The 70,185-nt window shown below is 40.2% G+C and overlaps 5 protein-coding genes and 1 pseudogene across 7 annotated transcripts; 4 read left to right on the top strand and 2 right to left on the bottom strand.

Moving 5' to 3' along the window:
• Positions 1–2,340: 2,340 nt before the first annotated feature.
• Positions 2,341–4,217, bottom strand: LOC146609340 (G2/M phase-specific E3 ubiquitin-protein ligase-like; annotated as a pseudogene). Its single transcript, XR_014905089.1, has 5 exons — positions 4,208–4,217; positions 3,916–4,097; positions 3,535–3,702; positions 3,045–3,259; positions 2,341–2,928 (listed from the first exon to the last, which is right to left on the bottom strand). The product of XR_014905089.1 is annotated as a G2/M phase-specific E3 ubiquitin-protein ligase-like (transcript).
• A 14,881-nt stretch (positions 4,218–19,098) lies between these two features.
• On the top strand, positions 19,099–22,636 carry LOC146609339 (elongation factor 1-alpha). The gene is made up of 8 exons (XM_085346813.1): positions 19,099–19,160; positions 19,998–20,152; positions 20,651–20,830; positions 20,927–21,223; positions 21,308–21,458; positions 21,542–21,798; positions 21,880–22,114; positions 22,202–22,636. The coding sequence occupies exons 2-8, from the start codon at positions 20,009–20,011 to the stop codon at positions 22,324–22,326; spliced, it is 1,389 nt and encodes a 462-aa protein (XP_085202939.1). The 5' UTR covers positions 19,099–19,160; positions 19,998–20,008; the 3' UTR covers positions 22,327–22,636.
• Positions 22,637–22,868: 232 nt separating this feature from the next.
• On the top strand, positions 22,869–33,959 carry LOC146609338 (elongation factor 1-alpha). The gene is made up of 8 exons (XM_085346814.1): positions 22,869–22,943; positions 23,967–24,119; positions 25,649–25,828; positions 25,925–26,221; positions 26,304–26,454; positions 27,976–28,232; positions 30,613–30,847; positions 33,593–33,959. The coding sequence occupies exons 2-8, from the start codon at positions 23,976–23,978 to the stop codon at positions 33,715–33,717; spliced, it is 1,389 nt and encodes a 462-aa protein (XP_085202940.1). The 5' UTR covers positions 22,869–22,943; positions 23,967–23,975; the 3' UTR covers positions 33,718–33,959.
• A 4,558-nt stretch (positions 33,960–38,517) lies between these two features.
• LOC146609337 (cyclic GMP-AMP synthase) lies at positions 38,518–45,159 on the top strand. Its single transcript, XM_085346698.1, has 8 exons — positions 38,518–38,623; positions 38,717–38,934; positions 39,260–39,488; positions 40,483–40,613; positions 41,576–41,720; positions 43,057–43,156; positions 43,566–43,688; positions 44,766–45,159. Exons 1-8 carry the CDS (start codon positions 38,518–38,520, stop codon positions 45,157–45,159), a joined length of 1,446 nt encoding a protein of 481 aa, XP_085202824.1.
• Positions 45,160–46,880: 1,721 nt separating this feature from the next.
• Positions 46,881–51,291, top strand: rpl11 (ribosomal protein L11). Its single transcript, XM_085345850.1, has 6 exons — positions 46,881–46,920; positions 47,538–47,688; positions 48,577–48,683; positions 48,982–49,113; positions 50,424–50,534; positions 51,220–51,291. Exons 1-6 carry the CDS (start codon positions 46,915–46,917, stop codon positions 51,247–51,249), a joined length of 537 nt encoding a protein of 178 aa, XP_085201976.1. The 5' UTR covers positions 46,881–46,914; the 3' UTR covers positions 51,250–51,291.
• A 1,534-nt stretch (positions 51,292–52,825) lies between these two features.
• On the bottom strand, positions 52,826–69,088 carry klhl43 (kelch-like family member 43). Of its 2 annotated transcripts, XM_085345987.1 has the most exons (8): positions 68,901–69,088; positions 60,075–60,206; positions 59,667–59,987; positions 59,139–59,287; positions 57,313–57,659; positions 56,264–56,563; positions 55,889–56,064; positions 52,826–55,573 (listed from the first exon to the last, which is right to left on the bottom strand). In XM_085345987.1, the coding sequence occupies exons 3-8, from the start codon at positions 59,978–59,980 to the stop codon at positions 54,778–54,780; spliced, it is 2,082 nt and encodes a 693-aa protein (XP_085202113.1). In that variant the 5' UTR covers positions 59,981–59,987; positions 60,075–60,206; positions 68,901–69,088; the 3' UTR covers positions 52,826–54,777. The 2 variants fall into 2 exon arrangements, with proteins under 2 accessions (XP_085202113.1, XP_085202112.1); XM_085345986.1 differs by having other exon boundaries at positions 59,667–60,206.
• Between the last annotated feature and the right edge of the window lie 1,097 nt (positions 69,089–70,185).

Below are 70,185 nucleotides of genomic sequence, written 5' to 3'. Positions count from 1 at the left end.
AAAATTGAATGGTTCTGAAGGTGTTTCGTGGTCAGCGATATACTTTTTTTTTTGTGGGTGGGGCTTTATACTCAAATATTAAATTACAGTCACAAACAAACAAAGAAAAACATAGTCACCTACACATTTTTCTCATGTGATGCACAACTGCTTCAAAAAATATAATAAATGGTTTGGTATACCAGTGACATTTGTTTGTATTAAAACAACACACTCAAAAGGAAAATCCTACTCAGACATTCCACAAAGTCCTAAAAAGGAACTATAAAAAACAACAAACAAACTGACATTCAACATTTTAATAAATTTTTATAAATCCTAGAGGCAATGGCATCAGTAAAGATTGATGTATTTAAAATTGAGTAAAATTTATTCAAATTTGTGTGCCTACGTAGTACCAAACTAACATCTAGATCAAATAGTTTACCTGTAGGGAGTCATATAAATAAAAGAACAAGGGATTCTTCAAATTTGAGAACTGTAATATGAGTAATATAAGAACATTGATCCAACATGACAGAAATTTGTTAGAGGAGGTCATTCGTTTCAGACATTTCTTCGACTTTGTGTGCCAAAAAAAAAATACTGATGTTTTCACTAGTTTTTGGATTTCTGTGTGGTATCTAACAAGTGATAACAGCTTCAGTGTTCATGTAGAAACAAAATAGTACATTTATATGGACAGATCTGTATATTACAACTTTTCTTAAGTTCAACCGCCAAATGTAGGAATAACAGAAGGATTAATCATTTTGTTAAATTTTGTTATTTGTGTGAAGTTGCTTTTGTTTTCCTGCAGTGCATTGATGAAACACTTCAAAACATGAATAAGCTTTTCTTTGAACGAAATTGCGCACATTTCAATATTCTTAAGATTACGACTTTTTTTTAAAGAGGACAATTACATTGAATCACTTGTGTTATTAAATTTTATATGCCTTGTCATTCCACCATTAGAACTCAGTTCTGGATTGAACTCTTCAGTGACCTGAGGGAGAGGCATCTTTTCAACGGCAGTCATGAACATAAATGCCTTCTACGATATGTCTTCCTCAATGTCTTGCAAAAAGAGCTTGACGAGTACAGAGATCTCTGGAACACTCACACCATCCGACCTGTGCGCCAATCTTGTTGTCCATCTGGTAAACCAGAAGCCATGTATCACCTGCCTCATAGGTATGTATTTAGTCCATGGATTTTATTTCATAGTTTTACTAAAAATTTTCTTCCTCAGTATAGTGTATTGTATGTGCAGGATACCTGTCCAGCTTGCTGTTATTAAACCTTTTGTTCATTTATAAAATGGTTTAGGAACAGTCCATCCCTTATGTGCACTCTTTTCTTTCTTGACCCAACCACTTGAGTTAAGTAAGCAGTATGTCATTTAGGTTTAACAATTTGCCCTAACTGTTACTCACAGCAGGTATTACACACACTTTAGCAATTGAATAGTGTGTTTTGTTTTTTTCACCTTTTTGCTGAATAGAAATTAAAGCTGCCACTTGTGTTTTGCCATTAGTTCTGTTCTCTGACTTCATGCACTTACGTTTTATTTTTATATTTTTTTCCAAAAAAAAAATGTTAGACAATCATATTTTAACTTTGGATCACATCTTGGCTAAAAATGACAAATGTAGATATATGCATAATTAAGATTCTTTAAAATCACAATTTCCAGAACTGACTTTTAATTATAAGATTGACTTTGCGCTTTTGCTGTAACCTTGAAAGATAGTACCTGGAGAAGTGACTGAATTTGTTCATTTTTCTGACTGACCTAAGGTATGGTGGAAGAGAGTGTGGATTCCAAGTGCCTCAAGAAATCCTGCACCAGTTTGATGACATTCTACCTGCTCAGTACAGTCTATGTGGGGACGACAATCTCCAGGTTCATTTCACAAACTTGGAAAGACAGAGTGAGCTCCCTCGACCAGTCAACTGGACTACTGCAGTTGAAAATTATATAACACTCAAAAATATGACTGGACTTTAGAAGTCAATGTAAAATCATCTGCTAGATGTGAGTACAATTACCACTGACACTAATTCTCACAAACCAACTTTAATGAGTATTGAAAAAAATAGTACCATAGTTTTTATATAAATAGTTTCACTACCGTCAACTTTTCAGTGTGTACGCTTTCTACCTGAAGAAATCAAAAGACCATACTGTACAAAATAACTTGTTCCTTTTAATTAGGTGTTGTAACAAACACATTGATTAATTTGGAGATCTGTTTTACAAACAAAGGTTTACAAAAGCATTCAGCGAGACCTGTATTTATGTGGGTTTTTCTTTTTTTAACTCCAAGAACAACTTGCATATCTTACAAAAAAATGTAATCAAACACAGAAGTGTTTGATTAAATAAAGCCTTTTAACTGAATTTATCAGATTTTTTTCCCTGTGTTATTATACTAGCGTGTCTCAGTACATTAGAATACTTCAGAAATGTTTTATTTTGTTACATTGGCAATTTCTTAACACAGTGAAATATGTCTAACTTGTTCAATTGCCCCACTATGATACTATGCTTTTGAAATTCCAAAACCTGATTGAACTTTCTGCGATGCATTAAACTTTATGTGATTTACAGAAATTATTAGAAACAAAATTTTCAGATTTTAAAATCACAAACTTCAAATGTTTGCTAAAACCATAAATGTGGCTTAAAAGCAAAAGGACTTGGACCTTAGGGAAGCCCAAACCCAGGAGAGTTCTGGATGCCATAATCCATGGCTTCTTGGAAGTCCTCATAACTGTGTAACACTGGGATTTTGATAGTATTTGCACAGACATCTGCTACAGGGAAGCGTGAAGTGGTCTGGAAAAGAAGTTGTGGCTTTGGCTGAATTGCTGCAGGAGGAATTTCTCTCAGTCCAGTTGCAAACATAAGGATGTCTTCAAGAGACAGACTTCCATTTCTCTCTGAAAATGTAAAGAGAATAAAAGTTATTTCTAATGATAATAAACAGGAAAAAGGGGCCATTACACTTTGCTGACATAAATGTACTCATTTCAACATTTTCAACCAAATTTAATACCTTCTACAGAAAGCAGATAGTCTTGCCAGTAGCTTAGTACTCTTGTCTCCTCTTGACGCCTAGAGCTGCCAGGTGGACCAAATTGCACATGGAAGATGTTCTCAAGAAGATCAGCTGTCAGCCTGGTCTCAGTGTAGCACATGAATGAGAAGAAGAGTGAAGGATGCTGTTCCAGGGCGTTTAGAAAATCCAGTGTTGCTAGACCCTTTCTGAAACTAGAAAACAGTCTAATTTTTAATAAAATGTTTAATGTTATTTGTGCAAGAAAGCAAAACTTCACATCGGAAACTACTGTGTTAAGAAAGTAACCAACATTCTTATCTAGCTAAGACACTCATCCTGCTACAAAAAAAAAGTCCTCCTGAAAAAGGTCTTGCATTTAGAATATGTTTTTTCCATCCTTTAAATTTCACAGGAATAAAAAAAAGTAACAATTTATTCTTCTGAAAAGATTTCGTTAAATGGGCACATAATAGTCTGAATTCTATACCTTTGGATGGAAAGATGGTTTCGGTAGATGAAGTACCACTGAATGTAATCCGCTACTACCTTCTTCTTATCCTCCAGTGTCCTCATGAATCGACAGCATGAATCGGAGCATGCTTGAGTGTTTTTCTGAGATTACTCGGAGCTCACTTAGAGATGTTGCATTCTTTATCTAAAGAGAAAAATATATATTACACACACATACACATGCACAAGTGACATCCTTCGCATGCTGTCTATTAATGTGCGATGTAACAGTCTTGGATTACACAATCCGTAATCATTTCAGGCATCAGTTAGTTACCAAGATTATGTTAAGTGGATAACTAAAACTAAAAATTTGAATTTATTGGTGTTTGTCATAATCATAACATCATAAATTTACCTCTAGTAGAGCCTTCTTGATTTCTTCATCTGGTATATCATCAATTGGTGCCTCGAATGTCTTGTCTTTTCCAACAAGGTACATAAAGAAGTTTGGAGATAAACAACATGGCCCTGGACCACCATGAACAATGGAAACTGCAATCATTCTTCCAACGTAGAAATATTCATTTTCATCTGCAGCTAAAGATAAAGACGATTCATTATAATAAAGTAATTTTGACCATGGAAAAAAATGTGAAAAAAATAGATACAGGCACTGTTTTTGCTGCAGTGGTTATTATTATATTTACATGCTTCCATCTCCCTTTTCTGCTAGGTGAGAACTCATACTTTTCCACTTTCCTTTTCCTCACTCCCTGGCTCACAGAAACTTCACGTGTATGGCAGTCCATTCTCCCTGCAGCACGGACTACATGAGGGCACATCCTTTATCGCTATGCCTGTAATACTCTGCCTATTGCCTTCATATTAAATAATTTTTTGAACAATAATTATTGAAAATATTTTGAAAACATTATACTGCCGCAAGTAGAGGTGGCATGGGGTGCGAAACTGAGACACAGGCATTAGAGCCTTTTAATGCTTGTTTTGTTTGGGTTTCCACCAGAGTGGAATTAACAAAAAATAGAGAGGGCATAGCCTAACATACGAAATAGGAAAATAATGATGTGTAATCTATTTATTTCAACAAAAAAACTGTATTCTGAATACCACCTATTTATCTGTAGTATTATTAGAATCATGAGATTACAACACATTTACCTCTCCTCCACTTCTTTGAAGTGTATCCCAGTCCGAGCGCACTGGTTAGCATGTTTTGGTTCGTGCAACTGGTCCGTCGGGTTATTGTCTCCCCAGGAACATTTCCGTTATCTTTTTTCCTATTTCCGTTGTGCTTTTGCAGCGCTTTTCTTTTTGCAGCGTTTTTCTTTTTGCAGTGCAGCGTTTTTCTTGAAGTTGCAGTGCAGCGTCTTTCTTTTTGCAGCGTTTTCCTTTTTGCAGCATTTTTCTTTTTGCATGTGTTTTCTGAAGTTGCAGTCCGTTTGGCCTCTCAGGGCCACCGTACCAATAAGGAATATATGATATCATTTCATTCTTTTCAAAGGTTTATTTGCATGACGCACAAACAGACACAATTGAAAGGTACAAATGTGTTGTGCATGAAACGAATTCAGACGTGCTACAGATGTTTGTCACAGGTTGATCTGGCTGTAGGCTGTGGCACTTGGCCAGAGGTGGCGCTGGTTGACTCGAGTCCATGTTAGTGCACAAAGTAAACTGCTCGCTGTACTTGTGGAGCAAAAACGCTGAAACCGGAGAAATAAAACGTGCGAGGGGAACGATAACGACGACAAGAGTCTCCCGATCGTTTACTCTTGCTGTCCCGTGAACAACATCGGCGTGGTGTTAATTGTTTGCTGTTTTCGCGATCGCGTCGCGCGTGAGGATATCACGCAGGTAAACTCGCCACATTTTTAAACATTTTGTTGTTCAACAGCATCAAGACTGACGGAGTGTGTTTGAGATAACCTCACAAGTGTCACAGATGACACATTTGGCTTTTTTTTGCTGGTTTGTCGGTAGCAGCTCCTGAAACGCAAGACTGCCACACATCTGTTCGACCAACGCCAGTTGATCTAAACGCCAGTAGATCTGGAACACCGGCGGCAGCAGCAACGCTAGGCTAACACTAACTAGCTAGCAAGACTATAAACCTGGTGCTAAACTAAGAGAAGCCACAAAATCAGTTTGAATAAGAGTAAACATTTACTCACCAAGTCAGTGTATCACGTAAAGATCCACAGCAATGACAACAATAATATCTTGAGCTGACGCTTCTCCAGGTTTGCTAAACATATTCCATAACAAATGCTGGCACCATGAACATGTGGACTGATCCGCGAGGGAGGAGGACGGTAGTGACGTGGCATTTTCAAAACACATCTTTCATCCTTCCGCACTAAGAAGCAAAACTTCCAGCTTACTTAGTTTTTCTATGTTAAGACAACTCAAATAAATTGAGTTTATCAGCGTTTTTGCATAAAAAGTACTGGTAACTTATTTAAATCGAGTTCTAATAACAATTTGATAAAAATTGAGTTCAGCCTATTTAATATTTTTAATTAAGCACAATATTTAAAAGTAGAATGAGAAGCAGAACCGCTTTTAGGCCCCTCTTCAGTGGAACCAGCTTCCACTTTGGATTCAGGAGACAGACACCATCTCTACTTTTAAGATTAGGCTTAAAACTTTCCTTTTTGCTGAAGCATATAGTTAGGGCTGGACCAGGTGACCCTGAATCCTCCCTTAGTTATGTTGCAATAGGTGTAGGGTTTTAGTCTAAAGTACCACTCAGTAGTGAGCAGCATAACCTCTGAGGAATTTAAACCGGCAATTCAAAGTTTTATTTATATTGTACCAAGTTACAACAACAGTTGCTCATATTGCTTTATAATGTAAGGTAAAGACTCTACATAATATAGAGAAAACCCCAACAACATATCTGATATAAAGATATTATTTTTTAATGGTTTTAAGTTACAATATGACAGAGGCTATATGACAAAGAAACTTAAAGTAAAGAAAAAATCTTTTTTAAATTAAAAAATAAAAACTATTTAAAAATTAAAATCAGTAATAACTGTTTCTAAAGCTACATCTACAGGCGTTATTATGTAAACATATGTTTTCAGTGAGATCTGAATCTCTTTTTTGAAAGAGACCTGTGTACAAATCCCCAAACAAAATAGATTACAGTCACTTTTTTCTTTTGTTTTTTTATATAAGGAGACATTTATATATTCACATGATTTTACAGTAAGCAGTAAATGCCCTCTGCACAGTCAGCTTTGCTGCACACAGTTCGTCTCTACACCCACTAGATGGCACAAGAAAATACATTTAACGTTTGTGTCAGTTTTTTCCTTTTTGCTTTCGCTCTCTATATATTTACATAACAAAATATATTTTGTTGGGTTGATATATCACAGCCTTGCATGTTATGCAGTAAGTTGCGTTTTGGTGTTAGCATTTATCAGAAAAGAAAAGAAACAAGTTAAGAAGTCTTTTCTTAACTAAAATAAACCAATTAAAACCAATTTTGAAAAAAAAAACTTTTAGTTGACTGAAATAAATGTTAAAACTAACAACACTGGAAATGTGCTTGGTTTTGTAATTTTTGCGAATTTGGTTTAAACTACACAACCTAAGAAGGCTTTGACGTATTTTATTACTGAGACATTTTATTGATACTGAGATAGGGTTTTCTACATTACTGGTTCATCAGTAATAAAACACTTTTTTATGCTATCTCTGTATCCTCGGGCTGCTGTTGGAGCTCCGTGTGTGTGTGTGTTTTAGAGGGTGTGCTGCTGGTTTCAGCGCTCCGTTGGAACTTGCATCAGACAGACCGGGAATGACCCGGATGTTAATGGTGGAGTCGGTGGAGAAGGGAGTCGGTGTGTCGTTGGTGTAACGGGAGTCATACTCGTGTACACACGTCCTCTTGCCGTCCTTTGATATTTAACTGTTATTGATTCTAGAAAAACGTTTCTCTTTCTCGGTATTTAATACAGGATGGTTACTGCTTTTTACGTGTAATCGTGTTTGTTGTACTGACCTTGATTTACGAACAAAAGAATATCTGGCGCTAGCTTGCAAGCTAACACAATTTTTAGTAAAAGGTCGTCTGTCTGGGCTTACACTGGCTCATTAAAACGTTTTATTTTGTGTATGTGTCGGTATTCACCTTACGCTCTTTCACAACTATCGAACAAATCAATCCACCTGCATGTACAGGGAGTGCAGAATTATTAGGCAACGTCCTTTCCTTTGGCAAAATGGGTCAAAAGAAGGACTTGACAGGCTCAGAAAAGTCAAAAATAGTGAGATATCTTGCAGAGGGATGCAGCAGTCTCAAAATTGCAAAGCTTCTGAAGCGTGATCATCGAACAATCAAGCGTTTCATTCAAAATAGTCAACAGAGTCGCAAGAAGCGTGTGGAAAAACCAAGGCGCAAAATAACTGCCCATGAACTGAGAAAAGTCAAGCGTGCAGCTGCCAAGATGCCACTTGCCACCAGTTTGGCCATATTTCAGAGCTGCAACATCACTGGAGTGCCCAAAAGCACAAGGTGTGCAATACTCAGAGACGTGGCCAAGGTATGAAAGGCTGAAAGACGACCACCACTGAGCAAGACACACAAGCTGAAACGTCAAGACTGGGCCAAGAAATATCTCAAGACTGATTTTTCTAAGGTTTTATGGACTGATGAAATGAGAGTGAGTCTTGATGGGCCAGATGGATGGGCCCGTGGCTGGATTGGTAAAGGGCAGAGAGCTCCAGTCCGACTCAGACGCCAGCAAGGTGGAGGTGGAGTACTGGTTTGGGCTGGTATCATCAAAGATGAGCTTGTGGGGCCTTTTCGGGTTGAGGGTGGAGTCAAGCTCAACTCCCAGTCCTACTGCCAGTTTCTGGAAGACACCTTCTTCAAGCAGTGGTACGGGAAGAAGTCTGCATCCTTCAAGAAAAACATGATTTTCATGCAGGACAATGCTCCATCACACGCGTCCAAGTACTCCACAGCGTGGCTGGCAAGAAAGGGTATAAAAGAAGAAAAACTAATGACATGGCCTCCTTGTTCACCTGATCTGAACCCCATTGAGAACCTGTGGTCCATCATCAAATGTGAGATTTACAAGGAGGGAAAACAGTACACCTCTCTGAACAGTGTCTGGGAGGCTGTGGTTGCTGCTGCACGCAATGTTGATGGTGCACAGATCAAAACACTGACAGAATCATGGATGGCAGGCTTTTGAGTGTCCTTGCAAAGAAAGGTGGCTATATTGGTCGCTGATTTGTTTTTGAATGTCAGAAATGTATATTTGTGAATGTGGAGATGTTATATTGGTTTCACTGGTAAAAATAAATAATAAATAGCAGTTAGCATTTTGCAGCTAATGTGACCTAATTGATATTTTTGGGTATAATGTAGTTAGCAGGTATTCACCCCTTTGGTGTAGATTAATAAAGCACAAAGACACGCCTGCGGGAGATGACATCTATCCTGTTCATATATAATCAGTCTGTATTTTTGTGTTAACTATTCCTTCTTTTAAAATCCAGATTCACATTAAACATTTCAGTTTGCTCACTCACACAGCCCTGAAGTCAGAAATGCATATAGATGTGACGCATTGCTGCAACTAACTGACTGAAATTGTTTCATGCTGATTATTTGGGAAACACTGGTTATATTTAATGATTTCGGGAATCATTTCACCTTTATACCTGAACCTAAATGAAGATGAACTAATGAGATCATACTAATATTAATTGATAAAAATCACACATTTTATTAGTGTTGAATGCTTTATTGAACATATTCAAAATACTACATTTGCAATCAGGAAAACACATTTTATTAGTGAGAGAAATAATGTTTATTTGTATTTTCTAATACAATATTTTAACTGGGTTACAAATCAAAGAGTGGCATATGGGTCAGGAGATATCAAAGAGGCATTTCAATAAGATGAATTGAGGCTGCAATGAAACAAAGTAGCAAAGGCCAGACGTTATTTTACCCTGCAGACTGTTAAATGCATGCAGTCTTCTTCTTAACACTTGGAGTGTGAAAGAAATGCAGATGAGAGCCAGGAAACCTAAAGGGAATACTCTGAAAGTGTGAACATGAGTGTGTGGAGGGTAGCAGCCAAAAGCAAATGTGGGCCCAGCAATGTGTTGCAAATGTGCTTTATTTGCATTAACTGTCCCCATTCCTGCAGCTCATTCAGGGTGTATTTGCATACACTGTCTGTGCTGACATTGCAGTTCAGATTGAGTTACCTTAAACTCTGCCTGTATGCACATGAATGCCAATGACGTGGGATTTTCTGAATGTTAGCAGTGATTTTTTTTTTTTACCCTGCACCCACTCAGACACACCAGTTATGTTTCTTAAAAACTGGCTCACAAAGAAAACTCTGATGTACCAGGACTGAGTGGATGCTGCTGCCGCCCACTTTTAAATCAGCATCAGCATCTTTTCTGTGTGAGATCTTTGCTACACTCTATACCCAAGAGTATGTGGGCATGTTTGTTCTGGAGGCTACAACGCACAGTACGACATTAGATTAATACAAGGGTGCCAATTGTGTTGAAATGATATTTTTTCAATTCAATTTCATTCATTGCTCTTCCTGGTGGGGTGATGCTCGATCTATGTAAGGTTTTTTAAGGTTTCATCCACTTTTTTCTTAAGATCTATTTTGCAAATAGTTGGTTTTTGAATACTGACACCATGCCAGATGTGTTTCTTTCTTATAATAAATGCATAAGTCAGCAAATATAATCTAAATACTGAATTACTGCCCAAAGATACTCCTGAAACTACCACCATAAGACTATTAATACACCACAAAGCTTAAACATGTAGCTGCCATCTTGCTGAACAAACATATACAGCCATCTCTCTTCTCTCATATCGTGACGCCCCAGATGAACAGAGACAGACTGTGAGCGATACCAGAAACTGACTTCACCGTGAAACTCTTGTTAGTGAGAATAGTTATTTTCACAATTCAGTTCAAGTATATTTATTTATGTATCCAGCATCTTCTACAACAATCCAGAGGAAAAAAATTAACTCTATAAAGCTTTGGCTAATGGTGACATATTAAAAAAAAATGTTATATGTCATATTATGACATTTAACATCAGCTATAACACATTTATGAAGTAGAATCTGTATAAAATACATAAAGGAAAAACAAAAAATAAAGGAGAACAGTAAAATTGAGTTCAGAAAACAAACGTCAAAGTAAAATACAATATACTACTATAAAATAAAAATATATAACACTCTGACTCTACTATAAAGTGGCTCCGAGAAGTAGAATAGGTCAGCAAAATTATAGACATTTATTTTAAACTATTACAATTAACTATTTTAGTCAAATGTTTAATGGTCTAACCTGCATAAATGCAAAGTTTAGATTTTTTTTATTGTGAAGTGTCATTTACTCACCATATACAAGCTACTGGTTTAAGAAAACAATCAGTCTAATTGGACCTAAGCATGTAGATAAGAAGAACAGAGGCTACTTTCAGTTTTAATACTTTATTTAAAATACTAGCGACCATTTACAAAACCTTCATTTAAAAAAACAGATAATGTGCTGACAAAATGACCTTTTTATTTATTTATTTTTACAATAATGTTACCCAAGTCTGCACTCATAAAATTGTCATTCATTTCTCTCCAAATAAATAAAGCTGATCCCATATTGTTATTTTTCTAAACCCAGACTGGACTTTACCAGATATGTTAATGCCTTTAACTGCTTTTTAATACGTTTTTAGTGTTTTGAAAGGGTCCATCTTTGATGAAAAGCAGCCATAAATCCGGTAAATCTAAAAATTCCATAGTTACTTTTAGTTCAATATGGGAGCCAGTCTCATGGTGATCCTTTTGTCCACCACAACTTTACCATAAGTGGCCTTTGTCTCTTCTTTGACTGCAACTAAAACATCCCAATAATGGTAAACACTTACACCAGATACACAAGCGCTTTGAAACTGAATACTTCCTTTGTAAATATTACCAGTTATTGGAGGGTAAATGTGAAATAAACAAACATAATTCACATTAAAATGAATTTTTAAAATGTGATTTCAAGTAAGATAAGAACAGGATGTTTTTCAAATGACATTGTGTTTACTGTGGGAGGTAAAATTATTCAAATAAAAATGCGTTTTATAAAACATTGATTGAGATGTATCCTAATATTAAATCAAACTGATTTCTTTGAATAATTAAAAAAAATCCTAGTGTCATATCAGCAGTTAAATGTCCGAAGTTATGAAAATCAATCTGTGTAGATGTAATATTTGAGTGTCCAAATAATTTTGGAACACCAGAGCCTTTTCAAACCTATGTTGAGGATTTTGTTACTTGAGGCATTTGAATTTGGATATAACACAAGAGAAGGAGAGAAAAGCATGCATATCTAATTGCAGTCAGGGTTTTTCCACTCAAATTCAGACGTTTGGGGGTGGTGACTACAGACGTCAGCACAATTGGCCACACATTTAGTTAAGTCACTGAGTCTGTGATAACAAAAGCAGCTGAGCATATATCTGTCAATTCTGGCTCTTTAACCCTCAGATGACTGCCTAAAGTCATAGACGGCCCCAGCTGTAAATCTATTAGTGCCGTTTATTTGTAAAAATATTTAACATCACATTTGTTGACCTACTTCTTCTACTTTTTTTGAAATGAGACACTAATACTGTAGGTTGTATGGCGTAACATTATCAGGTTTTATTTTATTGTAACATCCCACTTCTAATCAATTTGTGATGTTTTGCAGTGACCTGTGGCTAACAGGTGTTGAGTAGATACTTGAGGTTTGTATTTAATGCTTGAGGTGACAATGAAAACACAGATACTTTGGATTAAAAATTACTGAAACTTATAATTAATCAGAACTTTTTATATTATCTCTTATAAATAAAAATAGTATTGATATGATGTACACAAGCAGAGCCATTTCCTGTGTAAAATATTATAGCTAGGTAGTCTTAAATAACCCACTTGGTCATATTGGGAGCTTAATCAATAGAGGGTTTATAAATAAAATGTATTATAGTTTAGAATAGCCATTTATTGTCATTGTACATGTACAATGGCACTATGGAAAATTATATTTGAAATTAAATGCTTGACTACATGGTTATAAGTAGTTAAAATGTATATTTATTGCAATTCTGATATGTGTCTATCTATCCTCCTCACTAACAAACATGTTTTCCCACGTCAGTAGTGAAATGTTCAGATCTGCCGTTGTCATGACCACCGCTCATACCTGATGAGTCATCACTGACGTGCTGCCAGGGACTGACTGCCGGTCGGTCGGCCTGTTGAATCACATTCTCCTTTTCACTCACACAAACACACACACAGAAAGAGTCATACTTCTTCCTCTCTGCCGCCCTGTTCTAGCTGGTCCCTGAAATAAGAGCACAGCCGTTGTACTTCACTCTCTTCACTCGTCCTATCATTAACAGACTAAATCTTTATGAGCTGGAAGAAGAGCACCCACGCACTGCTAGTAAGTTGGACTTCTAATTAATGTGGCACAAATATCCATGGTACCCAGAAAATGAGTCCAGTGAGACAGCTGATCCCCTCACTTTTGATTTAGTGCCACAGTGAAGCTAAAATTTATGGTTTTGAGTATATACTGTTTGACTTGGTTGCAAAACTGTAACTACTGCGAGTTTAATCTCACTTGGTAGCAAGTGTTAGGAACTTAGATTTGGACACTATAAGCATCAGATGGGCTCATCAGTTACCATTACTCACACCATATATGTGCTCCTAAGGCTACGTCCACACTAATACGTTTTCATTTGAAAACACATCGTTTTCTCTACGCTTTGGCCTCCCATCCACACTGAGACGGCGCTTTTGCTGAAGGAAAACGAAGCGTTTTGAAAACGCTCTCAAAAATATTTGAAAACGGTGCTTTCGCGTCGCGTTGTGGACAGCGAAAACGGAGACTTTCTAAAACGATGACGCATTTTAGTCATGTGATGCAGTCAAGTGACCAATTAAACTAAGATAGCGGAGGGCAATAAACAGCAGTTGTTTTGTTTGCTCTCAATTTTGACAGCCCTATTAAAGATTAATATCAGTTTGTACATGCTCCAGTTAGATTTTCTTCAAATTCTTTAATTCTCACTCGCTTTTCCAACTTTGTACTTTTGTGTTACTCGCAACAACAACTGCACCTCATTGTTAGTCTATTTAAAAAACTCGGTGCAAAGAGCTGGAAAGTAAATAAACTGCAGACAGAAATGAGGCAGACCGAATCGTCTTGCGTTTCACGCATGCCCAGTACTGGAACGTAAGCGTTTTCGTCCGTTTCAATGTGGATGCACAACTCTGTGGAAATGACTGAAAACGATAGTGTGGACGCGGAGCGTTTTCAGACGAAAACGTATTTTCAAATGTATCCAGTCTAGTGTGGACATAGCCTAACAGAATAAAATGTGGCACATTTCAACAGAGCCCACTCTCATCCCTGGGGCGTCAATGCTAAAGTATAGTTGTGGTCAAGTTCCCTGTGTGATGTCATGCACACACTGCTTGAGAGCTGCTAGCATATTTGGATGATGTGAACACCAGTACATAACCCAATACTAGTAACCGACTGGTTGCTAGCACCAAAAACCTCCATGTGATTGCTTTGGTCACAAGCAAATTGCAGTAGTTGCTTGTTTGTCTGTAGGATGCTGACTTGGGCCTCAGCGCTGCAACCAACACAAAAGGTGAACTTTTTACCTTGAAGATGAGCAATCTCTGTTTTCGGTTTGTGTTTCACGGTTTCACTGTCACTCAGAGATTAGCTAGCAAGTGTTTACAGACGAGATGGTACTTTCCGTAGAAACTACAGCTGACTACGACAATCTGTTAGTGCCAATCACTGCAATCACAAGGAGGTTTTTGGCAACTGGTCAGGGAATACATGTTTTTCCTGGTGACCAGAGGGTCTCTGACTCCCTCTATGCCTGTGTGACTAGGGCTTTAGTAATCAATTTCCCTGCAACTGCCAGCAACCTTCAGCAATCACTCACATGGTGAGTGATTACATGACTGCAAAACCTCAATATTGCCCAAAGCTAACCAAGTTGTTGTTAGTGCCTTGTAAAAATGAAACTGCTATCTGTAACTGGCTGACACAGCCTCGAGCCCTAATGCTAAAGGATAACGATATGTAACAGGGGCAAACAGGAAGCATACATTGCATTGTGATGAGAACAGGTTGATTCATGTTATCCCAAAAATAGATCCCGCTGATATTGGTGATCCCAGTTTTTCCCTTTAGCACCACAGTGAGACTAAAATTTCTGCTTTGGAAGGAACAAATAAATGAATGAATGAAATGAATGAATGAATTGGTTCAATAAATAATTTGGATCATTTACTAATGCCCTAACTAGGATGCTTTGAGAATTAGTTTTCATGCTCAGTACTTTATGGCTGTATAGCTGCAAAACTGTAAACACTTTGTGTTTACTACAACATTTATGTTGAATATAGTGAATATCAAACCTATTAATCAAGTGCCGCTGCTCTCAAATCTCTCTAACTAATAAGCAAATAAAAGAACAAGAATGCTGAATGTCTTTTTAATGTGCATCAAATAACTGAGCACTGCTTGAAACTAGTGTAATTTGTTTAAACAGTTTTGCTGGTATTCACGATCTCTACAGTTTTTTTTAAATGTCTGGTCATTTTATAAAATAACTACTGAAAAGCCAAAAAGTGAAATGAGGACCGAGGTGGGACTTGCTTTCAGAAGGACTTTGCTCAGCTTTATGTTTACAACTGAGGTCATTATTGGAGGAAATATAGAGTGATATAATATGATGCAGATGATCAGAAGCCCAGTGGATTTTTCAAATGAGCGCAGTATTACCACAGAAAGATCTGTTATCTAAAATATGGGTGCAAAGGTCGTGAGATCTTGATGTGCCAAGTGGTGACCGGCGACCATGAAAGTGAATGCAGCTGGGTGGTGTGTTTGCCTGCCAAAGACGCAGCTAAAGCCACTTTCCTGGGAGAACAGGTCAGGTGCCTACGTGTCTAAATCACCTTGAATGCTGAATTCACCCCTGGATCTCTGCCATGTTTCTTCACTCCACCTTTCAAAGACTGGAAAACTGACTTTCTAAATTTCAGGTCCTTCCTGACTCCTTATTGACTCATCAGTGACAACCTCATAAATTAGGGAGAAAGATTAAATAGTCCCTATTTTATCACACTTATCCTTTTTCTACGAAGACATTTTTACAGCTGTCAATCAGGCTCCAGGTCAGAGGCAACACCTCAACGGTACAAACTAACTGCCTGGCAGAAGACGCCTGTCCACATTTTTGTGCGCTCACAAGTCAAAACCAGTCACCTCGTTTGAAGACCGCAGACAAATTGTAATTAATAGGTACAGTTATGGATTTGGGTCCTGTGTTTGGAAAATCATTGTTTTATCTTGTGATGGAAACTAAATATCCAAATAAGCTGTGTGTTACTATATGTGTCATATTTTAATATACTTCTCTTTTTTTTAAGTATATTTCCCCAAAATATAAACCAGTCCTAGAGATCAAGCAATTGATCATTTATCATCAAAGTCAAGAAAAACTGCATCATTTCTGGTTCACAATGGCTGATTGTCAGGAGGTATGGTTTTATCCTCAAGCTGGGTCTCTGAGGTGCGACTATGCACATAACCACCACTAGTCCCCATGAAAGAATCTGTATTAACTTACTTCCCTGAAGTCAAAGCATATTCCTGTTATTTTTGGCCATTTAAATCAATGAACATGCATAAATTGCAAACGAAGCTGACAAGAAGTCGCTGTTGTCATACTTTTGAAGGAGTAAATTTAAAAATTAGCAGACATGTGGATGTCCTCACAGGTCCTGGAGATCCCATTTGATTATAACATTTATATGAAATTTATGAGAGCGGATCCTTGGATGCTCGCAGATGGGGAAATGATAACATAACAGTAGCATTTACCTTCTTTAGACATAAATAATGATGATCTATGTTAGTTTGGACCTCAAGTGATTTTACTTTCTCAAAGTTTAAAAGAAAGATTTTAAAAGAAACCTATACTCTATTTAAGGAAACAGGTTGAAACCTTGAGCACCTTTGTGGCTTTGTTTGGTAGAAGGGCTGCACATAGTAGTTTTGTACTCTCAAAGAAAAACTGCAAGTGTGTATAATCTGAACTTGTTCATTTGTATTTTATTGCAATGCAAAAAAGTTTATGAGTGTATCTACACAGAGGCACATTTTTTCTGTTAATACTGCTAGTGCAACCTTTCGGCGCTAGAGCATTTATTTATTTTTGATTCATTTATGGTTGACTGAAAGTTCATTGTTTATTTTTCCAGGTACACTGCCACCTACTGTGACAGCACAAAAGAGAAGTGCAGCCTGACTAATTCACAGAAACAATGTGAAAAACTCCGTAATGATGGTGAGATAGTCCAAATTTGATGAATTCACAGGGTGTTTCCTGGCTATAGTTAAGGCAATGACCCTGTGTTACCTTACTTAACTGAAATTCTTGGCCATTTAATAAACAAAAATGTATTTCATGCTCATGTAGCCCCTTTTATGTGCAGGGAAAACACAGATTTATGATGAAAGGGGTTCACAGAATCACATCCACAGGTGGTGTGTTTGGTTACCAGTTACCTGCAAGCTTGTTGAGGCTCACATTTTTACACCCTTCCTGGAGAATGGCAGTTATCCACCCTGTGAATACATTTAAATCTCTCATTGTGTTATTGGCGTGGCTCCTCATCTGTAGCTCATCTGACGGGTTATATTTAAAGATGTAAAACACAGCAGAACTGGTTTATAGTCAAACATTAAGAGCAATTCACATGCATGCATAAGCAGTGCATTTACTGGTGTTTTGCGTATAAAAAGACCTACACTTTAAAAGGTGTCTGCCAAGATGAGCTCTTTAACAACTGTAAATGTCCTGCTGCTCCACACCACGCTCTTTCTGCTCTTATCTCCTCCGTGCTCTCTTCTTATCTCCCTACCCACCTCTCAGGCTTTTCACTCTGTCCCCCACCCCCCTCGCCATCGCTGTGCTTGGTGCTGAGTGAAGGCAGCAGCTGCCAAGTCGAAGTGCCTGCTACCTGAACTGCAAAGAGAAAGCCGAGCCAGTATTTAGTGTGTATGTATGTGAGAGAGTACCAGGGGAAGCCAGCTGCCTCTGTGCTGGGCAACATGCCAGAGTGACGAGGAAGAGGCAGAATCTGACCTCCTGACCTCCAAGCAGCATCCTCTGACCGAGTTCTCAGCCTTATTCCACCTTTATTTTATTTGTTTTAATTATTCACAATGTACAGATTTACCAGGGAGGTGCACAGAGAAAATGTGGCCACATCCCACCATGCTTTGGTTTGCAGTTGTAAACAAGCCCCCACTTTTAATTCAATCAAACATGTTCACACCCAGCTGCCAGGAATGTAGATGTGTGGCTGATAGGGTGTCTTGAAAACAGTGGGGTTTCATCTTTCCCCCCACCCTGGGTGCTCTTTGAATCTCATTGGATTTAAATAATCTTATCAGACTGATGAGACGACCCAGTGTTAACAGTAGTTGGAAGTGGGGAGTGTCCTCAGGGACTTTGGATTGAGGTTTGAAACTTCTAAAACATAAATTGTGATTAAAATAATCAAAATTCTGTTACCTGTGTGTGACGTTTCTGCTCGGATGTCCCTGAAAAACATAAAATCAGTGAATTATCATGAATATTTAAAACATTTTTTAAAAATAAAGCACAGATGCAATCCCCTTTTCCCATTATTTTCTGAAGGGTTTGACTGCAGTGCTAATTATAAGCCTGAATTATTATAAATAAGAATCAGGGTTTTTCCTGGCATAAAGAGACCTTTTGGGAGACTGGAAGCTTGACTGTTATGGACACGAGTCTTTTTTCCCTTAACAGAGGTTTATGCATCTTCCAGTCATTTCTTGGCCACCTAATATATAAACGTGTATACGTAGCTTTAGTAAAGTACATTCTACTAGTTAATTTTTTCCTTGACTTGAGTGCTGCTAATGTTTTCTTTCTAAAAGCTCTATGGGTGCTGCCAAATTACATCATTTATACCTAAGAAAAAAACCCTAAAATATAATAAAAGTACTCTTTAATGTACAACAATACTACACATATTTCACTTAAATAGCATTAAAGTAGATTATTATTATTTTCCCTCAGCATCCTAGCATTTTGTGTTCTGATGTCTGGAAAATGTAAAAGTGTGCACCTTTTCATAATAAAAGTGGAGGAATTTGTGTGAAATCTAACTTTAAAGATGTGTTTTTCTGTATCTTTTAAGTCACCCTCGTTTCTCCCCTGGAGATTTTTTTTTATTTTATTAATTAATTATTATTATTATGTTTTTTGATTTTATTCATATCACTGATGAGACATGATGCATGTTGCAGGGCTTCATTCGGCGGCGTGCTGACGTTTTTTGCAGGAATGTGTGTGATTTGCGGGGTTTTGCGCCGGGGAGCGTGACGGGAAATGAGGCCGCCTCCCATTGAGTATAAAACCTCCCAGTCCGGCCCCACTCTTCCTCTTTCTGTTACCTGGCTTAGGGGCAGCAGCTTTGGCCGTGAAAACCCAGAAACACCGGTGAGTTTAGCTCCCATTCTTCACATAGAGAGGGACCCGGCCTCGGGCCTTTAACGGTTGTAGTTAAACGTGATTTGTTTAGGCGTTAGCATCTTCTTTGTGCTTCTTTCGTTTAATCCCAAACTTTGCTTTTTCGGTTACGTAACTTGACACTAACCTGTGGATTTAATTTTCGAGGGAATTAATCCTAAAAAATGGTAAAGGTCGTTCTCGCCTGATTGTATTTAACATGATAGTTTTTTGTGAGGTTTGTGCGTTAGTGGGTTTACTGGATGCTGTTTTTAAACTTTTGACGAAAGATTTTTTACGAGGGAGGCGAAAATGTAGAGTGGGCAACGGGAACAAAGGAGGGCTGCAAGACCGGAGATCCGAAGATGCTTGAATGGCATTTCTTCTCTCTCCTCACTGAAACAACTGCCCGTATTTATCCGGCAACAGGTGCTTGAAGTCCGGACGAGAGAGCTTCTGAATATTTGGCGATCTTTGTAACTTTATCCGACGTGGCCCAGTGGAGTAACACGTGTCTCGGCTGGCTTGTGGCCGAGTGAGGCCTAGCAGTAGCAGCCGCCTGCTAGCGGCTAAAGCCTAGCGCCCGAGTAGCCATGGAGTTGAATTTCAGTTTTTAACTCCGTATAAATTAAAAAGACAATACGTTTCAGTAGGCTTTGTTTTTTTTCACCGCCTTTCATTATGCCTACATGCCGGGATGGTTTCCTAATGTAGCCGGGCTCAAGATGCGATAGCTTAGTTGTACATGCATGTCTGTTAACGAAGCCTAACGGGTACTTAATAGTAAGCCTAACGCAATTTTTTATTTTTATTTAATCTTGCCCACAGAAACTAAAACAATGGGAAAGGAAAAGACCCACATTAACATCGTGGTCATTGGCCATGTCGACTCCGGCAAGTCCACCTCCACCGGTCACTTGATCTACAAGTGCGGAGGAATCGACAAGAGAACCATCGAGAAGTTTGAGAAGGAAGCCGCTGAGGTAAGAGCTTGTGTATTTAGTTACATTTTATCCATTTTGTCTTGAAAACAGTTTCTGTTAAAAAGTCCAAGATGGCGGCGTCGGCATGCCTTCCTCTGAGCTCAACTGCCCGGCATGAGGGTGTAACAGCCGTGTGCGCGCATGCGGGGTGGGGCTTATCGCGCGCAGAGCACTGGTGGTGAATGTGCACTTTGTCTGACAGTCTGAGGCCTCCAGTGAAAAGAAATCCTTAAAATTTATACACAAAACAAAGTACAACCTGTTTGAATATGACTTGCATACACTAAGATTTAGAAATACTTTTAATGCTTTTGGAAAATTGTGGGTTTTATGTTTGTACCTATCATAGGTGATTTAATGTCCCTTTTTGAGGAGGGGGGCTCCTGGTAATTTGAATACTGAATGCACTTAAAATTTATATCTTAGGATCCACATTGAAATTTTCCATGTAGATATTTGGATTGTGACCTTAAATTTCATTAATTTCTTCCCGTTCAGATGGGAAAGGGCTCTTTCAAGTACGCCTGGGTGCTGGACAAACTGAAGGCCGAGCGTGAGCGTGGTATCACCATCGATATCGCTCTGTGGAAGTTCGAGACCAGCAAGTACTACGTGACCATCATTGATGCCCCTGGACACAGAGACTTCATCAAGAACATGATCACTGGTACCTCCCAGGTAAAAACAATAAGCTCCAACATGAGGATTTGACTCCTGCAAACTTCGCCTTGCAGCAGACTTGGATCTAATCTGCATCCTGGTGTTCATTTTCAGGCTGACTGCGCTGTGCTGATCGTTGCTGCTGGTGTTGGTGAGTTCGAGGCTGGTATCTCCAAGAACGGCCAGACCCGTGAGCACGCCCTGCTGGCCTTCACCCTGGGTGTAAAGCAGCTCATCGTTGGAGTCAACAAGATGGACTCCACCGAGCCCCCCTACAGCCAGGCTCGTTTTGAGGAAATCACCAAGGAAGTGAGCGCCTACATCAAGAAGATCGGCTACAACCCCGCCGCCGTTGCCTTCGTCCCCATCTCTGGATGGCACGGAGACAACATGCTGGAGACCAGTGACAAGGTGAGGACTGCTAGCCATTCCACACATCTCAATTTGCTAATCTGACTGAACATGGACTAAACAATCAATGACTTTTGTCTGTAGATGAGCTGGTTCAAGGGATGGAAGATCGAGCGCAAGGACGGCAATGCCTCTGGAACCACCCTGCTGGAGGCTCTGGATGCCATCCTGCCACCTTCCCGCCCCACTGACAAGCCCCTCCGTCTGCCCCTGCAGGACGTCTACAAGATTGGCGGTGAGAACTGTCATAGTACTACAAGGCTAGTATTGCACTACACCCATGTTTTTCTGTGCTTTAACAATGTTTTAATTTCTCAGGTATTGGAACTGTACCCGTCGGCCGTGTTGAAACTGGTATCATCAAGCCCGGCACCGTCGTCACCTTCGCCCCTGTCAACCTGACCACTGAGGTGAAGTCCGTGGAGATGCACCACGAGTCTCTGCCCGAGGCTGTGCCCGGTGACAACGTTGGCTTCAACGTCAAGAACGTCTCCGTCAAGGAAATCCGTCGTGGATACGTTGCTGGCGACAGCAAGAACGACCCACCCAAGGGTGCTGAGAGCTTCAACGCTCAGGTTGGTGTGGCGACAATGGTGCTGGGAGTCTTCAGGGTTGGGTTGTATTATGGAATTTGCTAACTTTTAGCGTGTCCACAGGTCATCATCCTGAACCACCCCGGTCAGATCGCTGCAGGCTATGCCCCTGTGCTGGATTGCCACACTGCCCACATTGCTTGCAAGTTCAGCGAGCTGGTTGAGAAGATCGACCGTCGTTCTGGCAAGAAGCTTGAGGACAGCCCCAAGTTCGTCAAGTCCGGAGATGCCGCCATTGTCAAACTGATCCCACAGAAGCCCATGGTTGTGGAGTCCTTCTCCAACTACCCTCCCCTCGGTAAGTTTGCTTCCCAGAAGCCCTACTTGATTTGACTAGGCATAATGTACAGCAGCTAACCCCACCTTTCCCCTGCTCCTATTTCAGGTCGTTTCGCCGTGCGTGACATGAGGCAGACAGTGGCTGTCGGTGTCATCAAGTCTGTTATCCCCAAGGAAGTGTCCGGAAAGACAACCAAGGCTGCAGAGAAGGCTCAGAAGGGCAAGAAATGAATGGCCGTTCAGGGAATCCATCAACAAGACGTGTGCTGGCAGCAGCTTACATCTTCCTCCCACCCTGGATCATCCTCGCTGAGGCACAGCTCTATACTCAAGGACTGGCTTATGCTGATTAAAACCCATCGCAAGAGTTTTCGCAGGAAAAAGAACTCTATGGCATTGTCACTTACCTGAATCACATGACAGTGCCTCTTCTCAGTTGAGTTTAAGTTGGAAATGGTTTAGAACTGTATCTCAATGTTAAAATGCCACATTTGATTGGAAAGAAGCTGCTGGTAACTAATAAAATATTGTCTCCGAAAAAATTGAAATTGGCTTGTCTGTATCCTTCACAGTTGCAGTTGGTATGACAGGCGAGCCTCTGTCATGTGCTGCAGCTGTTTTTTATCCATGCTATTTGTATCCAGTGATGCACTTGTCATCCAATCGCCTCCATAGGAGATATGCCACCCCAGCCAATAGCACCCCTTATTTTAGTCTGACACACAGCAAGAGCAATGCACATCCCTCCCTCTCCTCTAGTTCGGTATATAAACACCGGAGAGATCACGCTCTGTCCTTTTTTGCCTCTGCTCGAAATCTCTGGACGTCTTGGTAGTTGCTGGACACAGGTTGGTGAATTTAATTTAAAATGCAGCTGTTGGAGCTAAATTTTTTTAGCATTGATGCATTTCCACAAAAGCTGGGGTAGTACAGGGCTTAAATCCTTTAAATCAACTGATGGCTAGAGCCAGAAACCTTAGTAATCCATTCAGTGAAACGTAGCATTAAGAATTCTCATTGAAAGGTTTAAAACGTGCCAGCTCACCTTATTTGCTTCTCCTGGCTCGTTTTAGCCTGTCTGGCTCACTTGTAAGGGTCCACATCAGGATTTTTAGGCAGGCGCTAGGGACAGATGTCAAAAACGAGTTGCCAGGTTGTTTCTGCCAGTCATGGTAGCCCTGTTCTTTCCACCTGCGTGAACGCGCGCATTGACTCTCAATGCTGTATGTTCGGGTGCGCGCTTGCATCAGTTGACAACATGGCGGCTCCGCGCTCCCGACGGGTGCAACATGGAGGAGAGGAGCCGGTTTTCATCCAGCACGCACATGGCGTGTGACTCATCAGCGTCCCACCTCGGTGTCCTTAATGTTTATAGATGGTGTCCTTTATTTCAAAAGGAAAAAAAAGCACCCCCTCCCCAATAGTCTCTTATGTTCAAAACGTATATTAGCATACTGCAGCCATTTACAATTCATACGACTTTGCGTATTTTTTGTTGCGCAAGGACCGCCTAGCTAACAGTACTTAACCTCTAATGCCGCAGTTACAGCAAAGTGGAAAGAAACAGTTTATTACTACATTTTGACAAGTTAATTTTCAATTTAATTGGCTTCATAAAACTCCTGGGGAATGACCAAGAACAAGGCCTGTGAGATAAATTGGAGCCTGAATTATTTCATTTTATTAAACACGAATCCCCCATTAATTTAATAACTCTGCAGAAAAACAGGGATCCTTAACGTTCGGTGAAGGCAATGAGCCACAATGGCGTTCACTGGGCTCACACCATTTTGGGGACAACTGCTATTATATATGGCACATTATGTATTTGAAAAGTGGAAATGACTGCTCCTCATGTTGTTTAAAAACAGTAAATCGAAATGGGAAAGGAAAAGACCCACATTAACATCGTGGTCATCGGACATGTCGACTCCGGCAAGTCCACCACCACCGGTCACCTGATCTACAAGTGCGGAGGAATCGACAAGAGAACCATCGAGAAGTTTGAGAAGGAAGCCGCTGAGGTGGGTGACTGCGGCCTAATCTTAGGCTTTTTACCGCATAAACACTGTATGGGATATAACAGTGAGACTCTGAGGTAAAATGCCGTAACAGTAGACGGTGGGGTGTGGTGGAATAACTGTTCAATGATATTATTTGGGTAAAACCGCCATCTACTGTTAAAAAATACACACTGCCCTCAAGCGCAAAATACGCATAAAGATTTAAATGTTAGGTTAATTTATGTCGTGCAAAATAAGAGTTAAAATCTTGCTTGTATATAATTATATATTTAAGATTACGCAACATTTTAGGGGAAACTGAATTAATTAAACATTGAAAGTGAAATTTATTAAACATTCAATTCATTTTTTGATATAGCGACAAATCACTGCTTTCCCCTTAAGGTGGTTTATAATCTAATGTAAAGACCATACAATATAATATAATCATTATACATGATATATATCATGAAAATTATATGTTATAATTTTTTACTTGTATATTATAACATGAAATGTTCCAATAACCAATGTTTTTGGATACATTCTGTATTCTACGATAGGACTAGGATGAATACAGGATATTAGCACTGAAACCTAGGGCTCAGTAAGGCACAGACATTGAAGGATGCCAAAGAATGCTTAGCAGACCTTGAACACAAGAATTTAACAAAGACAAACACAAGGCAGAAAAATGCAGCATTTTCATAAGAAAACCTGTTTTAATCAATTCACAAAACATACAAAAACATACAGAAACTATTCTGGTTGACTGTATAAGGTACAAAAAAATGTTGTTTTACATAATTTTTCTCACCTAGCCTGTAAATTTTTTGGTGCTATTAGGCTGAACAGAGGTTCATTTTTTAAAAGTATGCTCTCCTGAATGTAAGCTGAAGAAAAACAGCTTTAGGTCTAGAAAAAAATTATTTAAAAATAAGACTTATTTATGAGGTACTGAATTAACCAAACCGAGTTTTCCCTGCTCATTAAAGTTTTTGTTGCGCGGCAAAACATGTTTTGGCCTTACATCACAAAAGATTTTAACCATTTTTTAGTAGGGTTTACTTTACTTAAGAATAAGTTAATTATATATTTTTTGTTTGCTTATGAAATGGGTAAAAAAACAGTAAAATGCATATACCTCTGAAAACGCTGCAACCAGATTAACAGAATCAACCTTTCAGAATGTACCTCTGTTAAACAAGCTAACTCAGATTGTCTGCCTAGCATAGTTGCATAATCACCCCTTAAAAAGCTCATTATGAGCCAGTTAAAAGGTGATTTTACCTTTTCAGATTAAGGGATTAACTGGAGTTTAGTATTTGTATTTTGTCAAAGGTTCAAGGTCATGAACACTGGTGAAGGATGCTTGTATTTCTATAAGATTAACAATAAATTAAAATAGTAAAGTAAAATTCTCTAAATTCAGTTCTGATAAGGCTGGACTTCAGTTTTCTCAGATCTATGAATAAAACCGATTAAATAAAATCTCTTCTGTTAAACCTTTCTGACTGATTCTTCCCTCTACTTTGCTTTTTGTGGTTCAGATGGGAAAGGGCTCCTTCAAGTACGCCTGGGTGCTGGACAAACTGAAGGCCGAGCGTGAGCGTGGTATCACCATCGATATCGCTCTGTGGAAGTTCGAGACCAGCAAGTACTACGTGACCATTATTGATGCCCCTGGACACAGAGACTTCATCAAGAACATGATCACTGGTACCTCCCAGGTAAAAACAATAAGCTCCAACATGAGGATTTGACTCCTGCAAACTTCGCCTTGCAGCAGACTTGGATCTAATCTGCATCCTGGTGTTCATTTTCAGGCTGACTGCGCTGTGCTGATCGTTGCTGCTGGTGTTGGTGAGTTCGAGGCTGGTATCTCCAAGAACGGCCAGACCCGTGAGCACGCCCTGCTGGCCTACACCCTGGGTGTAAAGCAGCTCATCGTTGGAGTCAACAAGATGGACTCCACCGAGCCCCCCTACAGCCAGAAGCGTTTTGAGGAAATCACCAAGGAAGTGAGCGCCTACATCAAAAAGATCGGCTACAACCCCGCCACGGTTGCCTTCGTCCCCATCTCTGGATGGCACGGAGACAACATGCTGGAGCCCAGTGACAAGGTGAGGGATTCAAACACACCCCAGTGTAGACGTCTGCTCGAAGAGTCTTTCTCTTCACTTCCTCTCATTTTCTACACTTTAGATGGCCTGGTTCAAGGGCTGGAAGATCGAGCGCAAGGAAGGCGGAGCCACAGGCACCACCCTGCTGGAGGCTCTGGACTCCATCATGCCACCTTCCCGCCCCACCGACAAACCTCTGCGTCTGCCCCTGCAGGACGTCTACAAGATTGGCGGTAAGTAAAGCCACACAGCACCCTGTAAAACCAGTAAGTCATCACGCATCTCAAGGAAAAAGTAAAACCTGTGTCTCTTCCCACTCGTGGCTGGCTCCAAAAGCGAGTCAGTGCCCACAAACTCCCATTTTTAAATGCCTACAGTAAAAAACTACCTCTAAACTACCTCTAAAGGTAGTTTTTAAAAAGTAATTTATTTGGATTTGGTTAAGGTTTAAAGTTAAGAGGTGTGATTGCTGAGATTGACACAGATTTATTGTTGACTTCCTGACCTCACTTCCACTAATCGGTGTCTGGACTGGACCTTCAGACCCTGTTTGTGCTTTTTGTGCCTTCTGGAACATTTTTAATGCAATAATTTGAATAATGATACGACTTGCTGTGTGGTAAAAACCATCCAAGTTTATGCTTTTAATTAGTTTATTATTCTTTTATTATATACAGATTTGCATCTGTGCAGTGCACCTGCAGAGTTTATGGATAACTTTTAGTGGTTTTTGGACCCTCAAAACTAATATAGCTGCAAACAAAACACAAATAGTCTGACTCCGACAACCGCTGTGTTCCTCTACTCTGAAATCACCAGCAACAAGCTTATTAATTTCCCTCATTGCCGTTTCAGAGCTGTAGCATCAGCATCGTTCTCCTCAGTAGTATCTGAGCACCAGCAGGAAATAATGAAAATACTTAAACAATCTAAAGGTCGACCTTGCTGTCATTACGTTTGCTGACCCCAGCTGCAGGATTGCGTGAGTGTAATGTAGAGCTGAATGTTATGAGAGTCAAAGATGGACAGAAGCAGTACAAATATTTCAGGGGTTTTCTATTTTATGTTTTTTGTTTTGTCACAACAGAAATAACAAAGAAATACCTTATAACAGGATCTGATTGCTGATTTGATGATTGTAAAAGTAACTAAATCACTGGCAAATCACTCGTTGTGTTCATTTTTACGACAAAAAAAGTAATCTAAATACTTTGCAGTGTTGCTTTGTATTGTGTTACATCCAGTGCTTTTAAGAGTGATTAATAAGAAAACTGTAAAACCTCCTTCATAAACATCTTGGGTAGTTTGAAATAATATATCAGGAAAAGCAAAGAGGATATTTAATTATGAAAATCTTGTCACCTCAGTTTAGTTGATAACATTAAAGCCACATTAGATTCCAGAATCAAAACACCTTACTTTTATTGTTTTAAGTTGTTTGAGCTTTATTTAGCTTTAACTATTAAAATGTATTTCTTTGTTTGTATGTTTTTGGACCATTTTATTTCTTTACTGCTGCTATTATTTTAAATTCTATGAAGCTTCTTCTACCTCTGGTTTTACAGGACTTACAAATGTAATTTTATTATTAATACTAAAAACAGTACACAATAAAAACCCAGCTGCCTCTTCCTCACTGTTTTAAGTGTTTAACCAATCAGATCAGTCTTTATTTACAAAAGCAGAAAAGCTTGAATACTAAAAAAAAGACAAGTCAGATATGGAGGAGCGCTGACTTCTCTCCCTCCTGTCAGGTATCGGAACCGTTCCCGTCGGCCGTGTTGAGACCGGTATCCTGAAGCCCGGCATGGTCGTCACTTTCGCTCCCCCCAACCTGACCACAGAGGTGAAGTCCGTGGAGATGCACCACGAGTCTCTGTCTGAAGCTCTGCCCGGTGACAACGTCGGCTTCAACGTCAAGAACGTCTCCGTCAAGGAAATCCGCCGTGGAAACGTGGCCGGCGACAGCAAGAACGACCCACCCCAGGCTGCGGAGAACTTCACCGCCCAGGTAAGCATAAAGAAAAGATTAAACATGTGATAATAAACATGCACACAGTTATTTTTGTAGATTATACATGAAGCAGGTACACAGCAACACTTCAGTATAATGCTTTACGCTGCTTAAATCCAAACTAATCTCAGGGCCACCCATAAATACCGTATTTCCCGGACTACAAAGCGCACCTAAATATTAGCCGCACAAGCTAAAATCAGGGGAAAATCCTGTTTTGTACATACATTAGCCGCACCTGACCAAAAGCCGCAGGTGTTTCAATGTTGACTTATCATATGTAAGAGAATATGCACAAAGGGAATTGTCAGGAAAGAGATGGCTGTTTGGAGACATCACTTTTATTAATATTTTGAAAAACAAGTTATGGGTACATATTTGCACATGTAGTACATAACAATAACCTACAGCACACCAGAACAATAGATTCGGCCTACCTTTTAGGCTCAGGTGCAGTGACACAGCTTTAACAAGAAGAAAAGTCAGTCATTCACCACCATCTTTCTCTTCTTCCTACGCACTAAAACCACCAAAGTCCTCTTCTCCAGTGTCGGATACAAACAGGCTCATGATGGCTTCGTCATCCACTCTTCTTCTCTCCTTCGTTGTCACTTTCAAAACCAAAGAAATCCTCATTGTCAGTGTCAGAGTCGAACACCCTCAGAAGGGCCGTGGCGGTGTCCTCCTCTCCATCATGCAGCAGTCCAGCCCTTCAAAATCCGTTGGTGATCGTGGATGTTTTCACACTTTTCCACGCTGTCAGAATCCACCGGTGGAGTTGGGCATAACTTGCTTTTTGGGCATAACTTGCAAGTTTATCGCCGCTCATCATCCACGACTCCCGCTGAACGCGTAGCGCTACTTTGAAGTTTGTTTTTCGCGCTACTTCGTACGGCACTACGTTGCCTGGCGGACGGACATGTGACTAACATACCACTCTTGAACCCCGATCCTTCCGCCAGGCAACGTAGTGCCGTACAACAGCGGAACACACAAAACAAATCGTCTTACGATATGACAAAAATCACGGACAATCCATAGAAAAGCCGCACCTGACTAAAAGCCGCAGGGTTCAAAGCTTGTGCAAAAAGTAGCGGCTTATAGCCCGACATTTACGGTACATACATTTAAAATGAAATAGTTTCTTCTTATTAATTCACTGATTCCTTTCAGTCTTCCGATGGTTTCCATGTTAAGAGTGATTCCCCATTTATTTATTTATTTATCAGGAAAGACTCTGGCCAAGAAGGCACATCATTACTTTACCTCTGCCTCCTGACAGCCCCTACTTCAGTCTAAGTTCTTTAGAAGTAATTTCATTCTTTAATGTCGATATTTGTTGATAATTGTGAACTAATTCACAAAACTGAAAATGAAGCCTTTCTGTTAACAGGTTAATGATAAATGACTTCTCGTGGCTTACCTGCAGCATCTGCAGGCCCCACCAGTGTACCAAAGCCCTGATTTCGGGAATCAGCTCACCCAGTTTGTAAATCAATCATGATTTATTAGTTACACATTTTAACCACTGAGCATTAAAGGGGATCTTTATCAGTTCAGTGTAAAGAGCACTTTGTTTTCTTTAGAGCTGTCAAAGGTTTGAGAAACATCTTTTGTTTTGCTGTTTTAAGGTTTGTCTTGTGCTTTATTTGTCCTGTTTCCCATATCTGCATATGGAAAAAACAAACTGACCACTAAATAATGGCTGACAAACAAATAAAAGCAAAAACAAAATACAGGTGGACCCCTGCTGGATTGTGAAGGTACTGCAGGCAAGAGGTCCTTCACAAATAAATAAATAGCTTTTGTTTGAAAAGTTTTAAACCAAGTAAATCATATAGTATCTATTACCTATTTTGACACCTTTTAATTAAAATGTAATTTTTTAATTACTCATTTATCTGATTTTTTTTAAATCTGAAAACTATGGTATGCCTCATCACTGTTTATGTCTACATTTATTCAGGTAAAAAATGACAGAATTACATGACTGTCTATCCTATTCTGAGGCGAAGTCTCCCGATAGTAGAGAAAAAAATCAGCAAGTGGAGTTCTTATTTAATGTAGTCTAAGTATTTCCACTTAGGCCTCTTAGCTGTGATTAAACCAAGCATGAGTACGAGAATTTAAACCAGTTTGTTTAAAAGCACATCTTCATCGACAGACATCCCCCTAAGAAAAGCTGCACAGAAAACTAAAAATGTTAAAGTTGAAGGAAATGTTTTTGGAGCTTAATCCAGAAAGGAATACAATCCTGGATAGCCCCCCCCCCCCCTCCTCATTTCGGTTATTTCTGTCACAAATAGAAGTCCAGTAATAAACTGAGGAAGGATATTGATCTCTAAGTACAACACTTCCCTCATTTCTCCCTTCATAGGTCATCATCCTGAACCACCCCGGCCAGATCGCCCAGGGTTACGCCCCCGTGCTGGACTGCCACACCGCTCACATCGCCTGCAAATTCAGTGAGCTCAAAGAGAAGATTGACCGTCGTTCTGGCAAGAAGCTTGAGGACAACCCCAAGGCTCTGAAGTCAGGAGATGCCGCCATCATCACCATGGTGCCTGGAAAACCCATGTGTGTCGAGAGCTTCTCCCAGTACCCTCCCCTTGGTGAGTAAAAATGCTGTTTGTCTCGAAGATAATTATGTGTCAGCCTTTCCTTTAAAGCTGCAGTAACAGTGCAGTCGTGGTTAAGATTACTGTGTGCTTGGAATGTTACATCAGGTCGGTTTGTGAGTGTTTCCGTGAATTATTTTGGGTTTTATGGTAATTTTATTATCGAGTGAAATTAATTGAAGCTTCATCATGACAAAGTTTGTGTTTTTGGGGTGCTCATTGTGGCCCAAAAAAAATATTTCAGCACCCTGGGCCTTTAAAGGGATCACATCCAGCTCCATATTTGAAAGTGTGGTCAGGTTTAACAATATATCTGTGACTTGAGATCATTTAACCTCATGTGATCTGTCATGATTAATAGAATAGAATAGATCTTTATTGTCACTGTTACAAGAACAGTGAAACACAGTTTGGTATCTCTCCGTTAGCAGCATATAGAAATTTAACATTAAAATTCCTTCAGAATAAGAGAAAAAAAAACAAAAAGAAAAAAAAGAGAAACAAAAAAAATGGACTTGAAGTTTAAGAGGTGCCTACACAGTGAATGTATGTAACAACGTAAGTGTCTACACAGAAATGTACAAGGTATATACAAGTTATATATGCTATATAAAAGAGCAGGTGCAATATAGGGTGCAATGTGATGGCAGTGAACTTTGAGTAAGAGCTAGGACTAGAGGTAGGAATGCTGGTTGCATTATACTACAATAAATGCAGTTTATAAATACAGTGAAAATGTCCATAAATGTTAACAGCACAGTTAACCGTTAACCTTCAATCAGGGTGGAGGTAGGGCATGTTTCTATTGAGCCTGTTTGTCTTTGACCTGATTGACCTGTAGCGTTTATAAAAGGCCCGGGGGGGGGGGGGTGTCCAGGTGCGACAGGTCCTTGATGATGATACTGCTTCTCCGCTGAAGTCCGCCAGTATAAATGTCTCTGAAGGGGGTTAGTGAAGTGCCAATTGCCCGCACTGCTGCCCTCTCCACCCGCTGCAGTTTTCTCTTGTCCTCCACGGTACAGCAGTTAAACCGGAGTGTACAGCGGTAGGTCAGAAGGTGGTGGAGCGGTAGAAGTTGATTAGCAGTCAGTTTTGGTCTAATTGGGCCCTGATGCAGCTTCCTGACAAAGTACATTCTTTGTTGTGGTTTTCCTACCTGATGGAAAATGTTTGTGGAGCAGGTAATGTTGGCCGAGATATGGACCCCAGGGAACCTAAAGCTTTCTACCCTTTCTATCCCTTCCCATCAATGTAGAGGGCGGAGTGCTCAGATTGCTTTGTTCGTCTGAAGTCGATTACTCCTTGGCCTTGGCTGTGTTCACATGTAGGTTGTTGTTGTCACCTATTAAATGTTACAGCAAATATTTCTGGCACAGAAGAGGATGAAAAAGTCACAAAGAGGAATGATCTAACCAGCCCTGTTGCAAGACACTTCAATGATAAACATCCAGATTCACCTCTATTCTTTCTAGGCATTGAAGCCATTAAACTAAACCAAAGAGGTGGTAATATTAATTTTATCCCGAAAAAACAGAGAAGCATTTTGGATATTCGGTTTTAAGAGTCTGCACCCTAGAGGCATGAATGAGGATTTTTCTATCAATGAGTTTTTGTGAACTGTACCCTTTTTTAAATTCTTTTTTACCAGTTACTTTGCTCTGTCAATCATTCTCGCATGGGTAATGTTTATCTATTTATTTATTTATATTTATTTTTTCAATAAAAGAAGGAGTAGCATTCTAGATGTCTAGCATTCTGTCTTTCTACAAATGTTTTTCCATGTGATGATGTCCTCTTTTTTTTATCTAACTGCTGCACTGACTTCTTTTTGAATAAATTTTTTTCTTTTTAATCGTTTTTTGTATATTTGTAATATTCTTATTATGTATTTCATGCATGTATTTTAAGACAGGTGGGGATTATGTCTCCTCACCCCCGTCTTCATCATTAATGACTTAGTCCAGTAGCCGACCTAGTCCACAAGCCGAAACTTGTTGGTCAGGCAATAAAGTTGTTCCTCTTCCCTTCAAGCGTTGCTGGAGTTCCTGTATTGTGACCTATTAAATGTTGCACAATATTCTTTAGTCTAAGGAGCTTGGAAAGAAAAGCGTCTGGACTTCTTTAAGTTGCTTGAAGACGTTTCACCTCGTCTTAATGGGCCCCCTAATGATCCTCTACCTAATCATCGAGCCAGGTGTGAAAACGGGTGTAGGTCACCATCAGCCAAGGTTTCGGGTGAGCTCATTGTGAAACCTAGCCCCACCCTATCATGTGATTTCCTGAGGTCAAATGGCCCAAGATATGAGTGGGCGTTAAGGCGCCTGGGAAGGGATCTCAAAACTGGATTATAGATGGCAGACAGTTTTTTGTTGTAAGCCACCGCCTCTGTTCAAAGATGGTCGCTCACAGTGGACACAAATGGCTTCTTTCACTCCTCTTTCAAACCATCTGTCTTTTCTGTCCAAAATGGGAACATTTGTGTCCTTGAAAGAGTGACCTTTGACCTTTAGATGCAGATGGACAGCCGAGTCTTGTCCCGTGGAGGTGGCTCTTCTATGTTGCGCCATACGAACCTTCACAGACATATTCTTTAATGTAGTTATAACCTGTTATAACTGTTGTTATAACCCATTATGAGACTTAACCAAGCTGTCTTTTGAATTGTGAAGTTCAAACTTAAAAACTTTTTAAGGTTTTGTTTCAAGCCTCTCATTGACTCCTCTCTCCATTTCCTCTCAGGCCGCTTTGCCGTGCGTGACATGAGGCAGACCGTTGCCGTTGGCGTCATCAAGTCCGTCGAGAAGAAGGTTGCCAGCGGTGGAAAGGTCACCAAGTCCGCACAGAAAGCCGACAAAAAGAAATGAATCCTCGTGCAGGAGGTCCACCGACAAGTCGCGTCTCAGCAGCAGCGGGCCGCCCCATCCTCCCTTCCCCCCTTCCATCCAGCGCCGTCTTCTCTGAGGCAGAGCTCTCTACTCAAGGACTGGCTTATGCTGATTAAAACCCATCGGAAGAGTTTCCGTAGGAAAGGAAGGTTCGTGCCTTCAAGGGAAAACTACCATCATGATTACATTTAAACCAAAACAATAAAAATCTCAAACATTGCCAAATGAAAACGCCTCTTTTGTGTTTATTGACTGCAGACAGTGGCAGCACTGGTTCTTTTATGCACTTTTCTGCTCTACCTGAGCACTCAAACACTTCATACATGCCTCATTCACCCATTCATACCAGCATTTTGCTCTATGCTTCAGTGCTTTCTAGCTACCATTTCATATCTTGCCAAAAGGATATTTGGCATACAGCACCGAGCAGAGGGCATCGGGTCAAACAGGTGGTGGGCGGGGTGCAAGGGGTCACCTGTGATGGCCCTGGTTTTCCAGACACAGGAGGATTTGGCGATGGCATCCAGGGGTGACTTAGGCCTCTCAATGATTTCTTGGGTGGTTTTAATTACTCTCAGTGGCAGCAAAAATACAGACATTCTGTACTTAAGTAGCAGTACAAATGCTACTCATAAAAATACTCCAGTAAAACTTATAGTACTGATTTATCTCAAGTAAAGGTAAAGAAGTACAGGCTCTGAAATGTACTCAAAGTAAGAAATAAAAGTAGCTCTTTGTAGGACGTTTCTATTTTTGTGCAAACTAACTGAACCTTGTGTTATAATTATGATAAAATAATATCAGCAGATGGGAACACAGACTTCAGTCTAACTTTCGTTTATTCTAATTATACTCAGCTTGAATCTGAAGAAGATGAAGGAAACTAAAAACTATGTCTCTATTTTCTGTTCCCTGCTTTGTTTTTGCCTCTAAACAGGAAAATGTGTACAGTCTCAGCAGGTGGGTGAAGCCTAAAATTAGTTGTGATGGCTCTGTGTTGGCAAAAGAATCAGAACTCACAATTTCTATTGAGAAATATTCTTAATGTACAGGCTGTGATCAGCTGACCTGATACTCTTTGTGGATGTACACAACTGAATTCGAACAGATGTCAGCAGATGTGTCATGAGTTGTCCTGGCTGATTTCCATCCTCTGCACTGACAGTACGCTGTTTATGCTGGAATTCAGTCAATCAATCTCAGCATCATCAGGTAAAATTCACATGAATCTCTGCTACACTGGGTGTAACCTAACTCTGACTGATGAACCACAGCCACTGTGCACCAGTCGCACCCTCATCTTTACTTTTCGAAGTACAGCAAACTAACCTGTTCAACCTGTACTAAATGTAAAGAATTTTCATGTAACTTTAAATAACACAGCTATACCTCGCCTAACCTCTCGTCTTCCTCTCCTCTCCTGTCCTGTCTTTCTTATCTTCATCTCTGAGTGAAGTTAACTCTCTTTCTTTTCTCTCCCTGTGAAATACAGCAGCTGGACCTTCAGCTAGCAACACATTGTGAGACCAACTGGACACAGTTTAGCCGCTTTTGGGCTTTCTTTCTTTACCAGGGCGTTGGTGTTGTGGGTCCAGGTGAGAATGACAAAAATGTGGTTGCCCAGAAACCTCGAGTGGAGACAGATTCCACCCATTCTCCATTTATAATGAGAGGGGAGTGGACCTGTCTGTGTCTTCTGAAGTTCATGATAAGCTTCAGTTTGTTTTCTAAGCACCAGCAGGACAAGTTCTCTGCTCTCTCATCTCCATCAGAGTATGCAGAGAACAAGAATAAGGATTATTTATGCCCTCATTTATTTCTGCAGTAGAATCAAAGGTGACACAGCCTTCGCATTTTCTTGAAAATGAAACCAAAAAAATCAGAGGATATTTCCAGATTGTGCAAGATTACTTGGAACAGTGTTTGGTTGAATGTATGACACATTCTTTCCACTTAAGTGATCCTGACCTAACACGAGCAGGTAAGAGATAAAAGCCACAAAAACACAAGTAAAGCATTAAACCTCACACTTGATTCATAGAGCCTAAATGCTTCCTGATGTAGTGGTGTCTTTGTGGGAATTCATTGTTGGGCACACTTGAACGTAAAAGGTGTGTGAGCACATACCCCAGCTCATTGCGCAACATTTTCCCATCAGGGGTGATGAAGCTCAAAACCGGATCCCAGGTAGGAGGAGGAGGAAGAGGGCTTCATCCCTAGATTCTGCTTCATGATAACTGAAAGAGAAAGTAATCCTAGAGTAGGAAGTAAAACACAACAGTCAGGGCTTCATCTCCATTTGCAGAGGACGCTGCTCAGGTGAGTCAAACCGCTGTCGGATTGTTTCATTTGCTTCTTTTCACATCACAAATCACTCGCTTCGGTGTTTTACGGCAGAGGTCACAGAGCCGCGGCTCTTTCGCCCCTCAGCTGTGGTTTTTGAAAGCCAAAATGATCGGATCCGGGATCCGTGAAGCCGAACTTAATATAATGTGCGTAAATGATCAGTATTTATTCAGGTTTGGACGTACACGTTTATAAAAGTGTTATACCTGTGGTCGGATCGCTTCGTATTTCTGTGTGGATTGGAGCACGCGCGTAGGAGTCCTTAAACATTACACAGAAATCACTGGTACGCGTGTAACGCTTAGTTTACGCTCGTGGGTCACATTGTACGCATATGCAACCCTTTTCAGTCAAATTTACCTCCATATTTCTTTGGATCTTTGGATCCACTTACGCAATCAGGTTTTCTTAAACATTAACTACACGAACTCCTTCTTAACACTGCTGGCCTGCAGGGATATTAAAGGGACCTCGTACAGCCCTGATGGGGAGGAGCAGTGATGTTCATAAACACAAACAACGCTAACCGGCCCACTGCTACATTTTGTTTATTTGAAAGTTGGGTATTTACCATCTACTAGTATAAATTATCATAGAGCTCATTTAATTTCATGAGACACATACAGCCAAGTTTGATCCAAAGCGTGGCAGACGACTAAAAGTATTGCTCAATAACCTATAAAACATCTCACCTGAGTTTTTTACTGTAAAGAAAATCAAGGTACACGATAAATTAAATAACACATCCTTTAATCAAACGATGCTTTATCAAATTTGATGAACAGCCTGAGATGTAAATCCGTAAAATTACAGAAAAAGCAAAAAGGACTGAGATTGTCCTCTAACTGAAAAGATGACATTTTCTGTTCATTCACAGAAAATCACATTCATTTGACTAATCTGAATAAATGGCCACAGACCCACAGCAAACAAAACAAAGCAAAACTGTAATGAAATAGTGGAATAGTGAAAAAAGAGAAACTTTTCGGTAATGAATTGTCACCCTGACAAAAAACAAAACAAAACAAAACACACCTTAAATTGTATAGTTTAATATTTCTTTCTTTTACTTAGTTTATTTTATTATGCAAGGCCATGGGCTTTATCTTAGTCAGGAGTTGAATATTTCCCTGCTTCTGCAATTTTCTCATCCATTTATTGCTCCAGAGAAGTCTAGAAGTTCATTTTACTCATAAACTTTAAAACAAACCGGCCATGACTGACCGGCCTTTGTTTTTTTACACCCTGTACATTATAAATGTTTTGCTCCCTGCTGACAGCTGAGCTGCTGACATTACATTTCAGCTGGCTTCTGTTTGAATTTTGCTGTACTTTGTTTGGAGGAAGTCTTCTGATATCTGTTAAGTTTTTCACTGTCTCAATGAGAAATTCCTGCTTTTTTGCAGTGGGTAATAAGAAAGTGAATGACGTGTGTATGAATGAAGTGTATGAGAACAGAGCATTGGTAACTTGATTTCAACCAACAGTACAGCACTTTGGTGCAGCTTTTACAGTCAGGTGGTGTTAATGAAAGTCCAGCTGACACAAACTCTGGACTCCAGTGAGTCTGACATGTTCATACCAACTGGGCCCAAAGGGCTCAACTGTCCTGTCAGTTTGTTTAACCAAAGCGTGGAAGGGAGCTGTGAATGTGCAGGATAGCAGCAATGCAGGGTGTGGCCGGATGACTGAAGTGTATGTAGGATGTTGGTCAGGGCTGCAAAAACAACACAACCTTACCATACTGTAATATCATATGGAATACATCAAAGCCAGCAAAGACTAAGCAAACACTTTTTTTTTTAGAAACACACAGTCCTAAACTTCAATAATTAAAGACATAAAATCTAACTGTATGATATCTGTTGTAATTTATATAGAATGTATAAATGTTTACCACGTGTTAATAAACCTCTACAATTAGATCAGCAATGTCCAAAGTGTGGGCTGTGGCCCCCTGCTGGGCATTTAAGATGGTGCAGTTGGTCTGCAGAAAAAAACAAAACACAACCATGTAATTTACTATTGTGTAATTAAGATTTACAATTTGAAATGAGTGAGTTAATAAAAAGCTTCGTGTTACTTTTTCTGTTCTGACAGATATTTGGTCCTGAACTTGTCTCGGGAAAAACAAGTGTAGCAGCGGTTAGCAGCTGCTGCAGGTAAAGCGTTTAAAGTGTTACTGTCAGCTCCAAAAAAAGAAAATTGTCAGAAGATCAAAATGAATCAATGATAACACGAAGAAATAAATGAACAGAGCAGTGGTTAAAGGTTAAAGGTTGGATAGGTTGCAGAAAATTTGCAGATTTTAGAATGGGCAAAGTCAGTGGTGTGTTTCTAATATTTTTTTTTACATCTCCCATATTTACGTTTCATAGATTTAATTAAACGGCAGGTTATTTTATCTGTGTTAAAGGCTGAAATAAACGAGTTATGGAGTTAAAGGACAAACAACAACGATCCCCACGTGAGGCACGGGTGGGAGACAGAGTAAAGCCTGTCGCCAGACCAAAAGAGAAGATTCAGCAGCAGCAGTCAGGTGACACTGCCATAATTTTGGGGGCTTTACGTGAATCTTTAACGCTCACCTCTCTGCTTTGCCTAAAAAAATATTATCTTTGTCACTTTGCAGAGGAGGGGGAGGTGGCTGAGGAGTCCGCCATCCCCACAGATCTGGAGACCTGGATCAAAAATAATGCCGAAGACCTGAAGATCCGGCTGACAGACCGTCGCTGGGCTGCTGAGGTGGTCAACGATTTTCGTGAGAATCTGCTGAAATTCCTTAACAATGAACCTTTATTCAAGTCAGCAGAGTGCCTCAACGCCGGCAGCTACTTTGAGAAAGTTAAGGTGAGATCACAGCTTCTGAATTTTAATTCAGACGTGACTATTTTAATGTTTATGTTTTTTAATCCAGTTTTAAGTATTCGTATGTCCTGCCTTTGTTCTTATTAAGTTCACCTGTTCATCTGATCTTCTGACTGCCTGAAAAACATCAAATCACGTCATCAAATAACTCTTGATGCACGAGTATCACTTCAGTAGTTTCTAAAACATCTCATAGCACCTTAGTGATTAATATATAATGAAAGCCTTCCTGCACATCCCTTCCCAGTCTCTGCTCCTCCTGATTGATGTGATCTGATCTGACTTTTAATTCATCCTCTGCTCCCAGATCCACATGCCTGATGAGTTTGACATGATGCTGACGTTTCCAGGCAGCCCAAACCTACGCCTCAACCCGATGAAGCTCGACGGGGGTCTCTTCTACCGGCTCGATCTCACCCGGCCCGCTCGACAACCCATTAAGGCTTTTCTTCTGGAGAACAACCTCACCCTCTCGTCGAGCAAGGTCCTGAATGAGATGCATCGCCTGGTCCGCAAATTCCTCAAGACCTACAAAGGTTTTCTGCCTCACCTCTAATCTTATACTTCTGTTTCTCCTGCTGGTCTTCTGGCTTTTCCACCTTTTAATGGCTCAAAACTGTTTAGAGAATTTCCTAAAGTTGTCTTGTCAACAGGTCTTAATTGGGTGGGATCTGATCATGGTTTCATGGGATGTAAAACAGACAATCATATTGGGCTAAATTTGGATCAACTTTTACTAAGCAGAGCCCAGTTTTCACGATTATGAGGCTAAATAAAGGCCAGTCAAACAGGCACAAGAAATGATGTTGTTCGATGCTTGTTAGGATCATTTAAAATCAATACCTAGACTGAAAAAAGAACTTGTTAACTCATTTGTGCATTACAGAGACATTTTTTAATTAACACTATCCTGATATTTTTTAAACACAGCTGTATCTTAGTCCCCATCAGAGTTATTATAGTGTCACGTTTTCCATTATTTTCATTTTAGTTCAGTTTAGATGCACAGCAGCAAAACTGTGGTTTTATCATTAACAGCAAAAGAATGTAACAGTGCAAGCACTGCACAGACAAAACTATCCCAGAGTTTATGTGCATATCCATCAAACTCTCTACAGTCAAACTGAACCAAATAAACAAAAAGAGACTAAAGTTGTTATTTTTGCTGATTTTGTAAGTATGCACTATCGTTTCTGTTAGCTTTGCAGTTTTGATTTTGATGTTCGTTAACAAAAAGGTTCATCAACACCAACCCCGAGTCTCCATCACTAGATTAATAAAGTGAGATTAGAAATAATTGATTTTTTTTTATTCTTTATTCCCAAAATATCTGCAGTGAATAACAATTTTATAACGAGTAGTCAGTAAACTCTGATGTTACTGAACCACAAGTGTTGAGAAGTGAAGCCCAACATGTTCAGATGCATTTTAATCACAGTGGTACCGGCCTCTTAATGTGCACTCTTCAGAGTGGGATCCTTACACAAACAAAAACAGAGTTTTTAACATTTAACCTGTGCCTGTTTTCAGTGCCCGATGAATGCTATCGCTGGGAGGTGAACAGGAAGCGCGTGCACTCTCCGGCTGTCACTTTGTCTCTCTTCAAAACTGACAAGAACAGCGAGGAGCTGATCTCCGTGGACGTGGTTCCTGCGCTCGAGGTAATCACTGAATCTGCTCTGTGGTCATAAATAAGATTACTGACCGCTTTATGTGTGCTGCTCAAAATCACAATTAAAGGTATGAAGCCTGGAGGACCTGTAGTTTTGTCTGAATGGTGCATGATTCACCTTCAGCACTTTTGTAACAATGCTCAGTTTGTTTAACTTGGACATAAGAGAAATCATCACTGGCTTCTTTCTCCTCCCCCCAAAATTACTCATACCCCTTTAAAGTGACGCCGGAAACTATTGGCAAAATAAAACCACACATCTGCATGTATTGTCTGTACTTTAAGGGCTCTGGAAACACTGGGCTCTCCCAGTCTTGTGTTTCTAATGTTTCCCTCTCAGTAACGTAAAATTTTTAAGTCTTTTGTCAAACCTATCTTGTGCATCAACTTGTAACTTTTTTTGGTTTGACAGTTTGAGGCTTGTTTTTTTGACTAGTGTCAGTTTCAAAGTTTGCTTATAAAGTGAGACACAGAGCAGTGAGTTTAAGGTGTTTATTCACTTGCAAGGGAAGAAATGCCATACATATTTATTCTGGGAGCAGATAAGCTTCAAAGAAATCAGTTTAGTTACCACAAGGAAAAACTACAGGAATATTTACTCCTTACCAGACAGCAACAGCACATAACACACCTCAAAATGGATTACAATAATAAACATAGCCCCCAGTATGCACCTACATTTTTTTCCCACTATACACAAAGGTCACAAAACTAATTTTGAGGAGATAGAATCACTTGGAAATCTAGCAATGACATCTCCCAAAGGGCAAAACAAAACAGGCATCCCAAAAAAGGCTTGACAGAGGAATAACAACATCAGGATGCCATTGAAACCCACCAAAAAATAAATATTAAACAGTGAACCGGGACAGTTACGTGACACGTGGCAAAAGAGTTAACTGTGTTTTGCACCTGCTGCGAGGTAATGTTCCTCCTCGTGTCTGTTTGTAGGTTCAAAGTTGGCCGGCTGCGGTTCGTAATGGCCTGGATGTATCCAACTGGCTGGGAAAGAAAGCTCTTCAAGACATCCGAAGATTGCCGTGTTATTTTGTACCAAAGAGGCAGAAAGGACGAAACCTCAGCGAGGACGCCAAAGGTGAGAGGAAGCTGACTCCTCTCCAGACCCCAAACTCAGAGAGGAGTTTCTGTGTGGTTTGTTTTAAAAAAGACTGGCAATGCAAAGCACATTCATTTCAGTTCAATTCATTTTCAGTTATATAGAGAAAACAGAGAAAACCAGAACAATCACATGACCCCCTATGAGCAAGATCTTCAACGACAGTGGGAAAGAAAAACTCCCTTTTAACAGGAAGAAACCTCCAGCATAACAGCCTGAGCGTTTGGCTCATGGTGATATAGTGATATAGTGATACATACTCTGATTTATCATTATGAAACCTTGTCCGTCTTTAACATAAGGTGAAACAGTGACTGAAAAAAGTATTATCCACCATTCATCCTTTCATTTTCTTAACTGCTTAACCCACAGGTGTCAAATTCCAGGCCTCGAGGGCCGGTGTCCTGCAGGTTTTAGATGGATTCTTGATCCATCACAGCTGATTTAAATAGCTAAATTACCTCCTCAACATGTCTTCAAGTTCTCCAGAGGCCTGGTAATGAACTAATCATTTGATTTGAGTGTGTGTACCCAGGGTGATATCTAGAACCTGCAGGACACCGGCCCTCGAGGCCTGGAGTTCGACACCCCTGACTTAACTGGACAGTTCAGCTAACGGTAGCTATATGACAGAAAATAAGGAAAAGCCTGATAGATTCACTTCAACAACAGCCAGAAAGTTTAAAAAAGTATTATTTTTCTGTAAGATGATACAAATGTTTTGTTTAGGATAAAGGTCGGGGTGTTTCTCAGTGTTTTTCCAGCATCAGCTTTAAAGATTCCCATTATGTTGGAAGCTTCTTGAGCTAGGTCCTTCAGTGTTTTGGGGCAAATATCTGGTGCTATGCTTCAGTGACTCTCAGGGGTGGAGCTCATGTTAACAAAGTGACGGATTCTTGAAGTCACTAAAATATTTGGATGTCCAATTTATGACAGCAGGTTTGTATATGTGTAGAAATCCCAGTTTTGCAGGTAGACGACTGTTTTATTTACATCTTCTCATGGACAAGACATATAATAATATTTAAAACAGTCCAAATCGTGTGAATGGTTTCAGAGATATCGAAGTTTGAGTACTGGGGAAAAACAATCAATACATTTTGATCCATCTTCAGTGTACAGGTATGACACCATGACCGAAGTCCAAAATAATAACAACAACTAAGAGCAAAGACAAAATATAAAATAAGACAAACTATGACAGGTCATAGATAGGTTTGAATCTCTGAAGCTTTATTGCACAATAGACAGTGCTCGGTTTTGTTGTATGCTGTCCGAATACGTGGTGATATTATGTTTTGCCTTCCCTCATCAGAGAGCTGGAGGATCTCTTTCTCTCACATTGAGAAGAAAATCATCATGTCTCATGGCAACAAGAAAACCTGCTGTGAGAGTCGTGACACCAAATGCTGCCGGTGAGACATCTTCTCACACAAGATCTGATCATCTTGGAATCACAGGCCGGAGTAAAGCACTTAAGTGTCGAGTGTCATTTAGACAGAATCTTAATTGATAGATTTAATTGGTTTGACCACAGTATTCAGAGTTGATGATGTCGCTGTGTAAAATGACATAAGTGCAATTACAGATCTTGTGCCATCCTGTGCAGTTCTGTTTTAGAGCTACACTTATTATGCTTGTAGAGCATTTTCAATAAGATAATAAACAAATAATTGAGTAATGTAGAGCTGGGATCAGCTCCAGCCTGCCTGTGAGCCTAGACTGTCTAATTGGCTAATGAAGTGGATGACAAATGTCACAGATTTTAAACTTTTGGATTGTGCCTTTCTGCCATATGTTTTTTTTTTTTTGTTTTTTTTGCAGAAAGCGGTGCTTAATGCTCCTCAAATCTCTGATTGAGGGTCTAAAACAACGTTTTCCCAAAGAGCTGAATGACCTCTGTTCGTACCATGGGAAGACCACCTTCCTGCACACCCTGTCCACCAGGTATTCCTCAAAACTCTCGTTACAGGGGTAGGCTAAAGGTAGAGCTAACGATGGTTGGCTTGAAGTCCTGATTTCTCCTGACGTATGTGTGGGTGATAAATTCATGTAAAAAAGAAATGTGATGTACTGGCGGCTTCCAACTCACTTGCTGTTATGTTTTCCTTTTTGTTCTTATATGTTTATATATATACATATATATATACATATATATATATACACGTGTATATATATATATATATATATATATATATATATATATAGATAGATAGATAGATAGATAGATAGATAGATATCTCAACCTTGTTTGAAATTGCATTGTTCAAACATAAATGACTTTACTAATCTCTAAATAAATTAAAGAACTACAAAGTGAATTCCTAAATGAATTTGCTAATGCATATTTTCTTGCACAAGTCATTGTTGAGGCACAAAATCAGCATCTGCAACAGATTATGTTCCCAGCTGTGAGAAGCTCCACCCACCTCCTGTTTAAACCTTCTGTTAGTAAGGGACAGCCAATCAAAAGAAGGTCTAATGCAGTGGTTCCCAAACTGTGCAGTGGCCCCTCTAGTGGCACACGAAGCCACTGCCAATGGGTTGCAGACATACATGCCCATAATGGAAAGAAGTTGAATACAATAATAACATTTTTATTTATTTATTTATTTTTGGGGAACATAAGTAAAGTAGAGTATTTGATGTTAGTGCATTGATCTTTATTTAACTAAAGTTCAGCTTGGTCCCTGGTTTTGTTGTGAAAAACAAAATAAAAGACAAAATTGTTGCATGTGGAGAATTAATCGTGGCTCAGGGTCCAAAGCTACCCTATTAGACTCCAAGAATAAAAAATATGTAAAGATTAGCACAATCGTTTCCTTTCAGTTGAATAACAAGCAAAACATTTCCTATTTAAATCTCTGCAAAATATTACAAGTAAATATAACAAAGTATATTTATGCTTATTACTAATTATAATGATAAGAATGAGTGACCTGTAATCTGCCCACAAATTGATATGACTCTTAACTTACATACGTGATTTCTCTGATGTTTTCCTCCCTGCATCCTGTCTTTCAGGTATGACGATGCCAAATGGAACCCTCAGGACCTTCCTGTCTGCTTCCTGTATCTTGTCCGGGCGCTGGAGGACTATGCGAGCAGAGGCAACCTCCCTCACTTCTTTGCTCCCGAATGCAACCTCTTCTCGCCGTCCTCCTTCTCTCGTAAAGCTCTGGCTTTCCTCGTCAGTGCCCTGAAGGAGCAGAGGAGGGAGGGCCTGCCCCTACTGAAGCCTCCAGCTCTGGTGCCACCTCTGATGCCCAGGGAAGATTTAGATGAAACCTGCAATGAGACGTTTGAGGAAAGGTCCTTCGTACTGGTTCACTTTGTGGACGCAGCACTGATGAATAAACTGGGTGTAGCATTTACTGTCCTGGTGGGTTATGCCTTCTATATCCTGTTATCCTGTTAAGTAATGAGAAATGTGAAGTATGATGCTGATTAAGTGAAACCCTGTGACCAAAAACTGATTTCAGACATTTCAGGTGAAATCAAATTAACGTCATTGTACATTGTTTGATGTTATGAAGTAGTTATAAAAAAAACATTTTACATCCTGATATTTTCTTTACTTAATAATAGCATTAAACTTCCAGGTGGACCTATAGTGCATGTCGTAGAGCTATTCCATGGCAGCCTTTCGAGCCATGAAATAGTTCATTGATGTCATTAAAGGTTAGGTTGTGTTCACATTATTTACCTTTATTATTATTATTGTTGTTGTTGTTGTTGTTGTTGTTGTTATTTCCCGTTCCCTCACTTTTTCTATCTATGTAGAATTTTAGATCTTTTTGAATTATTGTGTTTTTGTGAAAATCGGATTTAATGTGACTTCCTTGCAACCTAAAAAAACAAAATTAATAAATCTATTTTATAGAGAGGTATTTAAAGTGTAATAAAGGCAAATAATAATAATAATAAAATACAAAAACATTAGTTTGAGTTTTTTGTGTGCGTGTGGCTCAATTCACCATTTTAAATGTTGTGTTTTTGAAAAAATTAAGTGTAATATGACTCAGCTTCATAAACAAAAATATTAATAGATCAAAAAGGGAAACTCATCCAACAGCTTTTCCATTAGGTGTAATTATTGCTTAATTAAATAGCAATATATAGAAAAGATAATACATTGGATGATAATTATTGTAATTTTTTAATTGTCTTGCTTTCACAAATAATTATAAAAGAAATGAGGACGGCTTGCTTCGTCTTGAAATTGTTTTGTCTGGTAAAAACTCTGAAGACAAAAATATATTTAATCAACATATATTTAATTAATTAATCCTGTAAACAGATATTTACAGGATGGTAGTGAGACCTGCTAGTGTTTGTTTGGAAAGGGTGGCTCTAAAAAAGACAGGAGGCCGAGCAGGAAGGCACAGAGTAGAAGATGTTAATATTTCACTGGGAATGACCTGAATGGACAACATAAGAACTGAGTGCATCAGCAAGACAGCTCAGGTTGAGCGGTTAGAGAAGCGAGGCTGAGGTGGTCTGGACATGTGCAGAGGAAGGATAGTGGATATACTGGACAGAAGATGTTGAATATGGAGCTGCCAGGCAGGAAGGAAAGAGGAAGAGGAGGTTCGTGGATGCAGCGAGGAAGGTGGTCGAGAGGGTTAGTGTGACAGAAGAGGATGTTAGAGGCAGGGTGAGATGGAGGCTGATGATCTGCTTTGGTAACCCCTAAAGGAAATAGATTGAAAAGACATAGTAGTTAACAGTGATACAGAAGAAATACACATGAGCATCTTTCAATAGACTTGAAGCACCTGGCAGCCAGCATAAATGCCTCCTCCTGCCTATTAGCGCAGTTATGTTGAATTTTGAAGCGTTGCTTAAATTATAGTGGGAAACAGGGCAAAAAAAAGCACTGTGTGTTAATTTATCAGTCAAAACTGCTGATTTTACCTTCAAAAGAAAAAAGTTTAAAACTTTCTTTTATGACGTCTAATATTTTAGCTCTATTGTCATTTTAACTTTATGATATATTTTTAACTTTATTTATTTTTGTTGTTGTTGTTGATGTTTTTAGCTGTTATTATTATTTCACGTTACACGGAACCTTGGCTCTCTCCATCGATGTTTCCTCAAGCCGCGTTTCGGTGAACCCACGACTATAAATATACGTCGCCGGAAACGAAACGCCCTCTTTTAGTGATCCAACATGGCGGTGAGTATCGTCTCACGTCGTACTGTGGCGATGAAATGTGAAGTTACGGTTAAAATCTGCAGTCATCGGAGCAGCAGGCTCATCCTGATGGCTGATCCGTCAACAGAGCCATAGACCTCACTGTGGTTGATCACACTGGGGTCGTATTTGTACATAAAAGTTGGAGAAAAGTGATTAAAAGTAGGAAAGCGAGTAATGCTAACCAGCTAGCCGCTAACAGACTGTGAACCCGTGCGCTTCCGCTATTAAAGTTCAGATTGCAGAGACGTTCAGGCCGCTTTTTGAGCGTGTCGTTATTTAATCGAGGTGTTTTTAGGCAGTTTAACGGGGTTGCCAAAAATCAGGACGTGTATGATTCTTGTGTCAGTGCTAACAGTAGCATTAGCAGCGGGGATATGTACGGACATGTTCTCCGGCCGGCATGTGTTGATCTCAGGCTGAAGTAGATCAGATCATTGACAGGACGTAAGAGACTGAAGGAATAAACTGAAGCTCGAGTAAGGCTGGTTTTTTAGCGGAACAGGAGCAGCTAAGATGGTGTGAGGACTTTGGATGATGGTGGTTTTGTCATGTTTTATATTTTTGAGTTGCTGATCCTATGTGTTGTTCCCTTTCAGGACCAGGGTGAGAAGAAGGAGAACCCCATGCGAGAGGTCCGCATTCGCAAGCTCTGCTTGAACATCTGCGTGGGAGAGAGCGGAGACAGACTGACCAGAGCTGCCAAGGTGCTGGAGCAGCTCACGGGGCAGACCCCCGTCTTCTCCAAGGGTAGGTGTCTGTCTCACTTTAGCAAAAAACACAACTTTGTCACAGTTACACAGTACAACCAGGTTCAAAGGTAAAGTCGCTGTGTATATGATAAAGGACAGTACAAATATACAACACAAGAGTGCCATATGGACAGGTGAGGGTAAGACCAAACAGAATCTAAGCTATTGGGATGAAATGGTCTCTGAGGCCTGAGTTGTGAGTATTGAAGACTCTTGTGTTGCCATTATTTGTATTTTACTTTGAAAACTCACTTGCCAATGGCCTCTCTTGGACTTGCGTACCTCCTGACAGGAGATGGTGACTGTAGTCCTCGTTTGGCACACCGGTACATTAGTGATATTGTTGCCTGTTGCAGGTTCTAGTCGGGTCCTCCTGCATAGAAAAACAAAGTTTTCACTTTCTAGCTGTGGTTTAGTCTTAGTTATTAGTTGTACTGTAATAAAATATGCATAATTCACTTAACTGACTTCTGCAACTGGTGCTGATGAGTGAGGGCAACAAGCCAGCAAATCTGTGGTAACGGCTCCGGGTTATGTTTCTGTTCTCGGTTGAGTTTAAGCCTGTTTCTTAAAGTCAAGAAAACTTCTTTGAAAAGTCTATTTTACTGTTAAAAAACAAAAATGATCACCAGACTTTTTCAAATCCTAAAGTCAAATGTAAGCAGCTGAACAGAGGTTATGATTAACCGCGGCACACATCCCGCCTTGTGTTTGATGGGCCAGTAGTAGCTCAACTTTTTAAACTACTTCCTGTAGCCCCTTGCTATGTGTCTAATCTTAAATGTGTACCTCCTTGAGGAGGAATGGACTGCATTTTGGAAATATTTCACTCCGCTTCGTGCTGTTATGGGGACTTAAAGGTTGTTTTTGTTTCCTCCTCCTGCAGCCCGCTACACTGTGAGATCCTTTGGTATTCGCAGAAATGAAAAGATTGCTGTCCACTGCACCGTCCGTGGAGCCAAAGCAGAGGAGATTCTGGAGAAGGGACTCAAGGTCTGTGTCTCCATGTCATGTTTTACCTGCATCCATGTGATCTTTTTCCACTTTTCAGCCCTTGGTGTCGCTTACCCAGACTGATAAATGTTAAGGTTTTATATTGTAGTGTTTAAAATTTGAGTAAAATTTAAAATCATAGAAAACTTTTCAATAAAAAATTCATCGTTCTTCACAAAAAAAATTTGTATTAATGTAGAGTTATTCAAATTGACATGAATATTCAGATTTGTTGTCGTGTTTTGGGGGAATTTTCTTGTGCTGTTGCAGTAAATCGGTTCTCCTCTGCTGCTTCCAGGTGCGTGAGTACGAGTTGAGAAAGAACAACTTCTCCGACACCGGAAACTTTGGCTTCGGCATCCAGGAGCACATCGATCTGGGCATCAAGTACGACCCCAGCATCGGCATCTACGGTCTGGACTTCTATGTGGTGAGGAAGACTCAAATGCCTTTAAGAGTAGATAATTGTAGCGCTTATTTGGTGGGTCAGTAACGGCTACTTGTCTCCTTTTGCTTTGATTGTTCGTGTGTGGGTGCTTGATGTTGTTTGGACCTGTCATTCAAGGTTTTTGAGGGTTTTATGGTTTTAGATGACAGTAAGACAACAAATCATAATAAATACGATGTAACGGGGATTTATTTGACTCATTTAATCCTCGGAGCAGCTTCCTGCAGTAGGTTTGTCTCAAGTGCTTATGTTTAGCAGTGTTTTATATTCATGTCAGTTTATTTGATGCCATCATTGTAGTGTGGCCTTTGCAGTGAGGCACAGAGACTTTGTTCTGATGTTGTCCTTCCATTTTTTATTTTTTATTTATTTATTTATTTTGCTCATTTTATAACCACAAAAAAATATTTTAAGCTTGACTAAATTAAATCAGTGAGGGGGAACAAAAGTTCTTTACCTTTTAAAACCGAAACCTAAAAAAAAAAAATTAGCGTGAAAAAATAGCATACAGCTTGACAGGTTTTGCTGTATAATAAAATAAATGAGAATTTGTCTTCAGGGCTGCGATACGCAGATTTTCAGCCTTTTTTTTTCTTTTTTTTCTTAGTACTTTTAATGTAAATCCAATTTTCCAAAAATACCAGGAAACTTGACTGAGGAAGGTGATTCTTTTGAAATCCCAAATCAGGAAATCGACAGGACTTCAGTATGAATTTATACACAGTGTAACAAACAGCACAGTCACACAAATATAAGTGCTGGAAATGGTGTAGACTTCATCGTACTCTCTACACAGAACACGCTAATTTAAATTGAGCTTTAGACCTCCCACCAGAGGAGGTGAGCAAAGACACGAAGAGAAAGTTAATTTTTAACAAAACAGCCTAGTTTAATTTTAATGTGGTGACAGCTGAATGTGAAGTGCGGTGCAGCTGCATAGACTGTCATTATAAACCCACTCACAGCTGCATGCTGTTTACTCGGATGTGACGTCTGATTTAGAAATCACACACAAAGCTGATCGTCTTTAACTGAAGCAGTACATAAAAAGTTAAGCTCTGCTTTAATGGAGTTTACTTTCTCCTATTGAAGTCGTGCACTGTGCAGCCAATATTTGCTAATGTTTTTGTAACATTCATAAGTATTAAATGATTGTTTTTATTTCATAAGCGAATCAAGTTTTGAAAACTGTTTTGGGGGCTGTACTGAGGTCAAAGCTTTGGCTTCACAGACGCGCATCCATGCTGCTCGGAGCCTTTTCTGAAGCGCTCTCCCCTGTTTGTTGCGTTCAGGTTCTGGGCAGACCCGGCTTCAGCATCGCCGACAAGAAGCGGAAAAGGGGCCGCATCGGTTTCAAGCACCGCATCCGCAAAGAGGAGTCCATGCGCTGGTTCCAGCAGAAAGTGAGTACACAGATCCTGATTGCTGCCAGATTACGTGTCCTTTATGGAAGAATTACCCTCTGTAGGGCAACACTTTCACCACCAGGGGGAAGAGTTTCCCACTGGGTGTGCAGCTCATTTCCTGTAGAGGCTTGACCTTTTTATAAGACCACTGTTAAGAACGAGAATGTGCTGTTAGTGACCTGCATGAGTGAAGGTTGGGTTGATTTGGTCATAGCAGGTGCTTCTTTACATTTTTTTTTTTAATAGCTGACGTTAATTTTTGAAGTTTTTAAACAGTTTCGAAAGAAAGAAATTTAGAAAACGCTCCTTTAAAAGCGACAAAGAGGAGGAACAGGATGTTTGACTCAGTTTGAGTGTCATAAACCTTTCAAAGCTCAAATGTTGACCAAATGTTAAACCTTTATTTTGAAGGGGAAACCCTGATATTTGTTGAACTTCTAATTCAAGTTAAATGCTGAACATGTATCATAAGATTTGGTGGATAATTTGCTGAAAAGTAGCACCTTTGAATCAGAGGAGGCTGATTGTATTATTATTTTTGAATTATTGAAAAGGGTAATTAAACTATTTTTAAAAGTTTTGCAGCTTTTTAAAAATTCACGTCCTTTTTGAGTGAAACGGTTCTTCTGAAAATTCAAATTCCTTCATGTGTAACCTCTCATTCTCGTCTCCTCTCTTTCAGTACGATGGCATCATCCTCCCCGGCAAGTAAAGGACCACCTTTTGATCTTGTTTGTAACAAAGTAATAAAATGGGAAAAAATAAGTTTTTGTCTCGTGTTTTTTATTTCTCAGATCTTTTAATTGATTGTGGGAGGGGAAAAAAACTGACATGCAGAAATGTTGTGCCGATTATGAGGGAAAAATTTAAGTGTTAATTTCTGAAATGCAGCAGCATTAATTTTACTTGCGTACAGTAGTACTTTAATGTGCTCACTTTAAATGCAAACATGTTTAAAACTGGAATAAAATTCTGATAAAAGTACTAACATCCTTCAGTTTATCAACATTCGAGGTATTCTGATTTCCGAGTTGCAGTTTCATTATTTTGCTAATAGTTTTTATTATTATTTAAGCTTTATTTATGCAGGTAGTCCCATTGAGACTCAGTGTCTCATTTACAAGACATTAAAATTGAACAATAAAATGAGTTCTGCTTAACATTCTCACAGCAGTAGAAGAACATGAAACTGCTTAAAGGCAACTTCTTTAAAATACTAGAGGAGTTACAGTTTAAATGTACCCCTGCTGTGACACCAGCAATAATTCACGTCATGCAATAGACACATTAATAAAGAAATAAACATAATGCGTGTTCTGCAAAATGAGTTTATGATAAATCACATGCTAAAGAAAACGATCCTCACTGTGTAACAGGAAGTGTTGAGGTGGTTGAGAAGCAGAAACCATGGCAACAAAGGACAACCCTTCACTTTGCAGAGCTCAGCTAGCGCTCTTCCTGTTTCTCCAAGCACAGAGGAGCAGGTACAACTCCTGCTGGATTAGTGGGTGGATCCACGAAGGTTTATGCTTCATAACTGATCGTGATCAAAGACACTTGACTTCAGTAGGATTGTGATTTATCCTTAAGGCTTTAAATGCCTGCAAAATACTCAGTACGATTTCCAGGCTCCTGCACAGTGCCATGTTGCATGTGATAAACCTGTGTTTTTGCACATGATAAATATATATTTATGCCCAAAATGCTGACTTATTTGATTGTGTAAATTCTTCATGTAACTCTGTTACACAAGGGTGATGTAAAATGTAAATTAAAAAGGAATCTGGTCAAATAAAATTAAATTTTTTTTATACCAAGCGCATACATCTATATAAAGCAAATACATTTTTAATTTTATATTTTTGTTGCATTTTACTCAAAACTATTGTTTCATGTTTACGAGGGACAAGGATAATGAATTTTTTAGGTTTTATTGAAATCGTGCAGTCATGTTTCCTGCACTGATTTTCTGCCCTGAAAAGCAGTAAGTCGTTCGTGTCTCCACTTCTAACGTGACGTCTAAAAAAGAGAGTGTCCACAATAAACAACAGGCAGAGTCGACTTGTTTTGATCAGATTGTCTTTATTCAGTGAAACTCCACAGAAACCACCCAAACACATCTTCAGCCAATCAGATAAAGTGCAGGATGCAGAGTATTTATCTGTGAAAGTGCTCCACAGCTGCTGGAGTCTCACTGGTTCTGCACTTTGTCTTAGTTTCAGTTAAAACAGGTGAGCCGTGACACCACTTAATTCTTTATTTGTATATTTTTTATCCTTTTATTCAGGTTTTTATGCTTTTTTTTATGTTTTGGGGAAACTTAATTATTTAGTGTTGAAGCCAAGTTGCTTAACCTTTTTTATTTTTTTTATATATTTTTCCAGGCACTGCATCTGCATATTTTTTGTCTTTTTTGTTACGTTTAAGCTACACTACTTAAAATTAAATATTAAATAAATAAATCCTTGACTACATAATCGTTTGTTGCTGGTTTTCTTGAGTTGATCTTGAGTATTTCAAGTTTCCTGATGATAAATCGTCATATTTTTTGCAGTTTTTGTCAGTTTTTTTTCTCTCGCTGTAGCAGACACACACTCCTGCCATCACTCTCTCACACTCACACACACATTCACACTTGTTTTGACAGCCACGCGCTGGCTTAGAAACATCTTGGTGCACAACCTGCGGATTCACAGCGACGTTTGATCAAACCACCCCAGACACAGATAACCTTTTTTCCATCTATCCGTCCTTCATCATCCACCTGTCGCCTCTCTTCCTCCACCGGCTCCACCTTCCCATCCATCCGTTACCTTTTCTGTTTCCAATCCACCTTAAACCTCCTTTGGACCATGCAGTCTCCTATTTATTCTTTTTAAAACAGCTCGGGTGCTGTGGTTGTTTGCATCATCAGTAAGGCTCAGATTCTAACTTCATAAAAATGGAGGACACACGCACGTGGACAGAAATGTGTCTTTGAAGACGTTAAATTGGACAAATACAAGACTGGAACTTTGAACCTGAGTTTCAAATCAATCAGCTTACAATTTTTAAAACAATAAAATAGATTATAGCGTCTGAGCCCGTGATCTTATCTTTTGTTGTGTTTTGTTTGTATTTCACTACTTTTTGGATAAATAAAGTATTTCATCTTCTTATTCTTACATACATGCCCTGTCACTTGTACTGGATATTGCATGTTTTCATGTTAGCTGCCTATAATTGCAAGTTTAAATGTTTAAATCTTCAGTCAGATTGTCGATTTGAACGAAGTGAAACACTCTGGAGCCCATTTCTTACTGAACGTCCATCACAGGAAACGCTGACGTCGGTGCAGAGACACTTTTAGTTCACCTTAATCAGATCAGATATAAGTTGACATGCAGATGAATGGTGATGGCTCAAACTGTGGGAGCACCAGTGTGTGAACATGGGGAAGATGTGCGACTGTCGATCAGACGTCATTATATAAAAAACAAAAAACCAAAGACACGTGTATTTAACTCCTCGACGGTCTGTGGCCTCTGTCGTACCTGAAAGCAATGTCACCATAGCTGTTTTAATAATGTTTGCTGAGTATGCTCACTTCTGTTAATATGAACTTAATATGCATGATAAGTGTGACTTTACCATGTCTACATTCACATTTGAGTGTTTGAGTAAATGTTTTCTCAGATGTTTACATTTATTTTGTCATTTACTCAGCACTTGCGGCAGTTTAAAGGTATTTTTTGTAATTACCCTTTAATTAAACCTGTCACCAGCAGGGGGCAGCACTCTACTGATGTTTGTTGAGATTTTAATTGAGATGTTTTACTTTTGATCTTTCTTTTGATCTACCCCTATTTCCTCGACAGGCTTTGCCTTTTTCCTGACAGCCACAGTAAATACCTTTAAATTTATTAAATTAGTGGCTGGTTAAGCTACGCTGACTTGCTGCAGCACATCGTGTTATTACACAAAAATCTGGCCCGGCCCTAGTTTGCCTCTTACACACAGAACACAGATGCTTTGGACATAAAGTCATAGCAGCTTTTCAGAACTTTAGATCGTTTTTCAAAAAGGTTTGGAACTTTTTTAAAATGTAGAAATTTACAACATGTACCTTTAAGTTTATCTGTTTTGTTCTTAAATTGTGACGTTTACTAAACTTTTCAGAAAAGACATCAGACATGATCCAGATGTTGTCCTGAGGTTGACCCCCTCTGCTCTCCTCTGGTCTCTCTCCTCCTCGGTGTTCCTATGCGGTGGTGCTCTGTGATGAAGACATGCTGCTCTCTCTACTTCGGTTCTTGGCGACCTGCTGCTGGTCTTCGTTGCCCGGGGTGTTGCGGTGCTGCCGGCGCGGTGTTTGGCGATGCGGGAGCGTCAGGGTGCAACAGGAGACTCCAACCGTGGGCTCGGGAAGATCCTCGGCCATAGACCAGCTGTCTGTGGCCGGGTCGTATTTCTGCACGGCAGCCTTGTAGCGTTTCTCCGCTTCATTCCAGCCGCCCAGCAGGTACAGCTTTTCTGCCAGCGAGGACAGACCTGCAGTGCTCACACCAAGAGGCAGCGGGGCGGCCCGGCTCCATGATCCACTCTCAGGAGAGTAGACCTCCATTGACAGCACATCCACCCGCTCTCCACCGGGCCCCAGCTGGCTTCCTCCCACCACGTACACCTTCCCTCCAACGGTGGCGGAGCAGTGCCAGCCGCGGGGCGTCTCCATGGGAGGCTTCTCGGACCAGGTGTCGGTCTCCACGTTGTAGCACGCCACAGAGCGGGAGTAGGCGCAGTTGATGTAGCCACCAGTCACCAGGATGTCTCCGGAGGGCAGAGTGGCGCTGGCGTGGCAGCAGCGGGGCATCTCCATGGGGGCACGCATCTGCCAGGTGTTGGAGGAGGGCAGGTAGCTCTCGCTGGTGGCCAGGAGACCTTCCACGTTGCGCCCGCCAATGGCGAACAGTCGACCGCCGCTGGCAGCCAGGGAGAAGTGTGTGCGGCGCTGACGCATGCTGGCCAGGTGGAGCCAGGTGTTGAAGCGAGGGTCATATCTGATGTAGGGAAATGGATGAGGAGAGAGTCAGTTAAAGGCTCGTTCAGGGAAAAGTGGGGCTCTAATATATCTGATTAGGTAAAACCAAAGTAGCAGGGACGGGTTACTGATCTCAAGGTCCTGTTGATGTATTGGTTATAAATGTTTTTCCAGATGTTCTGCAGTAATATTCTTTTTATTGCTTTAATATTTTCTGAGACGTGATCTTCTATCAAAGTCACCATGATATAATCAAAGAGCAGCATTAACCCCCTTGTGAGCTTCACTACAGTCAGATATCTGAGAGCGTCCTGCTGGTTGTTCCTGCTCCCACCTGCTGAGGGTGCTGACGGCGTGTTTCGCCTGGTTTCGGGCGTCGTTCTGGTCCTCTCCTCCCGCCACATACAGAAAACCATCCATCACAGCCACGCACTGGTTGAAGCTCTTTGCTGGCAGCTGGGTGAGGTGACGCCAGGTGGCTCCTCCGTCACGAGGGTCCCTCCACAGCACCTAAATGCCAAGGTCAAAGGTCAGTTTGGCATTTTATTAGTTTTAACTGAATATAAAGAGTACAAAACTAGCAAATAAGTCCATCTCAGCCCCAGGATCAAACTACATGTCCTCTCACTCATATTTCCCCATTGAGGGACAATAAAGGATATTTCTGTTCTATTTCTATTCAGTATAGTCACACATTTTTAGCACCGACCTCTCGGCTCAGAGCTCTCTCGGTGAGAGACGGACGCCCTCCGACGATGAGCAGAGTCTGATGCCCGGCGCGGACCCGCGTGCGTCGGGACTGCAGGGTGTTTTGCTGGTAGGGCAGGAGGTGGTAGTTCATGGCGTCCACCAGCAGGCGGTGACACTGGGGGTCCTGCATCATGCGCGGCACAGGCTGGATCTGGCTCACCAGCTCGCTGGCCGGGATGGTCTCAAAGCGAACTTGCGACAGAAGCTCTCCGGCGTGAACCTGACGGGAGGCGTCAAAGTCGAGCCACTTCATGGCGAGCTGGAGGAGGAGATGACATCACTGGATATGAGAGATTTAAAGATTTAGCATAAACTCTCTCATTTTCCAGTCCTGCGGCGGCCATAGTTTTTCAGGAAACCCACATCTCCTGATTTCTGTTTGTCATGAAAAAGTTTTAAAATGTCTTGTTTTGGCACTTATGATTTAGGTTTAATTAATATGATTTGTGATAATAACTCACCGTTTGGATTCAGTATGTGTAAATTGTTGTGCTACTAAACCAGTCCGGAGATGGTACCAGTTTAATGTATCTACTGAGATATTCACAGACTCACATATGGTCCAGTTTATAAATAAAATCACTTCTTCTCAGCTGTTTGTCTATTTAAGTTTGTAATGCGGCTGAATATTAATAAACAGGCAAGGAGTTATACTTGGGGCCTTATGCTCACAGCCGACCTGCAGCTGACTGGTTTGGATTGATGGGTCTGTGCTGGGTTCTCAACAGCTGGTCTGGGGCCTGTTTTTAGTCCTGGATGAAAATAGAAGGAAGTCCCAGAGGGTCAGCGAGTTAACACTGCAAGTGTCAGGAGTCGCCTCCTAGAAGAGCCGGCACTACTTCTCACCTGAGAAGTTGATATTATGTTCCCCCAAATTCACAGTAAGAAGCATTTTAGTAGAATTTGGATTAAAATAAACTTAAGATTAAACCGCAGCTGTGATTAATTCAGCCGGATGTGCTGGAACGATGTTTTATTAACAAATAAACACGATGTTTGACCTCTGACCTTGAAGGCGGTGACCTCTGAAGGCAGCAGCAGTGAGTCGTCCTGCAGGAAGGCCGAGATCTGCTCCAGGGTCAGCTGGTTGAAGAGCGGTGTCTCTGCAAACTGCACAAAGTTCTCCAGCACAAAGCGGCGGGCGGCGTCGCACACAGGCAGGAGGGCGTAGGCGGCGGCGATGTTCCAGATGTAGACACAGGTCTGCACGTTGAGCTCGGCCAGCAGGAAGTCCACGCACATCTTGAGGAGCTGCGGGATCTGCAGGGTGGCGGCGGCGGACACGGTGCAGCTGATGGTGTACAGGGACATGTGGACGCGACCCAGGTAGGCGAAGGTGATGACATTGGCCAGACCTGCAGATGGGGAGTCACCACATAAACTGAAGAACTTAAGAAAGTTGTTTAGATAAGGAGTGTCATGCATCGGTAGGAGCAATGGATAACTGTTTTATTTAACTGTTTTATTTTAACATTTTATTGCCATTTATACTTGAAAAAACTGATTTTTTTCTGCTTCATAGGATGTAAATCCAATCCAATTTTATTTATAAAGCACTTTAAAATACCCAGCACAGGAACAAAGTGCTGTACAGAAAATAAGTTAAAACAATAGAATAACAGAAAACAGCAAAATAAATAAATAAAACACATAAAACATAAAATTAAAACATAAAATTAAAACAGCCCTATGTTAAAACAAAAACAAGATAAAACAGCATCGAATCACCTAAAAACAACTAAAATAAAAAACCAACATCTCACGTGGTGTCAAAGGCCAGGGTAAAGAGGTGGGTTTTCAAGAGTGACTTAAAAACAGGTAAAGAAGTGGCCTGTCTAATCTCTAAAGGAAGCTTGTTCCACAGTTTGGGAGCTGCTACAGCAAAAGCACGATCTCCTCTAAGTTTACGCCCAGTCCTGGGTATCTTCAGGAGCAGCTGATCAGCTGACCTGAGAGAGCGGGTGGGTGTATAAGGCTGTAGCAGCTCAGAGAGATAAGATGGAGCTAGGCCATGGAGAGCTTTAAAAGTAAATAAAAGAATTTTAAAATGAATCCTAAAAGAAATGGGCAGCCAGTGAAGTGAAGCTAAAACAGGGGAAATGTGCTCAAACTTTCGAGTGCCTGTTAAAAGACGAGCTGCGGCATTTTGCACCCTCTGTAGATGACTAATATATAATGCACTGACCCCAATATAAAGTGCATTACAGTAATCCAGCCGAGTGCTAACAAAGGCGTGGATCACTGTCTCAAAGTGCTGCCGTGAAAGAATTGGCTTTATTTTTGCCAGCTGCCTGAGGTGAAAGAAGCTAGATTTTACCACTGCCTTAATTTGATTATCAAACTTCAGATCACAGTCCACTTTGACCCCCAGGTTTGTGACAGTTGGCTCAACATACTGTGCCAGGGAATCTACATACACATTGGGGGTCTCAGTGGAGCTACCAAAAACCATCACCTCTGTCTTTTTATCATTGAATTTTAAAAAGTTAACAGACATCCAAGCCTTAATGTCATCGAGACACTGAAGTAATGGCTGTGTAAGGTATCTGCCTAAATAGTCTGCAGCACGACATGATTCAACAAAAACATCTAAAAGACAGAAAACTATTAACACGCACTCTCTTTTTTTAAGATGTTATTGCTGTAGCATCGGTATAAGAGATGCTGTGATTGGCCATTGTAACAAACTTGGAGGAAGAAGCTGTACATTTGGCCTGGTAACCGTCATGAGGTGCATGAAGTCTGTGGCCAAAGGAGTTTGACTTATGTTGTAAGCTTTATTTGAAGGTTACATGTAAGAATCTAAGCTTTGTCTTAACATGAATTGAACCTACCAAGAGGCGAAAGGGAGGGGAGCTCGAGGCGCTTCATGCTGGGGTCTTTGGCCAGAATCTCCCTGAAGTACTGACTGACTGAGGAGATCACCAGTTTGTGGACATCAAAGGCTTTTGTCTTACAAGCCAACTCCAGATCAGTCAGGAACCTGGGAGGAACAAAGAAGAAGAAAGCTCTAATAAAACTCTAAACTGGTCATTTTCCCAGGTTGTATCGTTCCATAACTGAATTACTGATGTGTTTAATTGAAAGATTCATTAAATGTGTGGGTTTTGCAATGCACTCAATCATAGCTGTAGCCTAAGAAGGTTATATTGTATCATGCTGTTTTGGCGCGTGCTGTTAAGGGCCAATAAAAGTTTTTCAGTTCCTTGAAATTTTATTGATGAAATTCTGCCTGAATCTTGAAATTACCCTTGTGTGCCTCAGCAGCCTGTAAACTTAAATTATTGCACAAAAACATATATTACTCTATCACTAACTGAAAGTGTTTTACAGTGTGATGCAGCAGTCAGCATCAAACTAACTTCTCCTGGCGCATCTTGCTGAGCTCCTCCAGCAGGGCGTTGCCGTGCAGGGGTCGCGTGAGCTCGCTGCCCAGGCCGAGGCCTCTCTCTCCGGGCTTGATGACGGGCGGCGGCAGGGGTAGGTTGAGGCTGTTCAGCTGAGCGATGTCCAGAGCTGCCATCTGCTCAATCTTCTTCACCCCGCTCTCCATCACCACAACACCGTCGCCACGGTTCTCCACTTTCAAGGTGGCTGAAACAGCCTCCATGGCGACCTGAGAGATGGTTTCCACGGCAGCCTTCTTCGGACGGGAGGCCTTCTTCTTGGGAGGCATCGTTGGACTGTGGGCGATGTGTTTTTTTTCTTTGTTTTAGTCGATCTTTACTTTAATGACTGAGTTTATTAAATTCACCCACTGAGTAACTTACTTTTACAATAAAATGTACAAACGAGTTGGTTTGATCTTCTTTAGGGGAAAATAAGTGTTCAGTGAAGCAGCCTTGGATCAGTGTAGATAGCTGGGTAGGTTGGTGGTTTCACTCTAACACAGCACACAGCACCTGGAAGAAAACAGAAGCAGAAATTTGGAGTTCACCAACTTGTCCAAGTACTTTGATGTTCAGCCTGGGGGAGCTGATGACCGACCCAACAACCGTCCAGTTGGTCAATGACCAACTTTGCCTCCTGGGCCACAGCTGACCACAGGTTTACAGGAGCTGCTCTTCCCAGGTGCTCTCAAATTCAAGTGCTGACCAGGCCTCAATTTGCTTAGCAAGGAAAACAGCCCTCAGGTCCCTCCCTCACTACCTCGGCAAACACTTTGCCGATCAGCTTTTGGATTATGGTCATTATCAGAGTCAGAATGGATGATCACCTGGGATACACTCATTCACTAACAACCAATCAAATCCACCCCTCAGTCTTCACATCTAGTTTTAAAATGGTGACTCAGCTTGAAGCTTCATGATGTGATTTCCCTCTCTGGTGTAAACAGTCCTGTTACATCATCCCAGTTTCCTTTATAGTTATTGTTATCTGGTATTTCCAGTATTTTATTCTCATACATTTTTTTCATTATTGCTGAAATTTTGTTTAACATCGCAGTTTTTATATTTTGTACATATTGACGAAGCACTTTGGATCCACTTCTTACATTTTCTGTTTACAGTATCACAAAATCCACGAGCTTTTCAAAAGTCTCTGTATTATGGTGACTTCAGAATCACTCCCCGCCTACTGACAGATGACCAGTACTCTGACACAACACAACAAACACCGACTGATCATCAGAACCTTTTCCAAATCCCGCAGAGGCTCGCCCGAGGACAAACTCCACGTCTGTAGCTGTGAATGACAGCTGCATGTGTCCTGAGGCTCGGCTCGGGGCGGTGTTTGCGGTTTATAGTGGCCCACTGTTGCACATCACACGCTCCGTATTTCACTCACAAAGCGACCGGGGAATCTTAGTCACGCTCGCAATGAGTCGAGCTCTACAAACTGCCAGAGCAGTGAGGTGACCGAGAGGAGGCGATACATGGATGTTAGAGGGTGTCTGAAATAAACAAAGAGTAGAAATGTTGCATAGGGGACGTCCTGCATATGCTGAAAGCATATAGGTTCAGTTGTGCATGAAGGATGGAGGGTGTCGTCTTGTCTTTTCAGCTGAAAACAGTAACATCTTGTATATTATATGCATAAATGTATTTGTGCAACTGGTCTGGGATATTGTTTACAAACAATTTTCACTGAAAGCTTTCGGATTCTACTTATTCTGGTTTGGTTGGTTATATATCTTAAATCAGGGATGACAAACTCATTTTACATCGTGGGCCGGACTCTCCCCTTTCTGTCAGTGTAAAGAAGTTTGACTGCACATTTAATCTCTGAGAATAATATAAGAATAAGAAGTGCAATATCAACAGCACATCTCAGTTTTTCTGCACGATAAAGAAAAGCTGCTCTGGTAAAACAAAAAATGTATCTGCACGGAGCTTTGGGCCAAAATTGTAAGAAATAAATGTGAAATGAGAACTGATTATTTCTACTGTAGATAGTAAAAAAAAACAACCAAAACCCAGGAACTTTTACATCATTTAATCATTTATCTATTACTTAATAACGTTGGTGTAGTATGAACATCCATTGGGAGAAAAAGCTATAAAAGAAAATATTAGCAATCTTTACTGCAAAGAATCTGTCTGTTTGTGTCTTTTGTCTTTGTGTGGCACTGTTTGGTTCACACTGACAAACACATCCTTCTCTGACGATGCAGGACAAACAACAAATTTCAAATCTTTTGATAAAAACTCCTCATCTGAAACTCGGCGTGTCTGCTTTGTGCTTTATATGCAGCTATTTTCTACATCAGCTGCTGCACTCGTGCGCGATGCAGTGAATGAGCGAAGGTCACGATGACACGGTTATAAATGTTAGTGACACAAACGCAGAGGCCTCCCTGCTCTGTTTGCAGAGTTTTAAAGTGTTGTGGACATGCAGCGATAAACAGAGACGGTGATCTTTGTTCTTGGCTCACAGTTTGTTGATAACGAGCTCTGCCAGTTATAAAACCACACAGCCTTGGAAATAGCAGCTTTGCCCTTGTTGTCATTCCAGAACATGTTCAGTAAGTCCGCATTTCCTTTGTTTAGTGAAGAACTGGGCACAAGTGTAGATTTCAGGAGGGATAAACCATTAAAGCATTAAGAAGCAGAATTTGTCATTTTTGGTGTAACTGTTGCTCTCTTAGCAAAATAATCTGCAAAACTTATGAACGTGTGCTTGCACAACGACTGGACGTAGTAAGGTTTAATATGTTAAAATATATGAGCTTATTTCTAACATGTTATTAATGTGATTTAAGCTTTTTTAGATGGTGTAAATTAATGATGTTGTCTCTCTGCCTCCGTTATGTTTCTCATGCTTCCTTTGCTGCAGAATGTGGCTGATCTAAATCGTTAACAACATCCTCTGATGCGACCACCAGTGTTACTGTATCTGTAATCTGATGCTGTCAAACCTCTCAGCTCATCAAAAAGACGGCTCGGTTAACTTCTAGCCTCATGGAAAAAGTATTCCTACACCCACAACTCAAACATAACTGCAGTGAAACCACCGAGACCATAGACGTGATTCACCGCTCTTTCCACCCTCCTCCCTTAAATAGCGCCTTTGGGCTCCACATAAGGACGGGCAATGGTGGGAGATGGGATAGTACAGGACGGAGCAGCAGCTGTTGTTGGTGTCATATGAAGAGGAGGAGCTCAGAGTTACAAATGGTCACTTGGAGTGTTGCAATCCCTCCTGAAACAGTTGAAACAGTAGCGTTTAGCCGACTGCTAAGCTGCTGTATAACCTCATACATCAGAAGAAGAAGAGTGAAATCACTCCACAGACTTTCGGATCTGTGAGTCTATACAGGGTTTCTGTGACTGTGACCTTGGCCGCTCCCCTTCAGTTTGATGGTAACAGCAACGCAGAGCCATTAAAACATGAAGCATCAGCAGAGATATGAAGACAAAACCAAACGTAAATGTAGAAAATTGAAAATTTACAGCCTGATCTTAAAAGATATGCAAACTTTTACTTATAGAAATTTCAAATAAAGTAAGAATTTCTTTTTCAGTCCCATAAAAATCGCATAAACATGGCACAGAGGCCCCAAGGGGTGCACGATGAAGTGAGATTAGTGGCTCAGCGGGCTATTTCAAGCTTAAAGTCAGAGTTTTCAGTGTCTTTGTGCCTGGCTAAATCACAGCAGTAACATATGCTGAACACAGAACCTGGTCAAGAGCAGGTTATGTTCACAGTTTAAAATCGTCTGACAGACCCAGGTATTCACTAATTCTTTTATTTAAAGCATGATGTAAGTGCAATACAGATTCTTCAAGCTGGTAATCGGAATATTGATTAAACCCAAACTGAGTGCGAGTCTCTTTCACACTGCTGCATCTGCCAGAGCACAGAACACACACCAGGAATACCTACTTCTGTATCTGCTGGCAAACTAAAGCGATTTCCACGTCTCCTTATCAGAGCTCTAAGTCTCAGATATAAACAGCAGCACTGAGGGCGCACTCTGCCATAACATAAATAAACAATAAAATGTTTATTTTACCGCTCAGTGCGATAAATCACCAGATTTAACCATTTTCTGTGACTTAATCTCTTTTTGCAACGACTATGCATTTTAATGATTTTTATCACCATTTTATTATTATGATCATGTGATAATGGAAGCCTAACAGGGAGAGCTGATAAGCACCGTCATACCTGTTAACTCCAGCTGGGATTTCAGGTTTTGTCAGTTAACACAAGGAAAGTCTGTCTTATAGCATACCATGGTTCATTAATTCTAATTAGCAAAGGTGACAATGCAACAGCTGGTTACTGCGTCCCAACAGCTGTCAGTGAAGGTGGCCACGCCCCTCAGAGAGAAACTATCCACAGAAAACTGTAAGCAGGTTTATTCCTGCTGTGAAGCTGGATGTTTTAACCTGGAGGTTTATGGGGACTCAGTTTAGGAGCAAGCCTCAAGTGGCCGTAAGAGGAACTGCAGTTTTTTTTTTTATCACATTCAGGCTAATCAACGCCTGCTATTTAGCTAAATCTGATTAAGCACCTTTTTCTTGGTTTACACAATTTTATGCTCATGGTTGAACACCGGACAGTTTTTGTTCTTCCTCATAAGACAAAGCCTACATCCTAAATCCTAAAGGGAAAAAACGTCCACCGGTATTTTAACCTAACTAGTTTAGAAGAGTAGCTTCAGTCTCTGCAGGCTACTGAATTTCATTCCCTTTCAAAAGTTAAACACAGTGTAGTTATTTATACATTTGTCTACCATATGAAAGATCCCCACTTCAGTCCATGGAGGATACACAAATCCCTTTGAGGTTGAATCAGGAAAGGAAAATCAGCCAAATCCTCTGTGGTGACGCCTTTGAAAGAGGAAGCAGCTGAAAGTAGCTTAGCTTAAATGTTGAAGCATTACTTAAATGCATGTTTTACAAGTGTAATTTACTAAATGTGGCCTGTCACAAATATTAATAAGCCCACTCCCTTTCATATAAATGCATCTGGAATAAAAAAAAGCCACTAGCTGACGCTGTGCTCTCGTAGTTTAAACATAAATAAATCCATCTATCATTTCCTTTAACATGTAACATCTTTAAAATCAAGATTTCAGACAAACTTGCTAACGAAGTGATTCAGTGCTGTGAAAATAATCTTTGCTCTGTGTGGGTCAGCTGTCACAAATATCTGGGACCAAGGTTAGAGGTGTGAGCAGCTGCTCCGTCATCCACCGTACTGGGAACCAGACCTCCACCCCCAGCTCCAACCACCAACAACAACAAATATACCTCTTTCAAAACAACACGATTGAGCATTAATCAGTTTGAGTTCAGGTGTTATCACAAAAACTGTGAGAAGATCCTGCCTCCTGTGGTTAAATAAAAGCTCTGGACTAAAGCGGATCAGCCCATATGTGTAATAGATTACTCTGAAAGTTATTAATGTAAACATGCAGCCGAACACAAATAGAGTTCAGTTTGAATCGCTGCCAGTGATCACATGATCCATCTGTGGGCTGATTATTTTCTTATTTACAAACATAAACATTTTTAACATTGTTGCCCATTTCAGCTTCAGCTCTGCTTTTCTTTGAATTTGATTATTGAAGTTATGGAGCTGTAATGAGCCTCACAGTTTCTTCTCTGCAGTCTAATAGATGTTTGTTTGTGTCTGGTGGAAAAGAAAAATACATCTTAAATGATGTTGAAAACACTTTTTAACTGTATTAATTTGCTGTTGCCACACGTGCTTTTTCACCTGAAGAAATAGGAACTATTTTACTGTGAAATACAAGGAGGAGGCTGGTAATCTAAGCACTGGAGGTCCAGCTTCAGCTCTGAAATTTTATTTTTAAACCTTGAGCTCTGTGCTCCTGTGAAGCTGCTCTGAGTGTGTCGCACTTCTCAAAGAAGCACAAATTTTGTCCAATAATTGTCACTCTGCAGAAAACGAGCAGCGTCTTTTCAGTTAAACGTGTAAGAGCTGCACAACACAAGCGCAGTCTACAGATTCTGATTTTCCGAGTGTGTTTATTGTTCCTTTTTGTTGTTTTTAAACTTGATTAGAGATGTGTTTTCAATCAGCAGTGATTCAGGAGTGAAAAACTACTTATGAGAGGAAAAAAAACTCTAATGTGCCAATTTAAAAAAAACAACAACTATGTATTAAGTGTGAATTTATCTGCTGCCCTTTGTGACTGGATCACAGTGTGGGAGGTTTAGGAGACGGAGAGCACCTGTCGATGAGGAGGAGCAGCAGCACTCCTCACATCCACAGTGAACACACACAATTATTCTCTCTGGCATAAAGAGCAGCTTAAGTCAGCAAACTTTCATTTATTAAAGTATATTTTTGAATTAATAACTTATATAATTCATATATAAATGCTCTGATTATTTGCTGTTTGATGCTCAGCAGGAAGTGACTGATTTTAGAGCAATTTCACCGATCAGCTGCTTGCTATAGTCTGAAACATCGGCGTTATTTACAGAGTTAAAACTGGTCGTTGATATTGTTTCCACGGACAGAAATAGAAAGCCATCTGATTCATACCTGAATTGTTTGGGAACAACCGTCACACACAGTCTTCTCCATAGTGTGCGTGGAGAGGATATCCCTAATCTGGATTACACATAAACAGAGGTGTGGACTCGAGTCACATGACTTGGACTCGAGTCAGACTCGAGTCATTAATTTTATGACTTTAGACTTGACTTGAAAAAATGTTCTAAGACTTGTGACTTGACTTGGACTTTTACACCAATGACTTGGGACTTGAATTGGACTTGAACCGGTTTACTTGAAAAGACTTGATATTTTACCCCAAATACAAAATTTAACATGCATATTATATAGAGATTGAAAATGTGACGTCATTCACGGGTAGAACCGCAAAGGATTCTGGGAACTCGTGGCAAGCGGTACTAGCTCACGCAGGCTTTCAATTAAAATCAGTTATACAGCGATAAAAAGAAACACAAGAAGCCGTTGTATTATTAACTGCAATAGCCGGTCGCATGACAGCCACGGGAAGCCGACGGGTAAAGAGATCGGTTGTTATCGGATTACCTCGTTGAAGAGAAATTGTTCGAGCCATGTTTCCGAAGTAACAAAGACGCGACGGGTGGCCTGGATTGCAGCCATTCAAAGGTCAAATATAACGTCCCAGAACACTCCAGCTCACAGGTTAGTCTGCTCCAAGCATTTACACGAAGGTCAGTGTTTTTTAGTAGTTAATACGTCATTTTCATAACATAATTGGTGATATAGGTTACAAGCAAGTCTGGCGCTGAACAGAAATTGTCGCGCTATGCTCCTTTGTTTATTGTGCATAAATAGTGAATTGTCCTGACACAATATTGTGTTTCGCTTCTGTTATTATGGTACATTGACAAAAACATATACTTTTATTCACAGGATAAAACAGGTTTTTTGTATCACTAATTGCCCAGTACGATTACAGCATACAATATTATTGTCACTGCTACATTTCTGTGATGCTACCAGAAATTATTTCCACTGCTAATTAATTACCGTTGAGCTCAAAGGTCCTATTAATAAACGGTTAAGGAATGTGTATTTATGACGACGATTTGTGAGACTGGTAAACTTATGATACGTACGATGGTCTTTACTTTCTACACGGTGCATTTCAAGGTCCTGCACCCATCCGGCGGTAAACTGTACCTGGGCTTGTTGCAGTGACCGGAAGTTACTAAACTTCATGAGTGTATGCACTCACTCCAAGAACCGTATGATTATAAATATGCATATAAATATGCTACGATGAGATAGCTGACTTCATCTAACTAGCAAATGTTGTCCAGGCTACGTTGGTGATACAGTTTTTTTTAATGTGTATGATATTTTTGTCATGCGATTTTAAAGCTGGTCCTACAACCGCATCCAAGAATAACATGCAGCTTATCTCAGAACTGTCGGTGAAAACTATTCTTGGAGCTAGGTTTAATTGAGCTGCATTTTAAAGAGGTGCAATTTCACAATTTGTGTATATTTTCTAAGTTCACTATTTTGTCATGTGTTGAGAAAAACACAGATTTTAAAATTACATGGTCTAACATTTACATTTAGCATAACTGCAACATTATTTTTTCGTTGTTTTTTTTTTTTTAAAGACTCGAAAGGACTTGAAATTCAAAGTTTCAGACTTGTGACTTGACTCGGACTTTTACACCAGTGACTTGAGACTCGACTCTGACTTGCCTGACATTACTTGAGACTTGACTTGAGACTTGAGGATAAAGACTTGAGACTTACTTGAGACTTGCAAAACAATGACTTGGTCCCACCTCTGCACATAAACAACACCTTTATACAGACATCTACAGTGTCTGTGTGTAAATTCTGCCTCATTTGTTGCCGGGTAAACCTATTTATCTGGTCTCTCACAGCCTTCAGCTCTCATGTGCGAATTATAAATATTGATGTGAGAATTTCACACGTTTGTTCTTCTTCTTACAAGCTAGAATCTTCTGTTTGTTTCACTTTGTTTGAAATCTTGATCACAAATTTGCCCGTGCTGGAAAATCCAATCAAACTTTTTAAACCAAGAGTCTCAAGAAAAGGCGATCAGCTCGATGTAGAAATGGTTGCATTTATAACATTCATCGTTAAATAAAGAAATTAGTCAATAGAGAAAAGATTCAAAGCTGCTGAGGTCTTACCTGAGCTACAGAGACAGGTGGGCTCATGCTGTTTTCATGCTTGGGCTCCACAACCAACTACAGGCTCACATACTGTGACAGTAATAATAACCCATAATAACTGTGTGCTATACTTTGTGCTATACTGCGTTTATGTCACCTGTACCTGTGCAGCATAAATCCACACGACACAACAGCAGCTCCCGGCTTCTATCACCTTTCACATGTGGCTGCATTCCTCTGCTTATCTCATACGGGTATTTATAGAAGCTGACCAGCACTACAGGCGTGTGTGTGTGTGTGTGCTCTAACACCCCCTGCGGTACAGTAATATTCCAGCAGCAGCTTCTTCACATTGTTTCCACTCAACAGTTAAATATAAAGATTAGAATAAATTCTAGTTTTTATGATAATAGCATAATTTCATATTGAGATAATTTCATATGTGTTTTGTTTTTATTTCACTTTAATAAAATCTCCTCAACATGCTGTTAAGCATTGAAATTAAATGTATTTTACCTCTTTCTCTGGCCTCGCTCTTGCTCTTCTTCTCTTCCTTTTCGTCTTCTTTCACCGTCTTTCTTTGTTCTGGGTGGTTGTTCACTCACAGGTTCCTCTTAGCTCCGTCCCTCTGTCCTCTGTCCATCTGCAGCAGTGCTGTGTGTGTGTGTATGTGACTGTTTGTGTGTCAGTATCAGGGTCCCCAACAAAGCTGTAACGTATGATTCAACCCCCCCTCAGACCCTCCTCTTTCGTTTCCCTTCTCCAGCATCCACCTCCATTTCCAAATACAGGCACCCCCTCATCACCCCTCCCCTCCTAGAATAGAATCCATAACAGGCCTGCTCTCTTCTCACCACCCTCCCTCCTTTGGGACCTCAGGGTGTCAGGTGTTAAACTTGGCTTCTCTCTTGTGTGTCTGTTTTCTTTGTTAGTTTGTTGCTCAGCTTTTTCACACCAGCAAACAGGGTTAGCATGGCTCAATAGTTAGTTTATGATTACTGCAAACATTAAGTTGTCTAGTGTTTAGTGGATAGTAATAAATGTGCCTGGAATTTAAATGCAACAAAAACTGACAACTGGAGTCATGCACAGAATTGACATCATATAAAAATATCACCTGTGTTGTCTCACGTAAACATGCACTCAATAAATATCAGCAATTCAAATCCAAACAAACCAGACAGCTACAGGTTTGTGATTCCTGATGAGATGCTTGGATAATGCAGTGGTTCACATATCACATAGCAAGCAAATGACTCCTGGTTTGATCCCAAGAAAAGACACATATCCTCTTGGCGTATGTCAGGAGGGCAACTGGTGCAAAAAAAAAAAAATCTGCCAAATCAAACATGTGAAGCTAACTGCTGTGGTGACCCTTTGTGAATAAGGAGGTAGCTGAAAGTAGCTTTCCTTTGTATAAAAGAATAAATTAACTGTAAGTCAACCAACACTCTAGTTTTAGGAATGAATCTTATGACATAACTCTGAGGAAAACATCCAGCTCCAAGTTATCGCATAGTCAGTGATACCAATACATTTAACGTGGAAGACATTTGTGACTTTTTACACAAGCTCCTGGAGACGCTACAGTATATGCAAGTGCATTCAGAAATGTTGAAGCTGGTCCCCTGGAAACAATTGTTGATAGAGGAATTCAATGAATAGGTGTTCTTGTTTTAAAGTGACCCTTCCAGTCAGTCTGTGGTTGACAGCATCTCTGCTTTGTCTGTGCTTATGAACATTTTTTATGTTACTTTAGTGAAGCTTAATCTGTTTGGGGGTATGGTAGCCAAACTGAATA

The sequence above is a fragment of the Diplotaxodon limnothrissa genome, linkage group LG22, assembly GCF_057381915.1.
Source record: "Diplotaxodon limnothrissa isolate DT_005_m linkage group LG22, D_limnothrissa_male_GT1.1, whole genome shotgun sequence".
In the NCBI taxonomy this organism is placed as follows: domain Eukaryota; kingdom Metazoa; phylum Chordata; class Actinopteri; order Cichliformes; family Cichlidae; genus Diplotaxodon; species Diplotaxodon limnothrissa.
The sequence above is the reverse complement of the archived record's forward strand: the minus strand, read 5'-3'. Positions and strand labels throughout refer to the sequence as shown.

What these genes read in the sequence shown, in the direction of transcription:
- LOC146609339 (XM_085346813.1), top strand. Translation starts at nt 20,009, where the DNA reads ATGGGAAAGGAAAAGACCCACATTAACATCGTGGTCATTGGCCATGTC. An exon ending in TTGAGAAGGAAGCCGCTGAG is followed by an intron (nt 20,153 to 20,650) that starts GTAAGAGCTTGT and finishes CTTCCCGTTCAG; the next exon opens with ATGGGAAAGGGCTCTTTCAA. An exon ending in TGATCACTGGTACCTCCCAG is followed by an intron (nt 20,831 to 20,926) that starts GTAAAAACAATA and finishes GTTCATTTTCAG; the next exon opens with GCTGACTGCGCTGTGCTGAT.
- LOC146609338 (XM_085346814.1), top strand. Translation starts at nt 23,976, where the DNA reads ATGGGAAAGGAAAAGACCCACATTAACATCGTGGTCATCGGACATGTC. An exon ending in TGCTGGAGCCCAGTGACAAG is followed by an intron (nt 26,222 to 26,303) that starts GTGAGGGATTCA and finishes TCTACACTTTAG; the next exon opens with ATGGCCTGGTTCAAGGGCTG. An exon ending in CGGAGAACTTCACCGCCCAG is followed by an intron (nt 28,233 to 30,612) that starts GTAAGCATAAAG and finishes CTCCCTTCATAG; the next exon opens with GTCATCATCCTGAACCACCC.
- LOC146609337 (XM_085346698.1), top strand. Translation starts at nt 38,518, where the DNA reads ATGGAGTTAAAGGACAAACAACAACGATCCCCACGTGAGGCACGGGTG. An exon ending in GCTACTTTGAGAAAGTTAAG is followed by an intron (nt 38,935 to 39,259) that starts GTGAGATCACAG and finishes CTCTGCTCCCAG; the next exon opens with ATCCACATGCCTGATGAGTT. An exon ending in ACGTGGTTCCTGCGCTCGAG is followed by an intron (nt 40,614 to 41,575) that starts GTAATCACTGAA and finishes GTCTGTTTGTAG; the next exon opens with GTTCAAAGTTGGCCGGCTGC.
- rpl11 (XM_085345850.1), top strand. An exon ending in GACCCCCGTCTTCTCCAAGG is followed by an intron (nt 47,689 to 48,576) that starts GTAGGTGTCTGT and finishes CTCCTCCTGCAG; the next exon opens with CCCGCTACACTGTGAGATCC. An exon ending in TTCTGGAGAAGGGACTCAAG is followed by an intron (nt 48,684 to 48,981) that starts GTCTGTGTCTCC and finishes TGCTGCTTCCAG; the next exon opens with GTGCGTGAGTACGAGTTGAG.
- klhl43 (XM_085345986.1), bottom strand. Translation starts at nt 59,980, where the DNA reads ATGCCTCCCAAGAAGAAGGCCTCCCGTCCGAAGAAGGCTGCCGTGGAA. An exon ending in CAGAGGTCACCGCCTTCAAG is followed by an intron (nt 56,564 to 57,312) that starts GTCAGAGGTCAA and finishes CTCCTCCTCCAG; the next exon opens with CTCGCCATGAAGTGGCTCGA. An exon ending in GCCGTCAGCACCCTCAGCAG is followed by an intron (nt 55,574 to 55,888) that starts GTGGGAGCAGGA and finishes TCCCTACATCAG; the next exon opens with ATATGACCCTCGCTTCAACA.